The 72089-nt window shown below is 38.5% G+C and overlaps 1 protein-coding gene and 1 pseudogene across 2 annotated transcripts; both read right to left on the bottom strand.

Moving 5' to 3' along the window:
- Positions 1–29816: 29816 nt before the first annotated feature.
- Positions 29817–69593, bottom strand: MBTPS2 (membrane bound transcription factor peptidase, site 2). 2 transcript variants are annotated; one of them, XM_071212925.1, is made up of 11 exons: positions 69165–69593; positions 66472–66620; positions 64887–65097; positions 59362–59465; positions 57558–57685; positions 40201–40319; positions 39119–39299; positions 36733–36827; positions 36168–36363; positions 34461–34536; positions 29817–32786 (listed from the first exon to the last, which is right to left on the bottom strand). In XM_071212925.1, the coding sequence occupies exons 1-11, from the start codon at positions 69237–69239 to the stop codon at positions 32564–32566; spliced, it is 1557 nt and encodes a 518-aa protein (XP_071069026.1). In that variant the 5' UTR covers positions 69240–69593; the 3' UTR covers positions 29817–32563. The 2 variants fall into 2 exon arrangements, with proteins under 2 accessions (XP_071069026.1, XP_058147582.1); XM_058291599.2 differs by lacking the exons at positions 29817–32786; positions 34461–34536; positions 36168–36363; ... (1 more) ...; positions 39119–39299; positions 40201–40319 and adding an exon at positions 49861–52149 and having other exon boundaries at positions 69165–69369.
- Positions 44433–46467, bottom strand: LOC111762279 (Golgi phosphoprotein 3 pseudogene; annotated as a pseudogene).
- Positions 69594–72089: the final 2496 nt, after the last annotated feature.

Raw genomic sequence — 72089 nt, 5'->3', positions numbered from 1 at the left:
TCCTCTCCTTTGTGACCCTTGTGACCTCCAGGTTCTCTTTATAAGGCCTCCAGGACTGTGGATTAAGACTCACCCTGATTCAGTTGGCCACAGATTCACTAAAAATAGCATCTTTAGAAGGTCCTATTTACAGTAAGTTCACACCCACAGGGGCACAGATTCAGATAAAGAACATGTGTTTGTCTGGGTCTATAATTCAACTTGCCACATTAACTTACTGATTTTGATAATTATTCTATGGTTATATAAGAGAATTTCTTGTTTTTAGGAAACACCAACTGAAATATTTAAGGGTTAAAGATATCATACAGCAATTTCCTCTTTAACAGTTCAGAGAAAATGAGAGAGAGAGAGATGGTGGCTAGAGATTGAATGAGAAGAATCAAGCAAATATAGTAAAGTATGAACACTTGGGGACTCTGAATTTCTGAGAATTCATTGTACTATTCTTGCAACTTTGCTGTAGGTCTGAAATTATGTTAAGAAAGATTTAAGAATTATCTCTCACTATTCTGTGGAGTGACCGGGATCAACTGAGCAGTTTGTCTTTTTTTAAGATTTATTTATTTATTTCTCCTCCTTCCCCACCCCCTGTCATTTGTGCTCACTGTCTGCTCTCTGTCTGCTCTCTGTGTCTGCTAGTCTTCTTTTTAGGAGGCACTGGGGACCAAACCCAGAATCTCCCATGTGGGAAGGAGGAACCCTATGCTCCCTGCTTGTTGTGTCTTTCATTGCGTTTCCTCTCGTGTCTCCTTGTGTCATCTTGTCATGTCAGCTTACCACGCCAGTCCATCGCACCAGCTCGCTGTCTTGCTTGTCTTCTTTAGGAGGCACTAGGAACCGAACCCAGGACCCCCCATGTGGTAGGCAGGTATCCAATTGCTTGAGCTGCATCTGCTTCCCTGAGCAGTTCTTGATTAGGGTTTCTCATATGGTATAGTCAGATGGTGGCTGGGGCTGCAGTTATCTGAACGCTCAATTGGGCTGGACTTCCAAAACAGCACACTCACTTTCATGGCAGATGCCTCGATGCTCCTCATATGGCTTTTCTCTCCACCAGGGTAGCCTGGACCTCTTATGATGGCGCAGAGCTCCATGAATCAGGAAGCAGAAATTGCCAGTCCTCCTAAAGGCAGCATCCAGAATGGCACAGCATCACTCGTTTTGTATTTTACTGGTCAAAGTATCGTCCCCACCTCTAGCAGGCATTGGGGTGTGCATGGACAGGGAAGGGAGAAATGGATAAAGGCTTTCTTTGGAGATCGGCTGCCACAAACGGTAAGTAAATATCACCACCTACAAAGAATTCTTCTTTTAAAAAGATTTATCTATTTATTTATTTATCTCCCCTTCGCCCCCCACCCCAGTTGTCTGTTCTCTGTGTCTATTTGCTGCGTCTTCCCTGTCTGCTTCTGTTGTTGTCAGCTGCATGGGAATCTGTGTTTCTTCTTGTTGCGTCATCTTGTTGTGTCAGCTCTCCGTGTGGATGGCACCATTCCTGGGCAGGCTGCACTTTCTTTCGCGCTGGGCAGCTCTCCTTACGGGGTGCACTCCTTGCGCATGGGGCTCCCCTACGCAGGGGACACCCCTGCGTGGCAGGCACTCCTTGCGCGCATCAGCACTGCACATGGGCCAGTTTACCACGGGTCAAGGAGGCCCGGGGTTTGAACCGTGGACCTCCCATGTGGTAGACGGACGCCCTAACCACTGGGCCAAGTCTGCCACCTATAAAGAATTCTTGTCAAAAAAGATTGTGGAACATTTTAAAGACAAGTGGCCTGGACTCAAAAAATCATTGTCATGAAAGATCAAGATTAAAGGATGCTAAAGAGATATAACTAACAAATCATATGCACTGCTTGTCCTTGACTGGATCATGGATTGGAAGAAAAGAGATATAAAGGACATTTAGGGGAGAATTGGGAAATTTCAATATAGTCTGTACACTAGATAATATTGTTGCATTAATGTTAAATTTTGGGGTATGATAATAATACTGTGGCTTTGTAGGAGAATGTGCCTGATCTCAGGAGATATGTTGAAGTACGTATTTCAGGATAAAGTATCATAAATATCTGCAACATATTTTCAAATAGTTCAGCAAAAACAATAAAAATGAATATAAATGCATGTGTGTGCATGTGTGTGTTTATGTATTTGGGAGAGAGATTGGAAGCAAATGTGAGAAAATAATTGTGAATCTTTGTGAACAGTATAGAGCATTCATTTAACTATTCTTTTTTTTTTTTAATATTTATTTATTTATTTCTCTCCCTTTCCCCCCCACCACCCCATCCCGGGTGTCTGTTTTCTGTGTCTTTTTGCTGAGTCTTCTTCTTTGTCCGCTTCTGTTGTTGTCAGCGGCATGGGAATCTGTGTTTCTTTTGGTTGTGTCATCTTGTGTGTCAGCTCTCCGTGTGTGCAGCCCCATTCCTGGGCAGGCTGCACTTTCTTTCGCGCTGGGCGGCTCTCCTTATGGGGCACACTCCTTGCACGTGGGGCTCCCCTACGCGGGGGACACCCCTGCGTGGCAGGGCACTCCTTGTGCATCAGCACTGCGCATGGGCCAGCTCCACATGGGTCAAGGAGGCCCGGGGTTTGAACCGCGGACCTCCCATGCGGTAGACAGATGTCCTAACCACTGGGCCAAGTCCGCTTCCCTTAATTATTCTTAACACTCTGTAATTTTGAAAGTTTTTAAAATAAAGAGTAGGAGATAAAAATAAGATTAAAATTTATAAAATAGGTGTACAAATGTAAAAAAAAAAACGATTTTAGCATTTCTTGAAGACTTTTACCTCTCCCCTAATATTATACTTATTTATATGATCCAGTCATATATCAGAGAATCTGAGAATTTGAGAGTACTTGGAATTCATACAGGCAATGTTCTTCAAACTATGGGTTGCAACCCAATCCTGAGTCATAAATAGTGGATCACTGACCATTGTTTCTTTGAATGAAGTGGAATATGGAAGAGGACAAAAAATATCAGTGCCTTGTTCTTATTTTAGGCTTATCAGCTCACAAGCATAGTCATTAGCATCAGGGGCTCACTGTTGGACCCTCATTCCCTCCCGGTCCCCGCCGCTGCACCTGGGAGACTGTCGCTGCTCCCCTAGGGACCACGACAGAGCACCACTGGCCAGGAACCCAGTACCCCCCCTGCTGTGGTTTTTAATTGTTGCCACTATGAGTATATCCAAACATTACCATGCACCCTGGACATATGTTCTGTACAGCTCCCTGTCAGCCATATATCACCTGTCAATGGTATCCTATACCAGTATCCCTCCATTGCCATTGTTGGAACACTCTGTGATCCAGAAATCCCTGAAATTTGAAGCCCAATATAATGTCAGGGTCCCTTACTAGGGAATGGCATATAGCGATGGGTTTAAAGGTTAGATAAAGAATACGTGTTGACTTGGAAAAAATTCTATATCCTATCTTTTTCTTTTTTTTTTTCCCCCTAATTATTGAGCTTCTCTTCACAGGAGCCCTAGACCACAGAAATGCATATATATAATATACAGCACTCCCATACATCCACCACAAAACCTTTTCCCTTCCACAGCGATACCCTTACACCCTTGTGCCTGGGAATTTCCTCCTGTCAGCCTTCATGTTACTCAAATGTGGCCAGTCTTGAAGCCAAACTCAGCATGTAAATGCAATGCCTTCCCCGCAGCGTGGGACATGACACCTGGGGATGAGCCTCCCTGGCACCGAGGGACCACTATCAACTACCAACTGATGATGCAACTGGAAAATGACCTTATACGGAAGGTTCAACGCGGATCAGCAGAATATCCCTGTCTACATAAAATAACATGACTTTAAAATGCTATTTGACCTAATGTAAGGGGGAAATGGAAAGGAGAAATGAGTTCATATGGCTACGAGTCTCTAAAAAAGAGTCTGGAGGCTGGCAGAAGGATTGCCCTTATGCACAACTGAGCAGAGTCGGAGAGACAGATAAAGCAGATACAACCCCCAGATATTGGTTCCTTTGAGGGCTAAAGAGACCCATGGGAGTTATGGTCATGGCCGATGGGGTTAACTACCAGGGCAGATGGCCCCTCTTTGGAAATGGTGTTTATGTGTGATGAATCTGGACTCAGATGGGATCTCTCTTCATAAGACTTTCATGCTAATGTGCTGGAGGTGCAGTTAGTGTTGGGGTTTAAGATATATTTAGGGGATTTGAATCTCTGGACTGACAATGTGATAGCCAGGTCCTGAGCCTCAACAGACTCCAGCACCTACAATCTGATTTATTGGACTTACCACACTCAGCTAAGATGGAGTTGAAGAAGGACAACCACCACACCATGGAGCCTAGAGTGATTACAACTGAAAGTGGGAGGATTGCATCCAGCATCCATGTGGAATCTGAGCCTCCTCTTGACATAGAGGTGCAATGGACACAACCAATCCAATGTCCACATAGAAGAGGTGGCATTGGATTGGGAAAAGTGGACATGGTGGCTGATGGGTATGGGGAAATACAGGAAGAGATGAGAGGTGGCGGCGTCTTTGGGACATGGAGCTGCCCTGGATGGTGCTTCAGGGGCAATCACTGGACATTGTAAATCCTCACAGGGCCCACTGGATGGAATGGGGGAGAGTATGGGCCATGATGTGGACCATTGACCATGAGGTGCAGAGGTGCCCAAAGATGTACTTACCAAATGCAATGGATGTGTCATGATGATGGGAACGAGTGTTGCTGGGGGGGGAGGGGGGGAGAGGTGGGGAGGGGGGGTGGGGTTGAATGGGACCTCATATATATTTTTTTAATGTAATATTATTACAAAGTCAATTAAAAAAAGAAAAAAACCCTAAAAAAAATATCAGTGGATTCCATCGTTTCAGAGAAGTCTGTTTGGGGAAACTTTTGTTTGAATTAAACATATGTGTATGCATGAATATGTGTGATAGGTCTCAATGAAAAAATCTATTTCTTACTGTGAGTCATGCTAAAAAAAGGTTTAAACAATTCTGTTGGATGTCTGTTGAATTCAAGACTGGTCATTCTGTTCTTTAACAGGGTATTTTTTTTTGTGACATCTTTTATCATTGGCATTTTTTCACAAGTTTGTTTATCATCTGTCTTGTTCTAAATATGGCTACAGGATAATTTATTGAAATATTGATTATATCTCCCCTCCCCTAGTCCAAGAGCTTTTGTACCAAGCGGACCTGACAGCCCAGGAGCGCTGAGCAGAAAGCAGAAATGGTTTCTAAGCAATCTTCCTTTCCGAGTCTCTGTTTTTAAGCCCAAACTCTTTGAGGGAAGGGTTGATTTGAGAGAGGCCAACTTAAGTCTCCATCAATGGCTTGTTTTTTTAAAGAATTTATTTATTTATTTATTTCCCACCACACCTCCCATTGTTTTCCACTCTTTGCTCTCTGTGTCTATTCGCTGTGTACTTTCTGCTTCTTCTCTTGGGACCTCCCATGTGGGAAAGAGGCACTCAATCTCTTGAACCACCTCCACTCCCTTCTTTGTTGTACCCCTCATTGTCTTTCTTCTTTGTGTCTCCTTGGTTGCTTCATCTTACTGTGTCAGCTTGCCTGCCCGCTGTGCTAGCTTGCTGTCTTGCTTGTCTTCTCCAGGAGGCACTGGTAACCAAACCTTGTAGGCGGGAGCTCAATCGCTTGAGCCACATCCGCTTCCCAGTGGTTTTATTTGAATGAATTTTATGTGAGCTCAGTTTAAGTATCTCAAATAAAAATTCCTCACTTTAAAATGAAGGGATCGAACTGACCCAGGGATTTTTTTTCTTCTTTTTTCACTCACTCATTCACTCATTTATTTTTATTTATTTATTTATTTATTTATTTATTATTTTCCCCCAGGTATTCTTAACCTACGGTTCTGCAGATCCATGAATTTGGAAGAGAAAAACATTACCTCTTCATTTTCACACATCTTAAACAAAATCAAGTGTTTCCTTCAATTGTAAATATAAGCATCACACTCCATCAGTGCTAGCAGGACCTGGGGCTTGTATGAATAGAAATCATAGATATTTCCCTATTACCTGGCAGTCATGGAGATCCTGAAATATCATTTACAGTCATCACTATTTCAAAAAGGTTTTTTTTTAGATTTTTATTTAGATTTTTCTTTTATTTCTTCCCCCCTGCCTCCATTCCCCCCGTTGTCAGCTCTCTGTGTCCATTTGCTGTGTGTTCTTCTGTGTCTGCTTGTATTCTCATCAGGCGGCTCTGGGAAATGATCCTGGGACCTTCCAGAGTGGGAAAGAGGTGATTACTCTCTTGCACCACCTCAGCTTCCTGTTTTGCTACTTCTTATTCTCTCTCCTCTATGTCTCTTGTTGTGTCATCTTGCTGCGCCAGCTCTCTGTGTCAGCTTGCACTCCTGTGCAGGATGGCTTTCCTGTGTGAGATGGCATTCCCACACAGGGTAGCACTCCTGTGCAGGGCTGCATTCCTGTGTGGGGGCTTGCCCTCACCAGGAGGCCCTAGGCATCAAACCCTGGACTTCCTATATGGTAGGTAGGAACCTAATTGGTTGAGCCACATCCATTGCCCACTACTTCAAAATTATGATGGCTATTAAAATGCTACTAGATCTTGTTGTTTGATGGATTAATAAAGAAACACATATACACAGATTCATAATTTAAAATATTTTGATAACCATATTTTCAATATAATTTGTCCCTTTTGTAATCCTATAGATGATGTTTTATGCATTCAAAGATGTTATTCTGAGAAGGCAGACAGCTAAAGGGTCCCTAGGACAAAAACGCATAGACCCCTTGGACTGGATGGCCTGTGGTTTTTGATATCCACAATTGGCGTGTGCCTGGGATCTTTATGAGTCCCTCTGGGAGAATGATTCGTAACTTAGATCATAATCTCTGTAACAAGGTCCCAATGACAATTTTTAAGGAGGTACCAGCAACTGAACCCGGGACCTTGTACATGGAAGCAGGTGCTCAACCACTGAACTATACCTGTTCCTCCCCCCATGACATTTTTTTTCTTCTTTTTTTAAAGATTTATTTTGTTTATTCATTTCTCACCACCCCTTGTTGTTTTTTACTTGCTGTGTCTGTTCGTCTTCCTTGTTTCTTTAGGAGGCACCAGGAGCCGAACTGGGAATGTCTGATGTGGGAAGGAGGTGCCTAATCGCTTGAGCCACCTCCACTCCCTGCTTTGTGGTGTCTCTCATTCTATTTTTCCTCCCCATATCTCTTGTTGTGTCATGTTGTTTCGTCAGCTCGCCCTCTGTTTTAGGAGGCACTGGGAACCTCTGCTCCCTGCTTTGTTGTGCTCCCATTATGTTCTTTCTTCTTGTGTCTCTTGTATCAGCTTGCAGTGCCTGCCCATTGCACCAGCTTGCTGTCTTCTTTAGGAGGCCCTGGGATCCGAACCAGCAACCTCCTATGTGGTAAGCTGTAGTCTAGCCATCTGAGCCACATCTACCTACTCCCATTGACATTTTGATCATTCCCTATCTGACTTGAAGTGGAAATGGAACTAGCTGGCAAGTTGAAATGCCCAAACTTTCAAACTCAACTTCCAAATAAACCCATCTATTAAAATTATTCTCTAATACATTGACAGCAAAATGTAGGAAAAACACCACCAGAAACTGAGCCAGAAGACCTATGTCTTATTCCCAGCTCTGCTGTCTGATCCTGGGAGAGTCACTGAACCTCCCTGTGCCTCATCTATATAAACACTTTTAGTTGATCTTGAAAATCTGTAAGTTTCCTTTCTAGTTGTAAATGTTCTATATTTCTGAAATTCTATAGCTTTCTGCTTTTCTGCTGGGGGCACTATTTTAGAATTGGTTCTTACTAGTCTACCTTTAATTCACTTATTCATTTATCAAATATTGAGGCAGGAATAAATAAGCAACATAGCCAGACTGGTTCTTGGAAGATTTTCCAAAAAAGTCAAGTTGGGTTTTGAAGGCTGAGTAGGAGTTCATAAAGTGAGGAGAGAACAAGGACATTCCAGACAGAGAGGACACTGCGTATAGAGGCCCAGAGAGCCTGGGGCCTACAGCACTGAGGGACTTCATAGGGATTTATAGGGGACCAGACTTGTACTGGGTCCAGGCTCCTTAACTAACAGGAAACAGAAGAAGGCATATAAGTGACAAAAACTTTATGTTTTTGAAAAACAGCCCTGAGGGCAGTGTGAAGCATGGGAGAGATCAAAATCAGAAAGACCAGTTAGAAAGGTGGATACTGCAGTGTTTGAGGAGAGAGATGGTAAAGACCTGAATCAGGGCACTGGCAATGGGGACAGAGGGAACAGAATGGAAGTAGCTGATCTTTACAGGAGACTGGATGTGGTAATGAAACGTAATCAGGGTGACCCTGGTTCCTAGAGCTAGGACAATGATTTCAAGGGTGATGTTGAAGGGCGGGGCCATGAACCAGAATGGGGAACACAGGAGGAAGGAAAGGCTTTGGGGGAAAGAAAGCTAAACTTTGAAATGTTGAGTTTGAGAGGATACTTTGATCTGGAGAGAGAGAATCAGGCCAGTCCTTGGAAATACGGGCATGGAGAGAAGCAGGCCCAAGAGATAAAGAACGAGGATCATCACACAGAAGGTAGCTGAAGCCATTTCATCAGCTTTCTCATTGCCATCAATGGTACCACCATCTATCTGCCTGGTCCCGCTGTGATGTTCCACATCATCTGGCCTGTCAAAAATCGATTTCTGACGCCTGAGCTTACTATTAAGGCTAGCCACGACTTCTTCCTCACCTTTGCCATTCCAACCAACCCTTGTTACTCCATAACACGTCTCTGTATGTAAAAGGGTAAAGGCAAGGTTGCGAGAGCAAAGGAACTGCAAAGTACAACACTTAGCTAAGATGGACGTTTATATAATGGTCGAGGGCCTACAGGCCTGCAGGGCAGCTCTGTTCCACGAGGACATACAGGAACCTAGCCTGGTGGGGCAGCTCTGCCATCCTCAGCATCCCTCTTGAGGTCCAAGGGGTTATTCCAAATGTCATTTCCCAGCTAGTGGAAAAAAATTTCAGGGCAAGCAGCTTTGGTTTTATGGAGATAAACACACATTACATCTGCTCAGATCCCATTGGCCTAAACTTGGTCACATGACCACATCTACCTTCCAGGGAGACAGGGAAATGTACTATCTTTTGGGGCAGTCATGTGATGAGCTCACACTCAGAGGGGCTCAGTTACTAAAAGGGAGAAAAGGAAAATGAACACAGAAAACAATTAGCAATCTCTGACATTTCCACCCCTGGTCACCTAAGTATCCATTCACAGCCTTATCTCCACACATAGAATACACTCATGCTTCCCCTTGGGAGACAGCCCAAAGTACAGTCTAGTTACCAAATATAAAATAAAGCCTAGCATCTCTGGGTAACATGCAGTCCTCTACATCTGGTCTAGAGCTAGTGTCTCGTGGTCCAGCAATCTCTCCCCGCCTACCCCAACTACTCAACATTTAATATAGAATGTGGAGCAGGAATAGGATATCTACAGAAACACTTCCATTTGGCTAATGCTCAGCAGTTACTGGTGCACAGCAATAATGAAACCATTTTGGGCAGGATTTGCAAAGATTCCCTGCCCAGGTTGTGAAGGAAGTCCCATGGCTCTGCTCTCTGGGAGAAAGCTTCTTTCACGTTTTCACATGGTCCTCCCTGGACTTGGGCTTTGTCCTACAGGACAGTCTTTCTTGTCCATTATTCTCCCTGGTCATATTGGAAGTGGGCTGTAAAGAGCAGGCCTGTGCACACTGATCTTTTTGTCTGTTTATTCTACCTGCTACAAAGAAAGTTGTGTTAAAATTTCCCACTATGATTCAAGGATTGTCTGTTTCTCCCTGCTATATTAGCAATTTTTGTTTTATATATCTTGAGGCCATATTAGGTACATACAAATTTAAAATTGTCCTATCTTCCTGGTGAATTGAACGTTTTATTATGAAGTGACCTGCTTTATCTCTGACCATATTATTTTTGCTTTGAAGTCCATTTTATGTGACAGTAACATATCAGCTTTCTTTTAGTTAGCAGTTGTGGGGTAATTGTCATTCCTCTTTACCTTTCTTTATGTCTTAAATGTGTCTCTTTAAACAACAGTTGAGTTTTGTTTATTTTTAATCTCACAATCTTCCCCCACCCCCACTGGAAAATTTAGTCTCCTTACTCTCAATATAATTACTGATATATTTGTGTTTAAATCTACTATTTTATTAGGCACTTTCTCTTTTCCTGCCTGTTCTGTTTCCCTTTTTCTTTCCTTTCATGTCTTCTTTTGGATTTTTATCAGTAAATTTAAAAAATCTCTCATATGCTCTTCTTCTATATACTCATATTCTTTTGGTAGTTATCCTACCATTACACATGTACCCTTAACTTATAAATATCTAATGTTAATTGCTATCTTTCCTCTTCTCCTGGATAAAGCAAAGAACTTAGAACATTTATTGTCATACATTTTAAATATTGATCTACATATTTACCTGTATTTCTAATCTATGCATCTAATCAATTATCATCTACCTAGTCCCACAGGACATGATAGTAAGTGTTTCACATAGTCAGTGTTCCTTTAGATTTACCCCACATCTGGAGTTCTTTTGAGTATGTTTTTACTGTTTGCTTGTCTTGGTGGTCCTTCCTCATGGTTTTTTGTCTCCTATTAGGCTTGGCTATCTGTGCTTGTGTTTTGAGCACTGTCTATAAAATAGTGAGGTTTCTCCAGAGAAACAGAACCAATTAGGAGATTTATTATAGGAATTGGCTCATGTAACTGCAGGGATTGGCAAGTGAGAATTTGTAGCGCAGGCCACAAGTTGAGAAATCCTATGAGGTTTTCGATTAATTCCCCAAGAGAAGCGGGCTGGCTGAAGGAGAGAGAAATTCCTTTAACTGCGGAAATCATCAGTTCCCCTTTAAGGCTTTCGACTGTTTGGAATACACTTCTCTTCCTGCTGAATGCAATCTCCTTTGTTGATTGTAGCCAATATCAATCACAGATGCAACTGCCTAATGATTTAATGCAGGAAATACCCTCACAGTAAGAATCAGGCAAGTGTTTGCTTGACCAAACTGGACACCATAATCTAGCCAAGCTGACACATGAACTTAACCATCACAGGCATTATATATGAAAAATTATTTGCAGAAATAATTTAATGTTATCTTCCTCCAGAGAGGATTTACATTTGCTTTTCCAGAATCACTGTACTCTAAACTCAAGACTGTAGATTTTCTAAAACTAAGGCACTTCCGGTTGACCCTTATTCTTAGGGGGAGTGTGTGCATGAGGTGGGGGAATGGTTTACTAGGGTTTTCACCCTTGGCATGTCCTGATCTCTGACTTTTATCCCTCTATCCCCAGGAGGTTGCCAAGAAGACAGCTTACCCTTTCAGTTGTCTCTTCAGGATTGGCTAATGACCTCAAGACAAAAATGGTCCAGAGTGCCAGGCTCACTCCTCCAGATTTCCATTCTTTGCTGGATTTCATTCCTGTAATTAATCAGTATTTAACTCTTTTATGATTTTAAGAAGGTGTGCAATATATTATGTTTAGCAGGAAGGTTAACCTGACCTAGCTACTGTGCCAGTATTGCTATTGGAAATATTACTTTTTTATATCTCCTAGAACAATGTTTCTTAAGATGGGGTCCATGGACCATCTGCATCAAAATCATATTTAGGCTTGCTAAAAATTGAGATTCAGGTCTGCCATTTGACTTCACTCAGAAGCTGTGGCACTAAAATTCAGTGTTGGGGATTGAGTCAGGGCCTCCATAAAGACGTATTCAAATATTAATCCATGTTCCTATGGGTGTGAACCCATTTATAAATAGGACCTTTGAAGAATTTATTGTTAAAGATGTGGACTCATTTGTGAATAAGATCTTCAAAGATCCTATTTAGATGAAGCCAAATTGAAATGGGGGAGATGTTTAATCTTTATGGTTGAAGTCCTTATTAGGAGAGGAAATCTCACCAGAGACACAGACGATTGAGCAGAAGTAGAAGCCAGAAGGAGAAGCCATATGATGGCGGCAGACACACAAGCCAAGGAACTGTAAGGAATGTGGCAAGCCAGCACCAGAACGCAACACTCTGGGAGAAAGTGTGGTCTGTCAAGACCTTGATGGTGAACTTCCAGCCTCCCAAACTGTGAGACAATAAATTCCTTTTCTTTAAGCCAACCCATTGTGTGGTATTTGTCATAGCAACCCTGGCAAACTGAGATACTCAGGAGCCTGCCTTTTTAAATAGGTTCTCAGACAATACTTATTAAGACTTAAATTGGAGAAATTTTGCCCCATGGTTTAGCCTAGGACTCTTAGTAAATTGGCATTCAGGGACTATTATTTGATTTGATTCTTATTTAAAGGTTGGTTAGGGCAGAGGAAAGCAAAATACACATCCCAGTTGTAATTTGGTCAATGTTTAAATCTCCTATTTACTCATCATTTGAAAAAGAAAATCCTCCTTAAAACAAGCATGACCCTAAAAAAACTCTCAAGAACCAAACCCCTATCTGGAGCCAAAGTCTAGTCCTAGCACCTTCATCCATCTCAGGGCTAGTGTTCATTTTCATAAGCCATGGCAGGTACTTCAATGTGCCTGATGATCATAAATGAAAGGTTTGAGAAAGAAGTTAGCTAAAGGTACCTTGACACCAAATCCACTGATGAATCCAATTATGCCTCTTTAAAAAAATCTGGGAAGCCATTTATTTTATGAAATGATGACAATTATAGCCAGTTTTCCCGCCAATATTATTATTTGGCAAAATAAGTTAACACCATGTTGGTTTTCAACATTATGTCGAGATTTTACTGGTTCAAGAAATCTGTAGCTACAGGAATTATTGACTTACAGTTCCTCAAGCCACTCTAGAGAGATTCTAGTGTTTATGGAAGCTGCCAGCCTGCCTGCAAAAGTCTCCACAAATAGCAGGCGAATCTGCATTCCACACTGTCAGGAACATGATTAATCATCTATTTGGATTAGCCAACAAAATCTATGTTCCCATGTTTCTGCGATACGGTTACTTACATTTTTTAGCTTTAGTGATGCTTTTGAGCTACAGTGCTTTCCTCAAATGGTTGCCTTTGCTTTCTTGCAGGAATGAAAAAACATAGCCAAGCAGTTAGTGAGCAACATCTTAGATTTCTCCTTTACTGCACCAACATGCAGTGTTTTGGATTTTAACTTTTAAAGAAAAAGCTTGGTATGAGTTCTTGTTTTCCACAGTTGAATAACCTTCATTCGGAAATGTGCTCATGTTACATACCTTAGGCTTCGTTAGAAAGCGTCAGAAAACTTGAGCTTTTTAATCAGATGATCTTGCTTTCTACTCAGAAAATGAAATCCATGGGGAGCCTGCTACTCAGAGCAGCCTTTGTTCTATTATGATATTCATTTTCTTTCTTCTCTAACCAAGAGGACACTTCTCAAAAATCATCTGAATAGGGAGGATGGTATTACAAATAAGCTGTTATGACATTAATAAAAGAAATCTGATTTGTTTTGGAAACTCCAGCAGTCGGAGAGTGGCTTATATGTGAACTGGGCTAAATTCCTTAAAGTTAAGCCTTCTCTGAATATCGGTGAAATAGTGTCACTTCAGTAACCTGATATGCTCGCATACATTTCATGGGCCATAGTAGGCTAATAACCTATGAGGAATGAAAACTGATCATCACATGTCCTTATGGTTTCATTTAACCAAATTAATCTGCTTTGGTAATGGGATTGTTTAGCCTAGTTAAATCTATCTAGATTACGATTCTAAGGAAAAAGTACTTTGTGAGTAATGAAACATCTGAAAATCTATAGGTTTGGAGCAACATCACAATTTCAGCTTTTTACCCATTCACTTGTGTTGCTAAGACGGAAATCTGGACTTGGTTTAAATCCCGGTGGTTTATTTCTGTAGGCTCTCTATAAATCCACTCATGGCTCTTTATTCCATCAGCTCTTACCAGCTTGTATTTGTGTCTGTTATGGTGGGTGGGATCGATGTGACGTTTAACTGTTGTTAAGAAAAATTACTCAAAACTTGGAAACAAGGCAAAAAAGGATGACTGCTTGTCCTTTCACTGTTGCATTGAAGCTCTATTTAAAGGGCTTTATTGAAAGGAGGCCACCCAAAGGTTATTCAATTCTCTAGGGGAGTGCACGCTTGCTTGATTTACTCTTTTACTCTTGATTAATGCCCAAGCATGTTAAATTACCGGGTTTTGTCCAGTAGAGATGCAAATGATTCTGAATAGAGTTTATAACCCCCCAAATTATGGCTTATTTTGAGGGGTTTCAAACTGTATTTTGTTACTATAACATTCTCCTTTTTAACTGATCAACCACAAGCATGCAAAAAGTTCTCCTCTGAATGGAACTGCTTCCACAGCCCCCTGGATATCAACAGGTAAATCATAACGGGCCTTCGATTTGTAGTTCTCTCCTCTTTTCCAGCAGTTCTAAGTAGTGTGTGTATCTGTGACTCACACCAGATTGGTAGGAAAGATCATCTTTAATAAATTGTCTTCTTCGTTATAGAGAATTTCTAAAAAGAAAACTGACAAAAATGCTAAACCATGCCTTTGATGAATGCCGGAAGGACCACCCATCCACCTCCTCCTATTTTAAGAATGAATCCCCCGGGGTGTCCCAAGCGCTGCAGGGCATCTGATAACAAGAACCCCCAAGGCTGCGCTACAAAAGCCTTTCACCACTCTCCTTTGCTGATTCTTCGGACCACCCACTGGGCAGCGATTACGCTGTCTGACCCACAGGGACCTGCAGCAATTGTGGAAGTAAGGATTCTCCTCAACCCAGACCACAGCCCAATCCTCGTTTGTTTCCCCCTTGACATCTAGGACAGGCGTCCAGCACCTGGACCCTGCCACGTATGGCAAGCCACGACCCAGCTCCACATGGCCACCGCGGTCCACTACTTCAGGGAGAAAGTTTCGCGCCCCCGGAGCGCGAGGACTGCGCGCCTGGCTCGCCGCCGCCTTTCACCTCGGTCGCGACGGCGCCGCGGAGCCGCGACCCAAAGGTTGGGCCGGGAGAGGCCGCTATGGCGGCTCCGTGGGGCCAAAACTATCGCTTTCTCGCCCTGTTTTTGTTCTTGGCACATTTCTTTCAGCTGGCTTTTCTTTTTTGAATATATAAACCCCTGTCTCTTTTATCTTTCTTTCCTTTTTTTTTATTAGCCAAGTTGTAGGTTTACAGAAAAATCATGCCTCAAGTAGAGTTCCCATATACCACCCTATTATTAAAATTTGCATTAGTGTATAATACCTTGCCTTAGGGTGGTACATTTGTTACAAGTCATGAAAGAACGTTTTTATACTTGTAATATTAACTACAGCCCATCGATTATAATACGGTTCACTGTGTTGTACAGTCCTTTTTTAAAAAAATTTTATTCTACTAAGATGTATACAACCTAAAACTTCCCCTTGAACCACGTTCACATACGTAATTGGGCGCTCTTCATTGCGTTCACAACGTTGTGCTGCCGTCACCACCATTCATTACCAAACTTTATGATCAATCCAAATGGAAACTCTTTACAATTTAAGCATTCTCTGCCCTCATTCCCCTGTCCCCTGGTAACCTATATTCTAGATTCTGACTGACGAGTTTGCTTCTTCTAATATTTCATTCATATCAGAGAGGTCATACAATAGTTGTCCTTTTGTGTCTGGCAAACCACTGTCTCTTAAATTCTCCTTTGTACGAGCCTTGCCATTCTGCTTTTTCCATCATTAATGCATACAACCTGTGACACACGTTTAGTCTATATCTTCATTAGGGCCATGGTTTTTTTCTTAAAAGTATGCTTCGTTTCAATAAAGAAAAGAGATCTTGTCCAAGACACCCAAGGAAATGAATCTCATTACTTGTACTTCATCCATTCTCACCTCTCTGTGGAACACAGCAAATATTGAACCAATGCGTTTTGATTTCCCCCTTTAAACTCGATTTACCGGTAGCCTGACAAAGTCATCAAGCTTATTGTCCCAGGAAAGGACAGGAGCTGCCCAGGACAGAGAGACCATTGATTGGCTTTGAAATTCAAAACTGATCTTCTCGACCTCTTTTTAGTAAGACGACGCGCTTAAAACCCAGGTTTGCTGGAGAAAGGGATTTCTAAATAACACAGCTTCCCTTTTCCCGCGCAGCCCTTGTGTGCAGGATAGAAGGGAGGTCCCCATGGGCATAGGGAGAGGAGAGGGGAAAGCCCACCCCCGTTGAATTCGGAGTAGTCGGGAAAAGAAAAGGAGCGTGGAGTGCCATCCGACGCCTCGGCCCACCCCCTCCTTCCCCAGCTGAAGGCCTAGGGTGGCGAATGTGCTGGGAAAGCAGCGACTGGAGGCGGGAGGATTAACATCTGCCTTTGGCCACCACGAGGTCACGGCAGCCACACCCCTCTCTCCCACACCCACATGCCCTCTGCGAGAGAAGCGGAGGGAGGGGTGGAACTTACCTGAGTCATCCAGAGGCTGTTTACCTACAAAGACGTTTTAGATGGTTGGATGGAATCGAGATGAATAAATTGGACTCAATCTTAGTCTCCCGGACCCATACCTAGAGGGTGGGGGCTTGTAGGGTAAATCAGAACCGATTCAGAGAAATAAGAAAGCTACCTTTTCTTTGCCCAGCTGGTTCTGTTGTGAGTACATTTGAAGCTTTGCCACTTGTGTCTATCTTGCATGCTCTTCCAATCTTTTTTTTTTTTTTTTTTTTTTTTTGCTACGCACACTCAACAAATGCATCCGTACTTTTTGATTTCACAAAAAGCATGTTCTATTTTGCTTTTGGTTTCTGGTCTCCATCTGACACATCTTTGTGCCTTCTAAATGTTCGTATCCAACAAGATAAAGTCTGCCACAGACTGGAAAGTATCAGGAGTACGACGAGCATTGTGATTATAGATTTGTTTTTCTCCCTTATAGCTGTTTACTGCGTTCTTAAAAAACGTAGACATTTTAATTTTTTTACTATTATTTTCGTCAGAGAATAACAGTAAGACATCGTACATATTTAAGTTCAAACTACAAATTTCAAAGCCATCCGATACCTGGTGGAATTCTGGGATTACAGGCTCCACTCACAGACTGTAGTTTGTTAAGTGCTGAGCTCTCTTTGGCACAGTGTACACAGCTACATGTGTTTACTGCATTGTGAGGCGGTGTTATTAGGTGCCGTTATTAGGTGAAAGAAGTAAAGACAATTAGGAAAATACATGAAAGCAAAAAGAAAGTGAAAATCAGATCCATAGTCCTGTTCTGCAAACATTACTAACCTTTTAAATTTATTTGTATATGGTTAATTCATGCTTACTATTGAAATATGAGAAAATACGTATTAGCAAAATTTTAAAATAAAAAAACTACCCTGTAGTCCCAGCTACCTTTGGAGTGACTAGCCTTGTGGATTTATATTTATGTATACACACACTGTTGCCTCTTCCTCTTCTTTTAAGAGATTTAAAAAATATATACTATTGTAAACCTGCATTTTCACTTAATACATCATGAAAATATTATCACATCAATAACTATTTCTATTTCATTTTATTGGCTGTTCATTTTTCTATTGTAAGATTGTACCATGATTTCTTTTACTAATCCCTTAATTTTGGGCATTTGAGCTGTTTAAATTTTTTACTAAAAAACAAACGTTAAGGTTGTTTGTACTTGTTTTTGCATGGTCTTTAATGTCCTTTTTAACCAATCATTTCTCTAGCATCAACTCTTAGAAGTGGAATTTCGGGTAAAAGGCATTGTTTTTCTTGATTTCTTATGCTGTTATAATTATGCAGTGATTAAAATGTCATAACCTGTTTTATTTTCAATGAAAATATTTCCCCAAGTTATACTGTTCTGTAAAAATAACTTTTAATATCTTTATGTGGCCATAAAGCTATGTCAAGTTAGTCAAGTTAATCTATCCATTCCACTATTTTGGTTGTTGGAGACAGGTAGTTTCCAGTTATTCACTGTCGTAAATCAATCACGCTTTTATGAACATTTCTTTGTAGAAAGCCTAGTGTATATTTAGGATTATTACCTTAGTATAAATTCCCAGAAAGGGAATTGCCTCAAAGGGCTTGGATATTTTTGTGGTTGTTGATAAATATTGCTAAATGACTTTCCAAAATAGTTCTATCAACCTACAATGTGATGGGCCATTTCTTATCATGACTTGAATTACAGACTAGATATTAGAACGACCAGATGAATTGCAGAACCATCTTCCCTAGTGATCTTTAAAAGAAAAAAAACATCTTCTTCTCTGTATTCCAGGTCAGACTTTTAAAGACATAAGGAAGGTTTGCCAACTCTCAATGATAAAAAAAAAACCTTTGAATATAACCCAGGAAGGTTAATATGAATTTGGTGTTCTTTACCTTTTCTCTTATATCTTAGATCTTAGATCTTAGATTTGGATAATGACTCTCTTTTTAAGGGAAATATTTTCACATTGTCTTTATAAGTAAGGTAGGTGTTAGGACAGGGAAATACTGTAGTACAAAGAAAGTTTTAAAAGTGACTTTCCTATAGCCATAAGACTGATATGGAACTCACATCCATGCCCTGGTGGGGACTCTTTGAAATTTTAGTAAAGTCCATGTGCATCTCAAGACAGCTGGACTGGATTAAAAAATAATAATAATAATGAAGGGGCAGCAGAAAGAAAGGCTGCATATCTTTGTTCTATCTTTGTGTGAAAGAAAACATAGCATCAAAAGAAGAAATTTCTCATACAAAGCAATAATACAAACTAGACTCCAATCTAGCTTCTTGCAGTTCACAAGAATTAAGTATTATCCTGAGAAAATGTCTAGATCTCTTAAAAATTATAATCTAGTCTTTCCTCTGGAGGGCAATAATTTCTAATAGAACAAAGACCCAGCTTGTGTCGTATTTTAAACATCAAGGCGCTTGGTGTAGAACAGGGTTTTTCAGCCCCAGAGCTATTGACTTTTTGAGTGAGCGAATTCTTTGTTGTGTGTCTGTGGCAGACAGGGGGTGGAGGTGGGGGGGGGGGTGTCCTGTGCACTGTGAAATGTTTAGCAGCGTCCGGGTCTCTACTCACTAGATGCCAGCAGCATCCCGCCCCAGTTGTAACGACCAAAAATGTCTCCAGACATTGCCAAACATCTCCTGGGGATAGAATCGCCCCTCGTCGAGACCACCGGGGTAGTACATATGGTCCGTTTAATTCTATTGACTAAGCCCTGATTATGTGCAGATGAATGACAGATGCAGAGGATGGCACTCTAGGACACTAACTGCCTTTAACATTTATTTTCACAGTAATTTCATTAAAAAAAAAAAAGCTTGACCTGATGCGTTTTAAAACAAGTGGATGTCTTATTTGAGCAAAAAATTGGAAAAATAAAACAGACATGTATTACTTAATTCGAAGTGTTCCAGATCTGTAAACGCGAATGTGTGGGTTCCACACAGCTGACAATATTCTAAAAATTTAATGAACAGAGTTTTCTAGAAAAATGCTGCATAGAAACAATGGATTCGTACATGTGTAATTACTTGTGAATAACAATAACAATATTTCATCAGCGAGTGGCATGTTCGTTTTTTATTAAATAAAACACAGGGTCAGGGAGCTGGGCTTTCGAAAGCATATCAGAAACAATTCAAAGCTGCTTTGTTCACGAGTTTTACTTTGACTCTGAAACATTTGTATGTTATTACAAATAGGGCGATTTAAAATGCCTGTGAATAAATGACACATTTGAGTAAGAATCCTTCAGAACATCTTTTACTCAATAAGATTGACAGGCTTGTCTTTGCTCTTATAACTTAAGTTAATTACTTTTGGACTGCATTCTAATAATTGTGCCAATAATTTGACTAAAAAGAATTCCTTACATATATTTTTTTATGATTGTAATTGATCTTAGAACAGGTGTATTTCCTCGTATATTATAGGCAACTCCTTCCTTCCTACACTATAATACCTGAGATATCTCCTGCAGCAGAGCAGCCCTTGGGAGTTTATACTGGGACACTCCCTTTACCTCGATGCTATGAGGATTTTCTAATATGCTTCTGTTTAGTAACATGCTCTCCCAACATCTGAGGTAAAATTAGTAAAATATTTTCCTTCTGGACAGTATTTAAAATCTCACTGGATCAGCTAAGATGCTTGCAACTGTGAATAACAATATCCGGCTACCAGCGGAGTAACCAATAGGAAGTTTTATTGTTTCACCTAACAGAGGAGTTCAGTGGGAGATGGTCTCCGACTAACCAGGGGCATCAGCGATCCAGGCTCTTTCCATCCTTAAGTGTTGCCCTCCTCAGCGCTTTTGCTTCCATCTGCTGCTTAATGGCTTCCATATGGCCTCCACAGCTCCCATAGCCTATGAAATGACAGGAAGGAAGAGGAAGTAAAGAAAGTTTCCCTTGAATATCTCTTGTTTTCATCAGGATAGAAAATCTTACCAGAAGCCTTTTAGGAAAGTGCCCCTGAAAGGCTAATTGACCAGACCTGGGTCACCTGGGCAGCCCTGGCTGCAGACAGAGGCTGGGAGAGAGAGTATCTGGCATTGTTAGCCTCTTTCCTAGGAGACGGGCCCTGTCAGAGAGGGAAAGGAAGGAGGGAATGGCTTTGGGTCAGGCAACCAAAAGTGTGTGCCAACTCATATTTTGGGAGACTGTTCCTCAATCTAAAAATCTCTGATATTAAAAAAATTCTCCAAGCATTCTGAAGAGCTAGCTACCTCTTCTCTCTACTTCTGTTTTGGTTTGAAAAGAAAAAAAAGGGGGGGGGGTGGCGCCTTAAGAAACACAATCCAGTGTGAGAAATATTTTTGACTACATAAAGCCTGACTGCACATGGGTTCAGGTTATAAGTTGATAAAATAAAAGCCAGCTTGATTTTCCCCCTAGGAAGGGAGATGCTTTGAGATCCTACGCTTTACCTCCTCTCCACAGAGCTGGTATGTTCAAAAGGCGCTGTTGATCAAGCATGTAAAAAGTTTACTATTACCATAATGTGACAGGTCCCTTTTAGTTTTCTCAGGAGAGAGAAGAAAACATGACCATACTCTCACTCACCTCATATTATTAAAAGACAAGGTATTTTCCTCCCCATAAAGAATGCTGTTTGTATGATTTTGTAGTCTGCAGGGAGCTAACACAGTCTGCCTGCCGTAGTTCCAATCTGGGGAATCTTAATTTCTTTCTGGCTCCCGTTGCAACAGCAGGGAGAAAAACTATGCTCATCCAGTTCCTTGTTTCCGCTAGTGGAGAGTAGGGGTGAAATTGGAGTGTACAAGTGTAAGAGGGGGATGATTTTCTACTTTAGAGTGGCCTGTATCCATCCAATCAAGAGATCATATTGTGTACTGTCATGAACGAGGCAATGTGAAGGTGGTGATACTGATAGAAAGCATGAAGAGTTTATAAAGCAGGAAAGGAAATAGAATGCATGATGTCAAACATGAGTGTCACAAGTATAAACCATTGTAAAACTTGGGTAATATCAAAGTGTGGTGTAGCATAAAAAACAAAAGACTTGGGGCCTCAGAGGCTGGCATCTCATCCTGGCATTTCTAATGACCGGCTGTGTGATCTTAGTCAATGAAAATTTAACTTTTTTTGCCTTCACCTGTAAGCTGGAGCAAATGATATCCTAACTTGTAAGATGGTTGGGAGAATTAAAAGAGGTAATGCATGTGAAAGCAATTTAGCTAAATGTGTGGCGTGATGTGAAATAAGTTATTATGGTAGGGGTGAGGAGGGAAGGTTTCATTAGGGCAATGTGATCTGAACTGGTCCCAGAAGGGTAAGGAATAACGTTTATTGGGTGCCTACTGTGTGTCATCTCAGTTTATATAGCAACACTTGGAAGATATTACCCTCATTTTACAGATGAAGAAAGGAAGACCCAGAGCTATAATTTACCCAAACTCAAAAAGCATCTCTGTCTCTCAAATTCCTCATCCGTTCCACATAGAGGAAGTTGTAAAACAAAAAGATGTGGCGATTGGAGGTAGAATAAAATGGAAAACACAAAAGGAGAGATGATCAATAAATACAGGTGCTGGTTCCTTTTTGTTTCAATCATTTTATTTTGAAATAATTTCAAACAAAAACAATAATATTAGGAAGAACGCCCTTATATCCTGAACATTTTGCCACATTTCCTTTATTATTCTGTCTCTCAGCCATTTGAGAGTAAGTTTCAGACAACATGCCCTTTACTCCTATACTTCAGCCTGTGATTCCTAAGAACTTACATAAACACAGACCATTTCCGGCATCAGGAACTTGACAGTGCTAATATCCCAGAGCAGAGCACCCTGTGCCTGTTCTTAAGTACCTTTATGCTGGCAGGTCTTAAGTAGAGGTACGTTGGCTAAACTCCTTTTTGCAGCAAGGTGAGGAGCCCATCTTACCCAATAAAGATTTCTATAGCACCTGTTCAGTGCCAAGCACTGTTCTAGGCACCGAGTCAGGTTCTCCATCAAACCCACAGACAACTATACCCGCATCCATCTTTCCTCTTTTCCTCCTCTCGGATGTCTTATCAGAGGCTACAGTTCTAATTGTGCTTGGGATCTCATCTCCTCCTCAATTATCTTATCTTTTTTTCTTCTCAGGTCCTTCTCATCAGCACCGAAACCATGCCCATAGCCCTACCGTGGCTAAAACACTACCAACTAAAGCTCTCCCTCTATCCTTCACGAGGTCCCACACTGTTTCTCCCTCTCCTACAGAGTCAAACTTCTTGGGAGCATTGTCTGTATCAGCAGTCTCTTCCTGCACATACTTTACCCTCTCTCAAGCCCCTTCAACCTGGCTTCAGCTTCCACTGCTGCGCTGGGGCTGCTCTCTCCAGGATCATCTGTGGACCCTTTTGCTTAATCTGGTGGCTCTTTTTCAGTCCTCACCCCACTTCACCGTTCTCTCTGCAACATCTCATATTATTGACATCCCCGTCTTCTTTTTTTTTTTAAACAAAACAATTTTATACATATTAATAAAGCATAGAGCCATCCAAAGTGTACAATCAATGGTATTCGGTGTAATCACATATTTGTGCATTTGTCACTTCAGTCATTCTTAGAACACTTTCATTATTCCAATAATAACAATAAACAAAAAACAAACAAAACCCATCACCTGCCAATCTCTCTATGCCTCGCCTGTGTACATAGCTGCTATTCTTTTTCCTTCTCTCTAGTATATTTGTATTTATATTTTGTAGAAACAGTCTTATATATGCACTATCACCTATATCTGTGCTTTACATGAGGTTTTACTATCTAATACAGTTTACTATCTTATACATGGGGTTTTACTATCTTATACAGTTTTTAGCTTTCCTTCTAGTAATATACATGACCTTAGACTTTCCACTTTCAACCTCTGTCATACCATTACCTTCTTCTTGACCCATTCTCTTCCCTTTGTTTCTCTCCTACCAAATTCTCACTCAGGGTTTGCTTCCTAATTTTCTGAAGCTCCTTCTCGGTTTCCTCCTCCTGTACCATTTTCCCTAAATGCTGGTGCTCCTGAGAGCTCTATCCTGGGACACCTTTTCTTTCCTTTTCACTGGTCTACACTCTCCCCGGACTAGCTTTATCCACTCCCATGGGATCAATTACATGGGTGGGAGGCATCCGCTCATACGTGGTATCTCCAACTTATTTCTCCTGAGTTCCTGACATGTTCATTTAACTCCTACTTGCCATCTCCACTTGGAAGTCACTCAGGCATTCAAACTCAAGAGTTCCAAATGGAACTGCTCCTTCTCTGGTACTTCTTTGGTACGGAATTGTCCAAACCAGAAACCTGGCATTTTCTTGACTCCTTCCTGAATCTAACCTTGTAGATCATCAAATACAGTTAAATCTACTTTTAAGTTTGTCCTCTTCTCTCTTTCGATCTCTCCTGCCACCATCCCATTCTCCATCACCATCATCTCTTAACGGAGATTACTGAAATAGTCTCCTAACCAATTTCTTTGCCTCCAGTCTTGCTTCCCTCCAATCCATGCTTTACCCTCAGCCAGGGTGATCCATCCAAAATGTAAATCTGATTATGGCACTCTCTTGATTGAAACTTTCAATGACTTTCCATTTGTGATTAGGCTAAAGTCCAAACTCTCCTTAATCTCTTGCCACACCATGCTTGGGACACTTAGTAGTCGTCAACGTATATTTATTTTTAAAAAATTAAGTGGTGGGAAGTGGATATAGTGCAAGTGGTTGAGCGCTTGCTTCCCACGTGTGATGTCCCGGGTTCCATCCCTGGTACCTCCTGAAAACAAGAACAAACAAATGAAAAAATCACCTCTCATTAGGGAGTGGATGTAGCTCAGTGGCTGAACACCTGCTTCCAATGTATAAGGTCCTGGGTTCAATCCCCAGTACCTCCTTAAAAAAAACAAAATTAAATGGCAATTTTTAGCCTTACAAAATACAAAAGAGAAAACCTGTCTTTATACTGCTGTATTCTTGAGAGTCTAGAATAGTGTGTGGTACATGGGAGGTGTGCAGCAAATATTTGTTAAATAAATGAAAGAATATATACATGAGTTCTAATGAGTGAAGAATGGGGGATGAGCAAGCAAAATGGGGGCTTTTTTTATACAATAAGCATCTCTTAGGGTAGCATATTTATAATAGTCATACCCTAAAATTTGGCAAGTTTAAAAGCTAGCTACAATGATCTCAGAAGAAAAGCACTTTAAATGGAAAAAAACCCCACACTTATCCAACTTCTTTTAAATGGATCATTTATTATGAATAGAAAAACAGTTAAAATTTTACAGAAAATGAAATATAAATTCACAATATCCTTATTACCCCTTATTTCAATGATTTTAAACTGACAAAGTAATGCACATATTGAACAAGTAGTCAAGAAATGCAGCTTCCATGGTTAATCATTAAATAGCTAAAACAGATGAAGATGTAATAGTCACTTTAGAATCAGGACAATTGTTCCAAAGACAGGTTTTTTAACCTCTAAGGACTAATAAACAACCCACAGATAGAGAAATTAAGTTTGAAGATCTAAGAAGTAAAAAATATTTCAATTAAGAAGCAGATGAAAACATTACCTTTAGATAATGTTAATTTAGTAAGGATAATCTCCAGGTTGCTAGTCTATATTGCTCAGGAATGAGAAACACTATTTCAATAAAAATACCTTAAGGAAAAAAATGGCTTAAACACTATCAATTAAAATACATGAGATATATAGTCACTTCATTTGTATTACTGAATTGAAAATGTCTAGTAATAAAGAGCTGTCTTCTGTATAAATATGAACTATATCAAATGAGAGTTAATTTCACTTAATATATTTTTCTCTTCAAAGTATGTAAATTTATGCCTTTCCTTGACTGATATGAAATATCTCTTGAGACTAACCAGCTCCTCTGGGATGACTGGTTAATCATTTGCAGAAAACAAAACACAAATATATATCCTTACTTTACACCAACATCAAAATACATTACATGTAGATTTAAATGTCTTAAAAATGAAATCATGAAATTATTATAAAAATGTCGGTAAATATTTATAAAATCTTGGAGTGTAGAAGACTTTCAAAGCACATCACCCAAAAGTGGAAAACATGAGGCAAAGATTCATAGACCATGATAAATACAAAAGTAAAAATATAAGCATTATGCCTAAAAGGAAGTTTTTATACCTTCAAATGTAACAAATCAAATGGTAAGCTGAGCTAATGATATAAAGCAGGAAGAAGACAATAATCACTCCTGTTAAAAATGAGCAAAAAATGTGAATAAAAAAAAACCCACAATGATCAATAAACAAATTTTTAAATGTTCAACCTTTTTCTAATCAAAGAAGTGCAAATTAAAATGAGATGCCATTTTCACCTACCTAGTGAACAGGAAAAAAGTGGAAATGCAACAAGGCAATAAAATATGTATATGGAAGATTTTGTTCACAATTTAAGATGGCAATTTTTCTTCTAGGATTTTTCTAAGAATTCCTAGAATTATTTAAAAAATCATGGTGCTCAAAGAGATTTAGTTATAAGGCTATTCCCCACAGCTTTGTTTATAGTATTGCAAAGTTGGAAATAATAGGGGTTGATTAAATCATGGCATATTTAGCAATGCAATATTCATTAAAAGAACACCAGAAGAATATTAATAATATGAAAAAATGTTTGCAATACATTGTCGAGTTTAAAAAGCAGCTTACAGTTGACATATAATTCCATTTTTTCAACAAACCACAAACTAATTTCATTTAACTCATTTTCTGTAACGCACATGCATTTCTAGTAAGAAATATTTTTCTATAAAGGCCCCCCAAATTACATTATCTTCATATGCTCCAATTCTATACTCTCCAAGGAAACTTCTGATTACCAATCTCTTTTCCTAAAGTACCTTCCATAAGAGAAAAAGGGGTGCCCTGAACTGGAGAAGTGAACATTCTGTAAATTGCAAAGTGCTACCTCCCTCCCTCTGGTAATACACAAAGCCTAGAAAGAAAATTAGAAGCCATTAAAGGAGGGAAAGAAAGTGGTTGAAAGGCAAGCAAGATAATCACCCCAGGGAAATAGGGGCAAACGAAGTGGATAAATAATTTACAAAAGAACACACATTAGAAAAAAAAATAGTCTCTTTTCTAACCGAAGAAATTCACACTAAAATGAACGCATAAAAAAAGTGTTCAGTGTGATATACAATATCCCAGATGGTGCAGAGTTGATAGTGTGCTGTTGTCTGAGTTGTTGGCCTCCAAGTCCATCCTACCCAATTTCTGCCCTGTAATAGCTCATCATAGCGCCTCCTTCTGAGTTAAGATACTGTTTTCAGAAGACTAGATTTAAAGGCCAGTCACCATTGATGAACCTGCCCATGAACACAGGTTATTTGGGATAGTTTCAGTAAGCAAAAGCCTTAGCCAATAGCTTAAATATTATAATTTTAGGTACATTTTGATTGGGGGAAGAAAGACAAAAGAGGGTCAAGGCCTGGGAGATGTACTAGACAACCAGAAGCAGTCTACTGGCACTGCAAGCCCAGAAGGCATGCTAAAAGAAGGCGAGCTCTAACACCAGTGGGGACAAGGATTCAGGCAAATGATGTCATAATTTTGTATTCTGAAAAATAAGTAATTTAAGTACCTAGTACTAATAATAACATATGCCAGGCACCATATTAAGAGCTTTACATAAATGGTTTTGCATTTAACATCTTATAAAGGAAAATACTATTGTCTATTTTAAGGCTAGTTCACTTTATATAGAAAAATAAACCTGGATTCCCTAACTCTCATCATATATTCTAGAAATTAAAGCTCTCATTGAGAAAATACAACTCTAAAGCGAACAGAAGAAAATGCAAGAGATTGTAATTGCAACCTTGGGTTGTGAAAGGACTTTTTAAACAAGACCCACAATATACAAAAAGCAAGGAATCAATGAATATGATTACATCAAACTAAAGATCCTTGTTCAACAAAGAACCTTATAACTAAAATTTACAGATGGGTGATAGACTGGGGGAAATATTTAAAATGGACAAGAGATATCTAGAAGAGGGGTTGGCAAACTTTTTTTCTAAAGGGTTAGACAGTAAATATTTTAGGCTTGTTGAGCTAGTCAGTCTCTATTGCAACTACTCAACCCTGCCATTGTAACATGAAAATAACCATAGACAATCTGTAAATAAATGAATGTAGCTGTGGTTAAATAAAATTTTATTTACAAAAGTAGGCAGGATTTGGCCTGTGGACCATAGTTTGTTGACTCTAATCTAGAATATGCAAGAAATTTCTATGGATCAATTAGAAAAATTTAGGACACCCAATAAAAAACTGGGCAAGGGATATCAATAAGCAATTGGCAGAATGTACAATCCAAATGGCTAATCAAGTATATAGATGTGCAACTTTATTAATAATCTGAGAAATGAAAATGAAAATGAAAATGAAAACGAAATGCCATTTTATACCTAACAGCTTTGTTAGAACATAGGAGTCAGATAATTAGGTGGTGGTAAGGGTGTGGGAAAGCTTGGAACCCTCATGCCTCGTGAATGAGAATATCAGTTACAAAAAGATATTTTAGAGCACAATTTGGCAGTGCTAAGTGAAGTTAGTTCGATGTTTACATACTCCAAATAAAGGAGAATCTTTGATTAAGGGCAGCAGGCAACCTTATAACATCACCCATACATCATCTTTATTTTGAAATAAAGATAACATGCCTCATCTTTATTTTTCTCACTTCACTCTGGATGGACAACTTAGTCATTGACTGGCAGTAGTCCACAGATCAACTGTTATAAATTACTTTCTACCAATGTGTTCTAGACTGAAGAAAATAGTCCTAATATTCTTTGACTCTGTTTGCTTTACGGTTTAGAGTCTCATATCTTTAAAAGGAGATCTGAGTTTATGTCTGACTAGTGGACTGAAAAAGTCACATGAATTTAACATAAGGTGAGGCTGGAATTTTATACTGTGAAGAGCCAATTACAAGGTTCTACCCTTAGATTCTTTTGGGGTTTCCCTTCTCTCCAGTGTCTGGTGTGCTTCAGTGGAGAAGTATGAGAAACATTCAGCTAATAAGAAGGGACAATTATTGAATATCCATCATTCTTCGGATAAATAAAAATAAGAAATATGGGTATTTTTTTCTCTCTAATGGGAAATTAAATCACACGGTAAAGCACAATCTGCTTGGTAATTTGAATTGCAGCTTCCTTTAAACATTTTCCTATACCTCCACCCTGGGTAAAATCTATTGCAGCATTAGTAAATTTTGAAATAGAGGTTTTCCTTTCATTGACTTCATTTACTCTGGTCTGATAAAATATACAATGTATAGTCAAATCAGTACAGCTTAAACAGTGAGAGTAGCTTCAAAAATAAAACACTAAGTGCTTATTTTCTTAAAGAAAGTATATTCTTTACCTTCAAAATAGGTTCGTTATTCAACTCCATTCCAGTGTTGGAAACCACTCTGTATTTAAACTTGTCATGAAACAAGCAGAAAACACATTTTTTCCCCTCTCCAGTCTGTTATCACATGTTCATTTACTTAGAAGGTTGAATTGTACTAAAGCACATGTATACTAATGTTTGATTAGACTTTAAAAGAAAGGTTGTTTACATTCACTTGTACATTTGAAATGGGTAAACTTTATGGCATGTAAATTATGTCTCAATAAAACTGTTTGAGAAAAGAATAAAAATGGTGTAATCAGTCATCTAGTAAAGAATAAAAGTGGTTAGGTATCGGTCATTGCATATCTTTACGGTAATGGAATCAGAGGAAAGGAGTGGAATGACAGGTTAGCCAATCAGGAATCGGGCTAAATTCCCAACCTATTTTATCTGTGTGTGTGTGTGTGTGTGTCTGGAGGGGCAGGGGAAGAGGCACTAGAGACAAGGGAGGAAGTGCCAGGGCAGAAGGTCAAAAAGAACCAAATGTCAGAGTTAAAACACTTTTTTTCCTAGAACATGGACTAACAGAAGACATGCCAGACACTAATGAAAGGAAGTATGCTAGTCCACGTCCTTCATCCATCAACAGGCCATTTCCTAAACAGTAGTGAGAGCCCAGGAACCTCATTTTAAAAAAAGGGTTCTTTCCTTGGACTGCAACTCTTTTGTGTACAGAGTACTTGAATGAAAACTGAAGGCTGCTTTTAGACTCGATAATTTTAAAACTACTAAGATCTTACTCTATGCAAAGGCAACAATCGTGATAAAAAAACAGTACAAATTTTGAAAAAAAGAGGACACGTAGATGATGATAAAACATAAAATGCCAGCACAATTTATTCTTTTATTGCTAAACATCAAATGTCAGCAATTAATCTTCAAGTTAAAGTATAAGAATGAATTACAGCACAGTCAAAAGATTTAAAGCAAAAAAATACTTGGGCCCATAAGTATGTGAACATTCAATAAATACCACAGGACAAAATGATGACTGAGAGCCACATATCCATGAAGCACATGTTTACAATTTACTGTTAGACAATGACCTAGAAGAGTGATTATCAAAAGGTCAAGTTGAACTGTATGTCTTTTCAAACTCAGATGTTGGAAAGAATATATACATTCTTTACAGACTGTAGGTGATTTTTAAAAAACCCTCAAAAATGTAAACAATACAGAATAGGAGCACTGAGAAGAAATTTATTCTTGAATAAAGTGACAACACAAAAGAACACTTTCACTTTCTTTGAATCCTCAAAATAATTCATTTTTCAAATCACTCTACAGAAACCAAAATGGATTCTTTTCATAAAGAAGATAATACACCAGGGCCACAAAGACCTTCCAAGTTATTTTTTTACGTTAACATATATTTACAGTAAATATTCAATAATACTTTTTACAGCTTACTTAAATAGAAACATGCTTTTCTATTCCATAAATAACACTAATCATCATCCATTCAACCACATTTATTAAGCACTTATGTCTCATGCACTGTGCCAGGGATGCAAAGATGGATATGGCATCGTCCTTGTTCTAGAAGTGCCCACAATCAAGCTGAAGAGACAAACATGTAACATTTCCTTTCTTATATGAGGCCATTTCTTTACAAAACAGTACTGATCTACTCAGTTTCCTAGGAGAATGGTTCCCAAACCCTGGCCATATGGGTCAACAGACCAAGGTACTAAACAGCTAAAATACATTGAGGTTTGTTTTTTTAAAACCCAGAACAAGAAGTTAATGGATAGGATTTCTTCTATTAAATTTTTTTTCTCAGTTTTTTAAAAAATGACCTGACCTGCACTTATATAGCATTTTCATTAATTGCTTAGTTCATGTAATCCAATTAGTTATATATTTCATGACATTCTCCAAGCTCTATTATCTGGATAATTTTGAGCACTACTATGCTACTAAACTTTGATCCCAAATGAATCAAACAAATGCCATATTTTTCCTGGGATAAACTAATAATTTGTCCGGTTTTACTACTGGTATTAACTGATGACCCCGAGTCACTGATAAAATGTTAAAATTATATTTGATATATAATTTCTGTTTAAGAAAAAGGCAAATTCATAATAAAATTTAAAAGTTTCTTAAAAATGATTAAAAACTTTCAGTGCTTAAAGAGCAACCTAATATCTGAAAAAGGTAACCCCACGGAATGAATACCTGACATAGTGAAGAAGTTGATACTTGGCTGTTAATGAGCTATGACCTATTGTCATTTCTTAAGTGTAGGGAAGTGTGTTTTTCATGAAGGAAACAGATACTCATACACTTCTAAGACCAATATGTTCACACTGGTCTGTTGACTACCCAAATTTCCCAGGGTTGTATCTCCAGTCCAAAAGACCCTGAACCAGGCATGGCTCTTTTGGGCTCAAGAGTAAGTTCTCAGGCTCTGGTAAAGCCACGTTTGTACTCTGTATAGCCATTCTCACTATACTACAAAGTCTTTGGTGGGCCCACAGAGGTAGCTTAGGGGGAAGATGGAAAGCAAGGACTGGGTGTTCAATCACCTGACACAGTGAAACATGGGAGAGGCTGGTGAGGACAGAGCATGGCTCAGGGCTCAAGGTGGTTGGTTCTTGAAGGCAGGAAACCAGGAACTAGGCCCCATATGGACTCAGCAGCACAAGAGAAAAAATCTACCTTGGAAGGGCTCCAAGTTTGAGACTTCTATAGGGAATGGTAACCAGGACTGCTGAAGAGTCACATTTGGGATCTGTCAGAAGACCTGGCTCAGTTCTGAGGCACAACCCTAACTACCTCATCTCAACACTGCAGGTGTCAGTTCCTTGCCTGCAGTTCATGCTGAATGTCAAGGCTAGTGCTGCTTTGTGAGGGTGAAGACACATTACAAACGAGGTAACTCCTATGGGGCAAAACATGGCTCATGATATCATAGGTCCAACTTCCTGCTTTGTTTATTCATTTTATTTGGCATCGTTTGACAAAGATTTTTCCCTTTTATGTCAGCAGGTTCTTTTACAGAATTTTATTACTTTAATTGCAATCATACTTCAGTTTTCAGAGTACAAAATAATACACCATTAAATTTTAAAATATTTTTCAAACAAGATAAAGGACAAGAGACATAGGCCAAGAAAACGCTTACCCTTCCACTTGGCCAAAGTCTGGTCTCCTTCAAATCTTGATTAATATTGCTTTTTCAAGAAGTTTTCCCTGATTAAATTTACCCAATTCTATTCTCCTTTACACTATTTCAATATAATATGGAGTCATGCAAAACGGTATTACATGAATTTGTACTTGTTTAGAAATTGTTCTGCAAGCATCTGAAGTGTGTAGGTTGTCTTTAAAACTAGAACGTCCTCAGGGACTATGCCTTCCAGTACTTTTGTTTAACCCCCACCCTGGAGTTTGGGTACTCTGGATGTAGGAGCTCAATGTTGTTGGCTAAGATGTAATTTTAAGGAAACACTTTATAATTCTTACCAAGTAAGGTTCTGAATGGCATTGGCTATTACCATACAGCTGTATATTGTAACTCAGATATTCTGTCAGATGAGTGCAAATATTACCGTGCTGTAACCATCCAGAGTCCCAGAGTCACATTGGCAGCCAAAAGCACACTGCCACCAAGCAAGATGAAAAATCCTATCAGATCTTTGACATCATTGTCTCCAATCACTGAGGTAAGGGTGGCATCCAAAAAAGAGTTTAAAATCCACTGTCCATCCAAAGCAAAGCAGGGCACTGCATTAACAATAGCCAGAGCTCCTGAGAGTGAAATCAGGTACCTGATTAAAATTAGTTAAGGAGCAGACTGTGAGGTCTGAGTGGAAAACACATGTCAGTGAGTCAGAAGAAGGTACTTGAATTCTATTGAACTTGAGATTACAGTTGGTCTCTACTTTCTTTAAATCTCTGCCCACCACTATAGGTCATTCCTTCTTAGATCTGTACAATGTAAAACAAATACATTTATATTATTTTGAAGTTCAAAAACTTTGGCTAGATAATAAAGGCTAACCAATTACACACTAAGCCAATCTATAATGCTTTCCCAGGAAGACTAAATGTATCTAATCTTTTTTTTGTGTGTGTGATACTGGAGATTGAACCCAGGACCTATACGTGGGAAGCAGGTGATCAACCACTGAGCTATAACCGCTCCCCTATCTAATCTTTTAATGATACAATAAGGGAAAGGAATATGGAAGGTATAAATAAGGGAAAATTAGTTTTGGTCCTTATAAAGTATTATCTTGTATTAAGAAACAAAGATTTTGACTGTTGGACACCATTTTATTTTGCTATACACTATAAAGTAATGGTATAAATCTCTCTGAGACAAAGCTGCAGAGTCTACAAGGTACAATCTTCATTGTACACATATTTTTTTGTAACTGCGCATTTGTTTTCCATTTCGTTTACTTTGCAAATCACTGAGGAAAGAAATTAATAAAGATTTAAAACAATGAAAAGAAAGACTCCTGGAAACAACCCAAGTGTCCATCGACAGATGAATGGATAAACAAAAATGTGGTCTATCCCTACAATGAACTATTATTTGGCTGTAAGAAGGAATGGGGTCCTGACAAATGCTACTACATGGGTGAACTATGAAAACACTATGCTCAGTAAAGTAAGCCAGGCACGAAAGGACAAATAGTGTATGATTCCACTTACATGAAATATCTAGAATAAGCAAGTTCATAGAAACAGAAAGTAGATTAGAGGTTATCAGGGGCTGAGGGAGGAGGAAGCGGGAGTTATTGCTTCATGGATAGGGAGTTTCTGTTTGGGGTGATGAAAAAGTATTGGCAATTGATGGTGGGGAAGGTTGCACAACAGTGTGAATATAATTGATGCCATGGAACTGTAACTTAAAAATGGTTAAAATGGCAAATTTTATGAGATTATCTATCTAAAACCATAATAAAAAAAAGAATCCTTCTAAACCTTTCAGTTTATTCAAATTCTACATAATAATCAATTTAAAAATATTTACTCTTTTATATATATATATAATTCTGCTAAAGACCACATGAGATTCCTTTGAACTGTTAATTTAGTAGTGGAAACCAGTTTGATCTCCTAGCTCTTCCTCCCTGGTCCCAGTTAGATAGATTTATAAAGATTTTTAAGAGTCCTCCATTTGGTCAGAGTTAACGTGCCCAGGTTTTCATCCTGTGTAAGCTTCTTAAAAATTCACTGCAAATTCACCTTTCAGTTTGCATTCTGGGTTCCTTCCCTTACACATATTCACCTTTCTTCCTCCCTGATCAATATTTCTCCTCTGACTTCTTCCTTCCTAGGTCCAATCTGACCTCTGTCAACTTCAAAGACTCTTTTTCTCGTTGTTAGCAATTGACTGACACTTGTACGGTCTGAGTATGTTCTATTCAAGGTTAAGACAGCTCAAGCTCTAAGTAATGCATTTTTATGCATTTTCACACCAGAAAGGATACTTGACAAATGTCTCCACAATCACAGGCAGATCTATGCTTAGAAAGTTGAAACGTGGTACAAAACTGGTGATGCTCACTAAAAAAGAAAAACAAATAATAATGAATATATATTCCCACCAGACTGGCAAGAGCATTATGGATTTTACCAATGTGGAGCCAAACTTTGCAACATATGGCAAAATATTGGGCTAGCCTATTAAATTGCTTGAGTGAAGGCCTTCCCAAACATTGGTAGGCAGGCTATAGTCCTCACATATAAAAACAAATATTTATTCTAGAACATCTAATACAAAACAGTGCAATGCAGAAATTCAAGTCCCAGTATATACTCCTACTTTGAGGTGAGAGTACAGTAAAGCTGGCAATATTCCAGGTATGACTACTAAAGAGAGAATGACTTAAAAATTATTTTAGAATTCACAGTAAAAAGAGCCCTTGCACTGCCAAAGCCATATAACCTTAAAATCACATTTACTCCATCATGTCACTTAACATCTTTCTGGTGTCTAGTTTTTTCTTCATTGTTAAACAAGGATTGAGACCAGCAGATTTTTCAGGTCTCTTCTACTCTGTACATTCTATAATCCTGCTTTTGTTCACAACATTTAAGAACTCTCCTGTGATTATGTAGCACCTGTGGCACATACTTCTGAATAACCCTAATTGGTGATATTTCTTCACTTGTTGAGGATGAATTTAATATCTGCAATTCCACTTTGTATCTCGGGATATGATTATAAAGCAATGAGGGAACCTTTTAAAGAGTAACATAAAATCCAGATGTCCATCAACTCATGAATGGATAAATAAAATGTGGCTTATCCATACAATGGAATATTATTCAGCAATAAAAAGAAATGAAGTTCTGATACATGCTACAACATGGATGAACCTTGAAAACATGATGTTAAGTGAAAGAAACCAGTCACAGAAGACCACATATTGTAAGATTCCATTTACATGAAATGTCCAGAATAGGCAAATCCATATACAGAAAAAGTGGATTAGTGGTTGCTGAGGGTGGGAGGTTGGTGGGAAATGAGGAGTGACTACTAATGGTTGCAGGGTTTCTTTATGGGGTAAAAAAAAAACTTGACTGTAGTGATTATTGTACAACTCAGTGACTATACTACAAATAATTGTATGGCGTGTGAATTATATCTCAATAAAGCTGCTATAAAAACTGAGTAACAAAAAAATCATGGACAAAAAATGAGTTAGATTATATGACCTGCAGCCATATGGAAAAGCTATATACTTAAGTCCAATCATGTTGTCACTGTTAAAACAATTTTACAGGCCCAGTTCTGAAATTATACTCATATATAATTCAGATACCATACATAAATTGCTTTATAGTCACATCCCCGTGCATCCTGGCATTCTCGGTGGGAGTGGTATGCTGCCCTTGCATGGTTTTAGGGAACTTAGATAAATTAATTAAACTCTCAGAGAGCATCCATTTGACTTGGGGATAAATGGTAGTGAATGAAAAATGTATCACTCTCCATCAGCAGGTATGTATCACTCTCAGCTGCAGTTTGCTTTACAAACTCAGATTTTTTCCTACCTTCTCAATTTCATTTAATGTCTAAGAACAAGTTAAGAAGATTTTAAGGGATCAAATTTGTAATAAATGAAATCCATTCCCTCACTGAGAATATATGTTATATCAATGATTTTCTGAGGGCCCACCACAATACCTACCTGTGTAGTGAAGGTGCAATGGATGGCCTACATACAACATATCAATTTGAGGTGGATGCTTCACTTTTATTAAGCGAGTGTGAGCTTCCAAAGAAGGTACTATACAGAAACTTGAACTTGAGCCTTTTTTGCAGTCTTTATTGGTTCTACAAACTTGAGTGGCTTCAATGGCTTTCCGGGCAGGTAGACATGTGTGCTATAAACAAAATGCTAATTAGTCATTATAAAAAAGTGAATTATTAACAAGAAAAATCCAAGTTATATTCCTTTAATATCTTTCATGTCCTCTAGTATATTAAGGATGAAATTCATATAAAAGAAATGTCATTTATGTTTGCCTACAAATTGGATTCAAGTACTCTACTTTGGCCAAATAAGATATTACAACAATAAATTTTTAAAGATTCTCAGACGAATGGTGACACCTGAAATGTAGAGATTTTAACAGAATGATATGAAGTAAATAGGCAAAAGGGAGACATTTTAATAGACTCCATTTTAGTTTTATCCACTTATTTTGTAACAATTTTATCAGACAAGCAAGATTACTTCAGGGGCAACTTACCAAACGCTTGTTAAAATTATTTCTGTAGGAAAAGCACACGTCTGTGAGGCTGTGGTTGTTACAACATTCAGTCGAACCATCTAGCCGTTTGTATGCTAAAGAGAAATAAAGTCAGTCAATTTGAATCTGTTACATAGATATACAATTTTAAGAAAAATTTTTGTTTTCAAGACAAAAAGAGTAAGTAAAATGGTATATGAATTTGGAAACAACTGTATAATTCAGAGTTCAGCTTGATGGCTACTAGCTTCAGAGTTTGACCTTCCATAAAAAAAATAGGGATAGGGATGCATCCAATTAGAAAGCAAGAAGCAACACTTACCTTAAATTAGTTGTACCCACACATATAGTGGAGTTCCAGGGTTTCAGTAAGTTTCACGATAATAACTCCAGTTGGTCAAGCACAAATATTCAATGAGCTACTATTATGTGCCCTTATGTCAGCTGATCCAAAAATATTCAACTCCAGCACAGTGGTGTTAGCGGATAGAGTGAGCCAGACGATGCCTAAGAGACCCTTATCACTAAGGAGATCCCTATTGTCTCCAAATTCTTATTCCACCACCAGGCTTATGTTGGGGCTTTCCCCTAGAACCAGGGCAACCCATTTTGACCCCAGAGATGTGTCCATTTGCCTGCATTCCAGTAATCTGGTTACCATTTTTGGAAGATGGTACTAACAGGGCTACTGTTTGTTTTCATTATTTTTTTAAAAGTTCTTCGATGGTTTGGTTATAGGCAAATCTGTGGTTATAATTAATCAATCATCAGTCTTAAAGGTAAAGTTCAAGGTAAAATTTGTTCAGGATTTAAAATGTTTTTTAATTTTAAAAAATCAATCCAGGCTAAAACCCTCAGAGTTCTCTTTAATCAGCCGCCAAGTCCCACCAGCGTTTACTTCCTCTTTACTCTTCTCCTGATCTAGTCCCTCTTTCCCACTTGAGTGCAGACTCAAATTCCTTCTCATCTGACCCATTTGTATAAACTCCTAACGGTTTGTTTGCTCACCACCCAGCTATTTTATGCCAACCTGTTCTACATCCTGACTGCGTGGGAAGACAGATCTTCCAATGTATAATTGTAAGTAAATAATTTCTGTAATCTGAAATTTCCAAACACTCTGCACTGCTCCCAAATAGTCTAAACTCCATAGCCTAAAATATAAAGACCCCCACTTTGTAAAACTATTTATTTTATTTTTTACCATCTTCTCTCAGACTACTCTCTTGCTAAACTGAATTACCAGCAGTTCCCCAGCTACCTTCTCTTCTATGGTGCTGATGCTCATTTCTATCTTGTCCTCTTTAAATGAAACTCACTACTGAGGCCCATATACGACGAAACCTGCCTTCATCTTTTCAGTCAAGAATGATTATCACTCCCTCCTATAACTTCCGATATTGCCTCTCATTACTTAAATTTAACCTTGTACTGTAATCATTTGAGTATGGTCTGTTTCTTCAACTACACTGTGAGCTCCTTGAGGGAAAGCTTTCTTAATTATCTCTGTTATCCCTCAGTGCTTTTTATAAGGTGGGCAACTCAATATACATTGAAGACGTAAATGAGGTTCTATGCCCCTTGCCTTGGTATCAGTAATTACTTTTAGAAATTAACAACTGGTGCATAATTGCTGACTTTTCCTGGAAGATTGTGTACAATACAGAACTGGAAGTCAATAGTTTGATATCACTAGATGCAGGGTGTCTGGAACATAAATGCTTAAAGGGACAAAGCAAGTACCTTCAGTCAGAAGAAATATGGGAGACTTTTCTAAATCTCACATGGGGTTTCTGTTTGCCAAGTTCCTTTTATTTCTTTTAATCTTTCCTTATTGCATGCCTGTATTGTACTGACAGTATATAAATATGGAATATTTATGCTTTGAGTTTTATCTATTTGGTTGTTAGCTCTTAGTTGTTTACCTGTCTGAGATAAGCTTATGTGACGGAGAATTACTTCTTTCATATATAACATTTTTTTCTATTGTAGAAATACAGATTAAGATTTTATACATACACACACACGATAAAATTATTTTAGGGGATATTTAGTTAATTGGAATTTAGTTAATTGGTTATGGTTGAGCTTGAATGCAGACTTAACATTTTTTTCAGAAGCAGAAAGAATTAGATACTAGAGTCCAGAAAGTCAAACAGGATATTGTGAAATTAGTTAGAAGTTCAACAACAATGCATAGTAAAGGGCATATAAATATTAGTATCCAACTTACCATGAAGAACATCTACTAGTTGAAGCCCAATATTACTTGATGATATGCTTAAAAAGATTAGAACACAAAACAAATACACAGACATGTTCTAAAGGTTGGTGAATGGCAAGTATCGGTGCTTGAAGCATTATCTTAGTGAGGAAATATACACACCTCTAACTGGGAAGCTTAACTGCTGTAAAGTTGATGCACTTATACAGTAACCAATTTGGGGCTCATATGCGATGGTATCTAGACATTCATTCCAGTCTTGTACACTAGTTACGGGACAATCCTGCAGATGGGTGACAAGGTCTCCCACAAAAAGGCCTCTGGGTCCAATGGCAGGTGAATCCTTGGGAAGAGGACATAACCAAGGAGATAATATGTGAAGACAAGCTATGATTAATCTGAGGAAATAATAGCTAAAGAAACTGAGTTAATTAAGTAGAATATTTTGAATAATGCAGAAAATAATCCAGCTACAATGGCTTTGAATCCAAGTTGTATGGTCCTAGGAAAAAAAATACCCAACAATTTATATTTCCTTTCCCCAATTTTCTAAGATTTTGAATTTTTGGCAGTGAATAAAAAATCCACGTACTGACTTCAACATAAAAATGATACGAATTTTCTCCTAAATTGCTAATTAAATTTTTTTGTGTGAAAGGAGTCATCAGAATGCCTTCACTTTTCTATTTCCTCAATGGTTAGAACTATATAAGAAAAGCCCTTATATAAACACAATTTCAAATTTTCAGACAATACTGTCAGCACAATGAATCCTGTAAACCAACTGCTCACAAAGATAATTTTCCGCTTCCCAATGTCTGAATAATAGCCTTGATGCCATCAGAGTAGTTGTTGTCTAAGGGAGTGAAATAGAGTTGAAAACATAACAAACTCCTACTAAATATTCTGGCTGGCTAGCCCAAGCTTCACCTTTCTTACTTCATAGGAGTAAATACATTTGACTCAGAAGCAGAGATATAAACATAAACAAGGAGGGTATACCATGGATTGTATCAACAAACTACAGGTAGAAAATCTTGATACTACCTTTGTACTCAGAACAAAAACAATTTTCATAGCAGTTTTTTTAAAGGCCAATGTGGTTCATGCCGTTATTTGTTAGATTTGAAACAAGTACAGTAATTTCTTTAGAAGAAACTGAGCATTTTACATCAGGAGAACCTGAATTAAAGTTCCTGACATAATGTGCTAAGTATATTAGGCCCATGTAATCCATTATTTACCTCAGCAACTTCAGTGATTAGCACCCCGACTCCAGTGTAGTAAAATGGCAAGAGAATTACTGGGAGAAGAACAAGAGCTAAAATACCCAGAAGGGCAAGGACGAAATTATGCCAGATACCTGAAAAGAGAGTAAAAAGAAATAAGCTCAACTAGATACAGGAATGACATACGTATTTGGACTTCATAACACCTGGACAATCTAACAAATCAATAAAGTACCAGAAGAAGCTGTGAGCAGATGGGTCTCTTTATTAGTACAGCAGACAGATAAGCAGTTAGAGGCCTCCTTCATTTCAGATACTGAAATCTAAAAATGAACATGCTATACCACATTAGAAAGGCCACGTGCTAATGCAGTTTAACACTAATAGAATACATAATCTTTTACTTATTACACGCTCTTTTCAGAAAATGTATACATTATTAATTTAAACATATGTGTGATTTATGAGAGGAATTTTAAAGATAGTCAAGTAAAAGTTAAGATGAAATAGTGAAGTAGTCTCACTGAATTGGGGGTGGAAACCCAAATGGACTCTGAAAAGGAGATTGCTTAATTTTAAGAATTTAACTATTATGGAGAACAGTATTGGAACAGAGTATATATCTTATGCCATGTCACAGACCATAAAGCAACAGACCTTAAAGAAACCGTGCCTTTCTTTAAATGACTTTACTCCTTATATTTAGTGATATTATAAATATAAGGCACAAACACATGGAATTAATAGCTAGACTATATTACCAGAGAATAGAATGTGGCTAGAGAATGGAAAGCTGATGTTTAATCTGTGCAGAATTGGTAAAAAGTTGTTTGTAAATGTTTGTAAATGAATAGAAATGGCAAAAGCACATCATAGTATTTGTAATTAGTAGCACTAACATATGGGTATGATAGTGATTTGTTTTTTGTTGTCTTTTTATTTTTTTGTAGTAATGAAAATGCTAAATTGATTGAAGTGATGAATGCACAACTCTGATTATACCATATGCCATTGATTGTACACTTCAGATAAATTGCATGGTTTATGAACAACAACAAAAAATAGGGTGGGTTGGGAAAACACACCAAATGCAAGATATGAACTATAGTTAGTAGTAATACTTTGATGATGCTCTTTCATAAATTGTTATAAATGTTTCACAACAATACAAGATATTGGTGGTGGGGTGATGTACGGGAGCCCTGTATGATGCTATGTGTGTTTGTTTTGTAAGTTCACAACTTTTACTATACACTTATTGTTTATGTATGTTCATGTATGAATGATATACGTCAATAAATTTTTAAACAAAAGTAAAAAAAAAATAAAAGGGGAATGCATTCAGGTAGAAAATATGAAAAAAATAGTAAAGAGAAAAATGGGAAGAAAATTAAAACCACCACTTCTAATGTCACCAGTTCATAGAAAACCACAGTCAATATTTAGATATATATTCCAATTTTTGTTTCATCATATAGCTATACATTTTTTTCTTCAGGAGGTATCAGAGATTGAACCCAGGACCTCATACCTGGGAAATAAGTACTTAAACACTGAGCTTCACCTGCACCCCTGGCTGTAACTTTTCAAACAAAACTTAGGTAATATGATAGTTTCATAATCTTAAAACAGTGTCTGCAAACAACCATCCATTATCAATAAATATTCTTCTGCATAATTTATGAATATTGTAATTCATAGAACAATCCTCCAGAGTTGGAGAGTTATGTTGTTTCTAAGTTTTGTATTCTTTTTATAGATTAACATTTTTTTCAAGATACATAGGTCTTACAAAATATTACATTAAAAAATATAAGAGGATCCCATGTATCCCCACTTCCCACTCCCCCGTCTCTAAATTTTGATGCATATATGTCATTAAACATTTGTCTGATTTCTTTATGATAAATTCTACCAAGTGGAAATGATGCAATAAAAGAAGGCAAAAAAGTTTTTGACACATGCCATCAAATTGCCCCCCAAAGTAGTAATAAGTTATGAGCTCGCTAGTGGGTTGTAGAGGTACCCATTTTCCCCAAACCCTGCTGACATTGGGTATTATTGTTAAAACCAAAGTAAAAACAGATCTGCCAATTTGATAGGTCAGTAAAGCCATTTCATTGATTCTCAAAGTCAGTGATCATTTCTACATGGATAGATCTGCTGTGTGTAGTTTTGTCTTGTTTTTTAACTGCCTTTGGCTCTAATTTTTTGGAAATACTTACCTTTAATGATTTAAAAAGTCTTTATCATCTATTAATCCTTTGTTATAGATTCTGTATTTTCCAGTTAATTGACTTGACAATTTTATATATATTTAGATGTATACAAATTTTGAAAAAAATTATGTGGTCAAATCTGCCAAACTTTCCCATTATATATTCAACATTTGGAGTTGTGCATAAGGAGATTTCCCACTCCTAATATTATATATGTAATTAGTTTCCATTGGGGGTTGTGTTTTTTTTTTCAGGCACTTTCAAGATCATAGTTTAATTATTTTGGATAAAAAAACAGTATACATATTAAGGAATACCATAAAATTTAACTCCAGAGCTATACACTGTCTAGCTTTTGTACTGAATGTTAACCAAAAACAATCTTTAAACACCTGAAAACCTCACTATTAACATGAATTATATTGAATTTGTTCAATGTATAGTATTAATATTATTAAACCAATGGTCATATGATAAACAGTGATGAAGAAATAATAAAAGTAAACTTCAAAAGCATAAGTTTATATTCTTAAAATGTGCTAATTATCACAATTGTATATAAAAATTAAAACAGCAGATATTATGTGTGTATGACAGTGGTTGAAAAGAAAAATCTAAAATCTAGAAGGAAAGCTAAAAACTGTAACATGGGACTATATAAGACAGTAAAATCCCATGTAAAACATGAATATGGGTGATATTGCATAAATAAGACTGTTTTTACGAAATATAAATACAAATATACTAGAGAGAAGGAAAAAGAATAGCAGCTATGTATGCCAGGCAAGGCATAGAGAGATTGAGAGGTGATGAGTTTTGTTTGTTTTTTATTATTATTATTGGGATAATGAAAGTCCTCTGGGAGTGATTGGGGTGATGAGTGCACAAACATGTGATTACACTGAATACCATTGCTTGTACTCTTTGGATGGATTTATGCTCTATTAATATGTATCAATAAAACTGATCAAAAAATGAAATAAAAAAAAAACATAGCAGAGCTTCCTGTTACAAAAATCTTCTGAGTTGTAGTCATTACTTGCTAACAATTTACATGCAATATCTGCTAGGACTCTCGAGGACTCTCATTTGATTTTCTCCCCCTAAGAAAGCATGAGTAGATAAATGACATTTAAGAGCAGGCATTAATATACCATGGACGGAAAAAGAAAAAATCTGTACTCAAGATTAGTACTGGTTATAAGCCTCTTCCCCATAGAAATGATAGAAATAGCATGAAACCCTCCCTGTCCCCCCAAAATTCCAAAAAGATGCATAAAGGGCATAACTCAAAAAATCCCGGGAACAGTCAGACACACATCTTTTCTCTCTTTCAATGATGAGAGGTCTATTTTGCTATTAAAGGACAATGACTGAAGCAACCGAGGGGCACCAGGTGTATAACTATTTAAATCTTGCAAAATACTAAGATGGAGGCAGGGGGCAGTTCATATATAATTCAAACTATATATAGCCTAACTGGGATGCAGGCCACTGCAAACTGCCTTTGCAAAACAACTGGACCTTTATGATTTAATAGTTAAAATGATGACAAGTGTAATAAGATAGTAGATATACAAGGGAAGCACAATCCAAGGGGGAGTTTATATTAAGTATTTACTGTGCTGTTTCAACTTAAAAATAATTTTGCTAAGTATACATCTCAACTGAGGCCTCGGTATAAAATGTCCTAATAGATACACCTTTGGTGAGTTCAAGGCCTTTTAGTGATTTTGGTCTGAATGCTAGCTGTACATGCACATGTGGGAAAACTCAAGCTGAGGTAATCCAGAAGACATGCACATGAGCAGACCAGAGGTACTCTGGAAGTCAACACATACCAGAAACCCAGAACAGGTAACAGTGAGACCAGGAAGCCACTTGAATATGGCAGGAAAACTTTCAGAAAAAGAGAAACAGGAAGGCCTCTGGTACCAGCAGAATCCTGCATACAAACACAAAAAACCAACCAGCCAGCCACCCGTTCTCAGAAAAGAAAATCCAATTATAGTGTGGGTAAGCCCAGATGGCAGAAAACCAGACGTCAATATAAAACAAACAACTGGTTTCCAAGAGGGAAAGGAGATGGCTTCATTCTGAGCCGAGTCACCTGGTGAACGCTGCCACCACTGCCCACAGAACCTCCTGGTGTTGGCCTTCAGACATGCCACCTCAGGATCTAAACCCAGAAGCTGCCGCGCTCTCTTGGTGGCTACATCATCCGGCTCAGAACAGCTTCTTGCACCTTGACGAGGTGCTGCTTCATGGTGATGGTGGGGAGGGCGTGTGTCGCCCTGTCCAAAAGGAGGAAGTTCTTTCTCTGTTGCCGATACACGCTTTTCCACCAGGTTTTTATTTCATCCTTACCGCACGTTTCTTAACTGACAATGCAATTCCAAGGGATCCCACACCTCACTGCTAAGTATTGCAATCCAGTATCCTTAATATGCTTTGGAGCTTCTAGAACATGCCCCGCTGGAGCATCCGCCTTACAGAGCACCTCTCTTGGGAACAGACAAGGCGCTCGTGGAAATCTTCCTCTCCACGCGAATTCAATTACGATACAGCCACGCCCTCCAGATGATATCCAGTCGTTCCAAAATGATGTGTAACCCGCTCGGTCCTTGAGGCCCGGCAGGGGCACCTCGTCCAGCAGGGTCAGCCGAGTTCTCTGGGAGTCGTCCTTGTCGTGCCGCTCCCCGCGACGGCTCGGCTCTGCGCTACTTCCTCGCCACCGTCGCCTTGCTGGAGGCCTGGGCCGCTGCAGCGGGGGACGGGTGTCCCAATCGGGCTCCCTCCTCCTGCCCCTCCTGCGACCAGGGTGCCTTGTTTGTGATTTATTTTTACACTGAAGTTTTTTTCTCTATTTGGAATGTATCTTTGGGTATGGTGTGACGCACAAATACAACTATTTTATTTAAATGTTTACCCAGTATTACTGAGCAATGCATCCTTCCCCTACCAAATTAAATACCACTTTGAATGTGAACTAAATTTTCATCTATTCTTTGTCCTGTTTCTGGATTTTCCGTTCTTTTCCACAGATAAATCTATTCCTGTGACAATAAAGCAGTAGCTGCACTTAGTAAAGTCTTTCAATTTATTTATTTTGGTTATTACCCTTTATTCTTACTGATAAATTTGAGAATCAATTTCACAACTACCAAATATTTTTTCCAATCGGGATTTTTAAGGTCCCTGTAATGAATGCCATAACTAGGGATGAATCCACATTTTTACACCATGTTGACTATAGGATTATGTCATCTCTCCTTACTCGAATCTTTTATTTACATCTCTCTCTAAAGATTTGTAGTTTTCTCTAAATAGGTCCTTCATATTTTTTTGAAAAAGGTTAATTTCTTTTCTTTTTATATGTCATTGCTTTCTGAATGGGATCTTTTTTCTTATTACTCTGTTTTAGATACATAGGGACACTGAGACTCATTTGTTGTATATTTACTTTGCAATCAGCAACTAAACTGAACTCTTTTTTTTTTTTTAAGGTTTATTTTACTTATTTCTCTCCCCTTTCCCCCCGTTGTCTGCGCTCTGTGTCCATTCACTGCATGTTCCTCTGTGTCTGCTTACATTCCTGTCATGCGGCACCGGGAAACTATGTCACTTTTCTTGCTGCATCAGCTCTCTGTGTGTGTGGCTCCACTCCTGGGCGGGCTGTGCTTTTTTGAATGGGTGACTCTCCCTGAGGGGTGCACTCCCCGCACATGGGGCACCCCCATGCGGGGGACACCCCTGTGTGCCACAGCACTCCTTGCACATATTAAGCACTGCGCGTGGGTAGCTCACCACACAGGTTAGGAGGCCCTGGGTACCAAACCCTGGACATCCCATGTGGTAGGCAGACACTCTATCAGCTGAGTCACAACCGCTTCCCTGAACTCTCTATTTAGGATTGCTTTGTTCTTTAAAATTCTTCTTTTGGGTTTTCTATCATCTGCTAATACTGATCATTTCTCTTCTCCAGCATCCCTACCTCATTATTCATTTTTGTCTCATAGAAAGTAACCAGAACTTCCAGAACAATGTTAAATAGTGATGGCATGCTTTTTCTCCCTATTTTTTATTTTTATTGCGGTAACATAGATACAACACAAAATTTCTCATTTTAAGCATTTTTAACTGACAATTCAGCAGTTTTAATTACATTCACAACACGGTGCTAACATCACCACCATCCATTACCGAAACTTTTACCTCACCCCAAACTGAAACACTTTCTTAAGCAATTACTCCCCATTCCTCCTCTTCTCAACCCCTGGTAACATCTAATCTACTTTCTGTCTCTATGAATTTGTTTATTCTAGATATTTCACATAAATGGAATCAAAACATATTTGTCCTTTTGTGTCTGGCTTATTTCTCTCAACACAATGATTTTAGGAAGTGGATGTGGCTCAGCCAATAGAGCATCCGCCTACCATATGGGAGGTCCAGGGTTCAAACCCAGGGCCTCCTTGCCTGTATGGTGAGCTGACCCATGTGCAGCAGTGCCACGCTCAAGGAGCGCTGTGCCACGCAGGGGTGCCCCCCATGTAGGGGAGTCCCACGTGCAAGGAGTATGCCCCGCATTGAGCCGCCTTGCGTGAAAAAGGTACAGCCTGTCCAGGAGTGGTGCCACACACACAGAGAGCTGACGCGGCAAGATGATGCAACAAAAAGAGACACAGATTCCTGGTGCTGCAGAGAATACAAGCGAACACAGAAGAACACACAGTGAATGGACACAGAGAGCAGACAATGGTGGGGGAGTGGGGTGGGGGGAAGGGCAGAGAAATAAATAATAAAATAAATCTTAAAAAAAAAACCCAAAAAACAAAACAAAAAACCCACAATGATTTCAAGGTTCATCCATGTTGTATTATGTATCAGAATTTCATCTCTTTTCAGAGCTGAATAATATTCCATTGTATGGATATGCCAAATCTCAATTTATCTGTTCACCTGTCAATGAATATGAGGATTATTTCCACCTTTTGGCTATTGTGAATAATGTTATGAATGCTGGTAAACAAGTAGCTGTTTGAATCTCTATTTTCAATTCTTTTGGGTACATAGCTGGGAGTGGAATTGCTGGGTCAGAAAGTAATTCCATGTTTAACTTTTGAGGAACCACTAACCTGTTCTCCACAGCAGCTACACCAGTTTAACGGTAGACATTCTAGTATCTCATTGTGGTTTTAATTTGCATTTCCCTAATGGCCAATGATGCTGAGCATCTTATCATGTGCTTATTGTCCATTTGCATATCTTCTTTGATGAAATGTCTATTCAAGTTGGTGTGTCTTCTCATTTTTCATGATTTTAATAAAAGAATAGCCAAGCAACAAGAAGAGCTGAGATGAAATCGAGGGCCAAATTTATTCTGGCTTATATCCTAAGCAGAGACACAGAGGTGAGAGTAGAAAAATCTGACTATAGGTGATCCAGGGTTTAAGATGATATCATGGGTCAAGGAGAAAGAAAATCTATGGCTGTGATGAAGGGAGCAAGGTAACCACAGACTTGAAGCCAGGAATTATCATTAGAGGGGGCTCAGGTTTACCTCAATCAAGCCCCAGTTTTGCTCAGTAAAGTTTGGAAATTAAAAAATCCAACTATCTCAGTTCACTTCTCTAAACATAAAGAAGTGATTTTCAGGTCACTAAATGACTTAATACATAATATAACAAATGACATAATTATTCCTTTGAATCATTCACAGAAGTTACCTCTGACAATATAAACCATTACTTTGGCATGTCTATAGTTTACTATAATCACAATTATCATGTCTATAGTCACTTGTGTTTTTATTCATCCCCAAATAGTCTTATAAATGGTTGGTATAAATAAGAAAAAATTTTCAATGTTTAAAAAGGATTTTAAAAATTTAAGTATGGTAAAGTGGATGTGGCTCAGGTGACTGGGCGCCCGCCTACCACATGGGAGGTCTCTGGTTTCGATTCTGGTGCCTCCTAAGGAAGGCAGTGAGCTGGCATGATGGTCAGGCGCAGTGAGCTGACACAAGAGACATAAGAAGAAAAACTATAACGAGAGACGCAATAAAGCAGGGAGCAGAGGTTCTTGGTGCCTCTTAAAGAAGACAGCAAGCTGATGTGACAGGCAGGTGTGGCAAGCTGACACCTCATGATGACACAACAAAGCAGAGAGTGAAGGTGGCTTAAGCAATTAGGCACCTCCCTCCTACATCACAGGTCTTGGGTTCAGCTCCCGGTGTCTCCTAAAGAAACAAGGGGGAAGGGGACTTGGCCCAGTGGTTAGGGCGTCCGTCTACCACATGGGAGGTCCGCGGTTCAAACCCCGGGCCTCCTTGACCCGTGTGGGGCTGGCCCATGCACAGTGCTGATGCGCGCAAGGAGTGCCGTGCCACGCAGGGGTGTCTGTTTTGGGTGAAGAAAAATTTTGGTACTAGATGGTGGTGATGGTAGCCCAACACTGTGAATCCCTCCAGAAATGAATTGTACACTTAAAAATGGTTAAAATGGCAAATTTTAGGTAATATATGTTATCACAATTTTTAAAAAGGCTATTTGTATTTTATTGGCTGAGAACTGCCTATTCCTATCCATTGCCTGTTTACATCTTTGCTTATTTTTTGATTGGGTTGTCTTTTTTCTTATTAATTTGTAAGTACTCTCTATATATCAAGGAATTTGGTCCTTCGTAACAGGTATTTTAATTTTCTCCTCCAATTTGGTATATGGTTATGGCTATGCAGACATTTTAAGTTTTGAGTGGTCAAATGGTTCCTTTGTGTTAAACCTTTTCCCATTTCAAGATTAGAAAAGATACTCACCTGTGGTTTTTTTCCTACTGCTTTTTTAGCTTCGTTTTAAAAAAAAAAAAACAAAAAAATCTACTTTTATTCACTAGAATTTACTCTGGTGAAACTAATTTAGGATTATAGCTATATTTCCCCCCAAGCTGCTAGACCCAACACAATTTTGCACTGACCATGGCTCTTTCCATCCAAACAATAGTCATAGAAACAAGGCCTGAATAAGCGTGGGGGCATTAACAGCAGCATTGATTCCTTGACTCTCTGGGGAGTCTCCTATATGGTGCCAGGCATACAGCTGGTACCAAATCACCCATCTAGATTAAGGATCTGTCCATGATGGCTCAGTGGCAATAAGGGTCGTGGAGTACACACATTTCCCTCACCGAAGCAACCTCTTGTCCATTTACGATCTGTTCATAAGTACACCTATGGAATCCTTGCTACAGCTTTTACTTTCTCTAGAGAAGAGTTTATTTTTTTTAACAGTGGTACCAGGTGGCAATTGGGCCAGATAATTCTTGGTTGTGAGGGGCTGCCCTGTGCATTTCAGGATGTTTAGCAGCATCCCTGGTCTGTACCACTAGATGCCCATAGCACCGCGCCCCACCCCCCACATTTTCTAATTACAATATTTGTATAGAAAAACTATTGGCCTTTTTTTCTTCTACAGAACCAGAACTTTATTGTTGCTTTTTATATTACATGGGAGGTACATACCAGGTTTCCAAAAGTTAACATCTGCAACAATATATTCTACAACTGAGCACCACTCTCTAACTGAACAGGTAAAAAAATGACTGAATAACACCATCTGACAGTATTTTTTCAGAAAATAAAAATAGTAAAATTGCTTTAAATTGACTAACACTGTTAAATTTCATCAATATTCAATACTGTATAATTCAATACATCTAAACATTATGCAAAATGTTAAAATCAAGGTATACAACTAAAATTAAGACAGCAAACAAAACGTAAAGAACTTTTTTTAAACAGGAAAATATTTTACTACTTCATGTATGCAGGCAACTGTCTATTCTTTTAAAGAAAACCCACGGCAAGGAAAGTTATCAACCTCCAGAAAAGCTGTAAGTAGAATTATGAGGCATATCCCCCCAAAGTATAAACAAGAACACTTGGAAAATAACAGTTTTTTAAAAACTGTAAGCAATAAGTAAGTTTCATATTTAAAAGAACGTGAAAATAAGTCCCACTTTTAGTAGAGTTGTATAAAGAACTGTCTTTTGATATGAAAGTTCCTGACTTATCTTCCTGCTGGGACCAAACTTGACAAAACTCAGAAACACCGTGTTTTAGAAATGGTGTTACAGAACAAGACAGCAAAGATAACTTGTCAAAGCTCTTTTTTTAAAAAATTTTAAATTTTATAATTAAAAACTTGACAAAACTCAAAAACACCATGTTTTAGAAATGGTGTTACAGAACAAGATAGCAAAGTTAACTTGTCAAGGCTTTTTTTTTTAAATTTTAAATTTTATAATTACTGCTTTATCTGCTTTACCAAAACATGACCCTTAGCTGTGGGATTAATTTTTAAAATTATTTTCCAGAAACAACATACAAACTAGAAGCATATTTATTCTCAATCATCCTCCTGGAATTCTCAAGTTTGAGAAGGGTCTTCTCTCTTCACTGGCTTGTTTTTGTTCTTAGCATGCGTTAAGATATGAGATTTCAGGTTAGTTGACTGAGCGAACTTCTTATTACAACCATCCATGGGGCACACGTAGGGCCTGTCTCCGGTATGGATTCGCACATGTGTGCGCAAGTTAAAGTCCAGGGAAAAGCGTTTCCCGCAGCCTTCAAACGTGCACTGAAATGGCTTCTCTCCGGTATGGACTAGTTGGTGTCGTTTCAGCTTTGAGCTCTCAACAAAAGCTTTGCCACATTCTGCACATACGTGAACTCGGGGACCGTGGGTGTGCAGATGCTTTCTCATAGCAGGGTTATCCCTGAACATCTTTATGCAGTCTTTATGAGGGCAAGGTATTGTTTTCGGAGCATCTTCTTTAGTATTTTTGTCCTTCGATTTAGTAAATTCTGCCAGTTGTTTGGGATCGGACAGGTCAACGACAGGTAGTCCTTCAGCAGAAAGTTTTTTTCCTGTCGCGTGCTTTGAACCACCAGGAGCGGAGTTCCCACGCCGTTCTTCAACCCCTGTCTTAGGTTCTCTCTTCTCGCTCGCGGACCACATTGTGACGGAGAACTCACCCTCCAGGGTCTTGATCTGCACCTGCTTCTGCTCCCACTTCTTGGTGCCCTGGCCAGCGCCGCTGCCTCCCGCCTTGGCCTCGCTGCGGGGGCAATTCTTGCCGCTGTGCCTTCGGCTGCGGTGGCGTTTCCTACCTCGGCTGCAGTCGGAGGATGAGGTCGCTGAAGTCGACACGGAGGCCAGCGTCTGCGGGAAGTATTCGTCTTTGTCCCCGACTGGGACGAGGATCTGGCCCTCGAAGTCGTTGTTGGACTGCAGGTTGTGGGAGTTGTCGTAGTAGCCCACCACCTCTCCCTGCGTCTGGACCACGATCAGCTCCTGGTTGTGGGCCCCCTGATTAGGATCGCTGGTCATAAGCGGCTGCAGCGCAATCAGAGACGGGTGGTGGTGACCGCCGTGGATCCAGCTGCCGCTGAGATCATCATACCCCCCGATGGTCTCCACTGGGATGGCCTGGACCGGGATGGCCTGGACTGGAATGGCCTCGACTGGGATGGCCTCGATCGGGATGGTCTCGATCGGGATGGTCTCGATGGGGACCGTCTCCACCGTGATCGTCTCCATATCGATCTGCTGTAACTCCACAAAACCTGTCGATGAGTCGTCGCTGCGGATGTAGAGAGCGTTGTTTGAGGCCATGGCTGGGAGCTCTCCAGAAGCTTCGATGACTCGGCTGAGGGCGGGTGACTCGACCGTACCGAGCAGGCAGGCTGAGGGAAGAAGGCGTGAGCCTGAAGAAACCGTGGTCGGTTGAGGCGGAAGGCACGGTGCTTCCGGCAAGTCTGCGCATGTGCCCCCGGGCAAACTGTACTCGCGCCTCCTGGCGCCCCGCGCTTCAGCACGCCCTACCGCAGCACGCCCAACCGCACACTGCAGCTCGCGGTACGTCTCCCAGCTCCCCACCCAGCCTGACCGCCAAGCGATTGTTCTTCTTCTTCTGTTTTTAATATTAATAACGAGGATCTTTATGGAATTTTCTTATATCTCGTTTCAGTTGGCTTCTAGACCCCCCCCTCCGGTGCACATAACAGTATCTGCAAAGAAAAAAGTGCCTTTTTCCAGGTTTATGCTCCTTTTTTTCTTCTTTAATTGCATCGACCCATACGTAGAGACCCAATATTTAATGATATTTCGTTATGGTTTGTCTTGACCTTTACTTTAATAGGAATGCTTCAAAGTGTTTTACCATTGGCAAGTATCCAGCTATTCCGACTTTTACTAAGAATTTTTTAAAAAATTATTAATGGGTGGTGAATTTTGTTAGTGTCTCGACATCCCTAAGATAATGAATTTTTCCCCTAACGGTCCATAATATTTAACCACATTCAAGTAGATTCCCTAATACTGAACTATCTTTGCATTCTTGAGATATACCAAGTCTCTGTAGGTTTCTTTTTGCGCTTTACCAAATGTTGTATTAGCATTAGATCGGCTTAAAAAAACAATATTAATTTTCATCTCTAAGTGACCTGGAAAGTTTATAGTAAATTAGAATTACATATTTAATGCATGATTTGAAAGAATTCTACCTCTGTGAAACTCTCACGGGCATTCTCTATCGACTTTGATTCCTCCCACTGTAATTTAGCTTATTTAGTATTTCGTTTTTCTATCTCCTTGGGGATTAATTTTGGCTATTTATATTTTCTATTACTTATCCAGGTTTTCAAATATTTTTCAGAGATGAACAAAGTCCTCTTAAAATTGTTTTAATTTTCTCTATATCAGTTGTCATCCCTCAGTCTCACTGCTAATTCTGTTTATGGATACTTTCTCTCAATTTTAAACTAATCTTTTTTTTTTCTTTCAAAGAACTAATTTGTGGCTTTAACATTCCTATTTTTATTTTTTCTAATTTATTATTTTCTGCTTATATCTCAATTTCCTCATTCCTCAAATATTTTATAATTCTTTCCTCGCTTCTAAGTAGAATGCTTGATTGATTTTCATTTATTTCACAACTGCCTTAAGCATTAAATTTTCCTTTTAGCATAACTTTAGACATTATGCCAGTGAAATGCTTTCATTATCATTACTTTTAGATATCCTGTAATTATGGCTTTGAATTTAAATGATCCAAACTCTGATTAAGATAAATTTCTAACTTTTCAGGTAGTTTTTATTTGAGTTACTACTCTTCCTGTTGAGAATTTATTGAGGCTTTCTTTGTGGACTAGTACAAGGTCAATTTTTGTTACTCTCCATGGACACTTGTAAAAAAATTATCTTCCGTGTTCAGGGTGTAGAGCTGTATATATCTATTCATTCTTACTTTCTAATTAGAATTTCTATCACCTGCCTTTTTTATACTTCTCTGCCATGGTTTGGGAGATGTCTCCTTTCTGTTTTTCTTTGTACATTTCGTTTTTTGTTTCTCTGTAAATGGTTGCTACTTGATATAGTAAGATTCACAATTAGTACATTTTCATTGTAAGTTATACTCATTAATTAATTGGTCCCATATGTCTAATTTAATTCTTTCAGTCTTATTTTCTGTTCAAATGTGTGTGGCATGTTCTGCTCATCACTCAGCTTTCAATTTTTTTGAGTAATTTTTTAGATAGGTTTCTTTTACACCTCACAAATTTGGGGTATAATTTTTATTGAACCTTTTATTTTGAAATAATTTCAAACTCTCCCCTTACCCAGATCCTTAGATCCCCCAACTTTTAACATTTTGTCACATATGCTGTATCCATCTATCCATCCATTCATCCATCCATTCATCTGCCCATTTATCTATTGATCTGTTTTCTAAACATTTTAGAATAGGTTGTATACATCATGCTCCCCAAACACTTAATACTTCCATGTACATTTCCTCAGAACAAGGATATTCACTTATGTAACCATCTTAAGTACAGTTATCAAGTTCAAGAAATTTAACATTGATAAAAAGCTTAGTCTATATTCCATTTTTTTCATATGTCCCAATAATGTACTTTGAGACATTTTTTCCTCCATTATTAGATATAGTCCAGGATCATGTATTGCATTTAATTGTCACGGTCTCTTTACTCTCTTTTTTTTGTAATTGTAGAAACATAGGCAATGTAAAATTTCCCATCTCCACTACTCCCAATTTTACAATTTGGTGGGATAAATTACATTCAGGAATGTTGTGCTACTGTCACCACTCTCCATTATCAGAATTTTCTCATTACCCCAAACTGACACCCCACACCCTTTATGCATTAACTCACCATTCCTCCTCCCCCCATTCCTGGTAATCTGTACTTTACTGCCTATCTCTGGAAATTTGCATGTTCTAGTTATTTCATATAAGTGAAATCATACAGTATCTGTTCCTTTGTGTCTGACTTTTTTCACTCAACATGGTGTTTTCAAGGTTCATCCATGTTGTAGCAGGTATCAGAACATCATTCCTTTTTATGGCTAAATAATAGTCCACTGTATGGATATACTACAATTTTATTTATCCATTCATCTTTTGTGGGCATTTAGGTTGCTTTCACCTTTTGGCTACTGTATAATGCTATGAACGTTGATGCATGAGTATCTGTTTGCGTCCCTGCTTTCAACCCTTTTGGGTATATACCTAGAAGTGGGATTTCCAGGTCAATATGGTAGTTCTATGTTTAACTTTTTGAGGAACACCCAAACTGTATTTCACAGCAGCTGTACCATTTTACATTCCCACCAGAAATTTACTAAGGTTCCTATTTCTCTGCATCCTCACCAATACTTATTCTTTTCTTTTTAAAAAAAATAACAGCCATGCTAGTGGATATGACGTGATATCTGCTTGTGGTTTTGAGCCGCTTTTCCCTATTGGCTAATGATGTTCAGAACCTTTTCATGTGCTTATTAGCCATTTGGGTATCTTCTTTGGAGAAATGTCTAAGTCCTTGCCCATTTTCTAATTGGGTGTTTGTCTTTTTGTTGGTGAGTTGTATGAGTTTTAAAAATATATATTCTGGATATTAAACCCTTATCAGATATATGGTTTCTAAATATTTTCCCCCACTCTGCTTGTTGTCTTTTTACTTTGTTGATAATGTCCTTTGATGTACAAAAGTTTTTAATTTTGAAGTCCAATTTATCAATTTTTAAATTTTTTGCTCTGCTTTTTTTTTTTTCATTATTGGACCATCCTTTTTTATTGGTCTTTGCCATTGCACTTGGGGGATTGCTGCTGTTCCATTGGTAAATGTGATAGAGCTCTCCTGGCTAGGAACTTAGTACTCCCTCAGTTGTCACTTTTAACTGTAACTACTATGAAAATACCCAAACATTTTTATGTACCCTGTATACATGCCCTGGAGAACTCCCTCCCAACCATGTGCCCCCTATCAATAACACCCCACACCAGTGTTCCTCCCCGGCCATAGCTGAACCTCTCTGTGGTTAAAACGTCTTAAAAAATGAAGCCTAATATATTGCCAAGATCCATTAATAATAAAATGGAATATAGTAATGGGTTTAAAGGTTAGATATAGAATACATACTAATTTAGAAAAATTAAAGTAAAAACAAATTGGGGTATCAAAAAAATGAAAAATGGAAAAGCTTTGTTTTTGATATTTTGCCTTTCATCACTGCTATAGGTGTTGCCCAGTATGTACAGTGGCAAGGCAATTTCTTCCATTTCTTCCTCAGTGTCTACATCCTTTCTTTTTTTTTCCTAATTATTAAGTTTGTCTTCACAAAAGTTTTAGATCACAGTAATTCACATATACAATATACAGTACTCCCACATATCCAACATCAAACTCTTTGTCCCTTCCCCAGCAATGATCTTTTTACATGTTCATATTATATTTGCTGCAGCTGATGTACAGATATTGAAATGATAGCTTCAAACATGGTTCCATTTATGTTTACATTATGGTTTATATTTTAGACTATACAATTTTATAAATTTTTAGTTATCTTATGTTTTACATTATGGTTTACATTTTAGCCAATAGACTTTTATACGTTTTTGGTGTAATTTAACATGTCCGATATCCATCATTGCATGATCCTGTGGAACACTTCCATTTCCCCACAGTTACCCTGATTCCATGTATTCACCTCATTCCCCCTCCCCTCAGGGCCCACAGTGACAAACAATCTTTATTACTTGAAGGACCATATTCAGAGATACTTGCATCAATGTTGAGGGCTTGACATACTTGACTGTCCTAACCCATTGGGAGCTACCAATTCTCTCGAGAGACACAGTTCCCTCTATCTGAGAACATCAGTCCTCCCCAGGATGTGGGTATACCTTCACTCTCATTGTATGGGTCTCCACCCAATGACATAATCCACTATGACATAATGTTTTTGCTCTGCTTTTGCTGTAAGGTGTAAGAATCTATTACATAATAGAAGGTCCTGAAGATAACTTTCTCTGTATTTTTTCTAAGAGTTTTTAGTTTCAGCTCTTATATTTAGGTTTTTGATCCATCTGCCCCCCACTTTTTTTGTTACTTCTAATATATTCACAATTGTTCAAGAATTGTAACTACATACTTGCTTAGCCTCAGTTGTTCCATTTAAATAGACACAGGTTGTGGTGGATTTGTCTTGTGTCAGTTTAGCTCAGATGGAACTGTGTCTCCCAGAATTTTTTTCCTATGTTGTTATATCTCCTAGTGGTTCTGCTTCTCTGATCGAAATCTCACTATGCTAAAGATCACCACCAATCTTTGTTTCATTTTAATATTCCCAAGTCTTGAATTCTCTCTATTTTTTTAAAGGAGGTACCAGAGATTGAATCCAGGACCTCATATAGGAGAAGCAGGCACTCAACCACTGAACTACATCTGTTCCCCAATAAGAATTGGTTTTTTCGTTCGTTTGTTTTTAGAAGGTACTGGGGATCAAACCTGAGACCTCATAGTTTGTGGTTTCAGGTTGTGGCAATTTCATAACTTCAGTAAAAAAAAAATGAAGTGTTTCTGTTTTTAAAAAAATTTATGTTGTTTCTAGGTTTTAAAGAAGAAAACAGAATGTAAATTATTTTACTCGACCACCTTTGATTTGGAATCTAGTAAACTGAATTTATCAGCCAAAAGATAAGGTGTTTTCATTTGTGATGTGAGTACTTTTCATAAAACCATTAACAACATACAGATAAATATATTTTTTAAATGTTTAAATCTTTTACCTGCGCAGAATATCCTTAGCTGCTGGACTGGTGATATAAGTTGTAAATGAGTGGTGAACAGATCAACAAATGCTCCAGGATAAATAATGAAGAGAAAAATCCCAAAGCCATTAAATCGAACTTGTTCCCTAAGAAATCACATAAGAAAAAGGCATTTACTAATGCTATTGTATTTGTCAAATTAATAATGTAAATATTCTTAAGACTTCTCACCATAACAGCCCAAAATTTATATCTATATATATAACCATAATATAATAGTGTCTAGATTTGGTCATCGGTGTAATCAAATTCCGGAAATAGGGCATTCTGAAATAGACCTATAATATGAAATATTTTTAGAAACCAATATTCTGAGCAAATAAATTTGATATTACTTACATATATAAAGAGATGGCAAATATTTCTATGAGAAACTAAAATGAAACACATTTTGATGATATACTCTGAATTATTTTCAGAGGACATAGTAAAATACGTAATTCAAGTAAATTATCTAAACACTTTTTCTTAGCTATTATAAATAATGGTGGAGGTTTATCTAAGTATATTCCTGTGGCACTAGTATTAAAATAAGTACATTTAAAAATGCAGTATGATTGGATTGCCCTTACGAGAACTATTAAAAATATTTTCCTTCATTAATAGTTTTCTATCAATTTGTTCTCTAAAAATGGATGTTACATTTAATAGTCTCATAAGACCAAACAGCAATTCTAAAGAACATATCACCAAAACATACTGTACTGTCACTTAGTAGTGAATATGTAAGACAACTGTAAAATTAACATTTTCTTGGCAGTTGGGATTTTATAAAAAGTCACCCAAATTATTTCATGAACATATCATGATTGATTAAACTGTTAATGAAGTATGTAAAATCACTATGGCTGCAAAGATAAAAATTAAAAGTAGATGTCCATTTAATCCACAACTGTGCACACTTGTGTAACAGTACATGCTTCATCAAGATGAGGGTTTAATACCAGTCAATAGACTCTTGTTTATAAACAACTGGAAAATAATAAGAAGTGATTAAATCTGTCCCTCTGAAGCAGTGGTTCTTAACCTTTTTTCTGGCTTCACAAGCCCAAAGGATAAAACGCATTTCCATCAGAATACTTGTTCATTAGGGCAGTGATTACCAGTGGGGGTAGAAGGGAGTTGTGACTCGCTCTCTCCCTTATCACTATTTTATAAGTTTAGTAGGCTTTTAAATGCTCAGGTATAATACAGTGAGAAATTTGGGGTAGTCAAGACAAAGAACAGGGCATACTAAGAGCAAGTCCAATGTTTCATCCTCCTCTTATCTTCTCCTTGGGTTTCTAGACAGGCTATGAAATTGTTAACAAACCCAGCACTTTTAGGTTTCATGCTGTATCCAACAGAGGACATGAATGGAAGCAGCAAAGTACCTAAGTTGATAAGCTAAGAAAAGTACTAAGAAGGCAGGTGTATGGACTTTGAGTGGAGTGGTTATCATTCTGACCTAATTGTGAATAGAAAGATCAGGTTTCAGGACTGGATGTAAATATGCTGGCAAAGGGCAAAGGATAGAAAGTCCCAGATTGCAGATATGCATATGGTTAATTGAGCATATTCATCAATATTATTAGTCTTCTCTATAAAAAAATTAAGCTACCACAACATAACAAAAATGATGGATATGCACTGGAGAATATACACAGGGAAAAAATACTCAAGGATCAAATGTAATATCAAATGCAGCAGACTTCAGTACTAATCCCTCATAAATTAAATGTTTTGTTGCATGGAATAGTAAGGAAAAGGTAAATATCATTACCTAATAGCTGCTATCCCATGTCCAATTTCATGTACAACACCACTAATGAGGACTGCAGCGAAGAAATAGGTCAGCTGGTTGACAGGTAAATTGATACCAGGAACCTGTTCATAGACACAACAATAAATACACACTTGGGCACCAAGAGACCAAGATGTTTGCTCTGTATTGAAGCTTAAATCACCCAGTGGGATGTTCTGTAAACTAAAGATAAGAGGTTCAGTTCTCCATTTCTAACCATAATAAAAAGCACCACCACCAGTTTTTTGAATTAGGCAGTTTCTCTGTAGCAAGTACATAGCCAATCTAAAAGAAAATAGGAAACACCAGGTTAAAAAGGTGCAACTTTAGCTTCCTGAAGTCTTCACCACTGGAAAGAATTAGGGAGCCTGGCAAAGTACCAGGGAATGCAGTGAAGGAGCCAGCAACTGATCCACTTTCAAGGGCTGGGTACCAGATTTGGAAATTCTTGTTAACATTCCTAGTCCTTCCTCTGAATTGTTATTGCAAGGTTCCAAGTACTGTTGCTGAGCAATACAGGACGCCCCCTCCCCCTGCAAAAAAAAAATTGGTTACATTTAAATATTCTCAAGTTATAGGAATTGGTAAGTAAAGCTAATGTAATAAATTGCCTTACTGACGTGGATGCACCATGCTCTCCATTTCTTTGATTTCATCAGTTTGTTCATTACAATGGTCAGAAAAATAGTATCAGAGAGATGCATAAATTTTATATTACAATTAGGATTTAAGGCAGAAAGTAAGGCATTTGGGACATACAGACATATTAAGGACCTATGAAGAAATGGGGGTTGCCTTTTAATCATGTGCTCTTAAAATGTGCATGCATATACCACTGCAATTTTAGATAGCCAAGAATATTTCTGTAAGATAATCACTCCCAAATTAGGTCATCTGTTAAGAGAGAGTCTATAAATTAGGCTAAGTAGGGTACGCCAGACATCATTAATATAGTTTACATTCTGAGCACTATTTTTCACAGTCCAGCTTTGGGACCCAAAAGGTACCCTGGAGGAGATTCCTTCCTTTATTAATTATAATAATTATTATAAATTAATGATAAAATGTTTAATGCAGGAAAACTGGGAAATTCAAAGAAAAATCAAAGCCTGTAATCTTGCTCCCAAAGTACAGAACAAAACCCATTCTCAATGTTTTAACCTATGTCCTAGACTGTTCATGTAGACATATTTTTAAAAATTATTATAAATATGGTATTGAAACCTGTCCCTTTCACTTAACAGTGTCATGAACATTTTCCCATGAATATTTTCTGGTCCAATATGATTTGTAATAGCTACATTGTTTTCTGTGGAATGGACTGTTGGGCATTTGTTTACAAAGCTTCAGCTCTTATAAACAATGTGATATAACATATTTGTATACATATACCCAAATAATTTGGGGTGATAAATTCTTAGGCAAGGATTGTTGTTAAAGGTCCAGTCTCTGGAGACATATTACTTGGGGTGGTTCATGACTATATCACTAATTAGTTAAGTGACCTTAGGGAAGTATGGATTAAACCCCCAACACTTCAATTTCCTCAGCATTAAAATGGGAATACCAGTACTGGCATAAAAGAGTAATTTCAAGGATTGAGATAATCTGAGTCCAGTGCTTAACATTGTGCCTCCAAGAGGAGCTAATAAATGCTAGTGTTATGCAAAAGTGAAAGGATATTGATATATATTCTCAAATTCCTCTCCTAAAAAGCAAAAAGCAGACCCTTTCATAACCTGGGACAACCTCATTTTATTTAGATCTGCAATCTGACAGGCAATATATAGCACTCCATTGTTTTATTTACATTTCTTTGGTCATTAGTAAAGCTGAATTTCCCCTACCCTCCTTTGACCACCTTTGGGCCTCTATGAATTGCCTATTCATAACTTGCCTATTTTATGTCTCCTAGTATGTTCATCTTTTTGTTATCGATCTGTAAGACCTCTTCAAGCATGCCACCAAGGTTTTCCCCAGTTTGTCCTTTAATTTTTGATACATAAAATTCATCAATATTCATGGTTTTTGTCACTACTTTTATGTTGATGTCTTTCTTCCTCATTCTGAGTTCATATAAATAATAACCTACTCCTTTTTTCTTTTAAGTACTTTTATGATTTCATGTTTTGATTTTAATTCAATTTGAATTTGTTTTTGGGCATAACAAGTGTCCTTTCCCTAGTTATAAATAGGTTTTCATAAGCATTTTTTTTTTGAGGTACTGGGGCTGGGGATTGAACCTGGGATTTCATATGTGAGGAGCCAGCACTTAACCGCTTGAGCCACATCCATTCCCAATCATTGCTTTTAATGATATATAATATTCCATTAAGGGACAATCCCAAAATTTATTTAACCATTCCTAAATTATTAAGTATTGTGGTTGCTGCCAACCCTTTAAATAATAAATCAAGTTAGGATAAAGAGCTTGTTGAATACTATTTTTTGTATATTTGGAAATATTTTCTCAAGCTAGAGTCCCAGACATGGAAGTACAGGGTCAAAAGGATATGGACATTTTATGGTGCTCATTATCTTAAATCCCGTTGATGCAGATCCTACTAAACTCCTTTTCTCAAGAACATCAATGTCCCTTTTTCTACATTCTCACTACATTGCCATGTTGTCAGGGGTCTGTTTGTTTATGTACTTAAGATTAATCCTCACACATTCCCTTTCTATCCCAAAGTCCCCTGGATAATTTACCCTGGTTTCAAATCAATCAGTAAGCTTGATCCAATAGCACTGGTTTCCTTTCTTATTTCATGAATGTAGTAATGAGATAAGGTAAGGACTTGAATACATGACTATACCAACAGATGGTAGGTCTTATTTGCCAGCAACAGTACTTGATCATCCACCTGGCTCTGCCATTATCACCAGGGTATTAGATGTACCAGAACACTGATTCCTCAACAACACAGGGTGCCCAGTTTTTGGGAATAAATACTGAACAAGGCTGTAGGGAATCACAGAGTAACAGAAGAAGGTTCTCTAAGCTACAAGAGCTCATAATCAAAGTCAGGAGATATAACACTCCTAAACTTAAATGGAAAAATGCGTGGTGAAGTACAGTGGACTGAATGGTTACCAAAGCCTGGCTCTCCTAATAGAGCCAATATCTTTGTGAGCTCTATCAATAATAAACTGAGAAACAAACTGCAAAAAACAATTTCTTCTCTCAACAAGGAATATTTTGCCATCCTAATCGTAATTGGCATAGACAGGCCAGTGATCATATTTCCTCCAAACCTACTTCTTTTTCTTGTATTCTTTCTGGGTGAACAGTAATCAACCGTGTAACCTGAGAGTCATTTTAAACTCTTCTCCCTCCAGCCTCACATTCAATTAATCACTAGGGTCTGAGAACTAACTCCACTCCAAAAGATCATTTGAATCCATCCCCATCATTCTCTTCACCACTAATTTAGTTTAGATCTTTATCATTGCTAACAAGAATTACTCCAACTGAGCTCTTAAGTACAATCCCATCTTAAGTCTAACCCTACTTTGGTTCATTTTGTGTAGACCTGTTGCCACCAGGTAAAACTAAAACTTCTTAGAATGGACCTTCCTAATCTGGACCTATATCCCATCTTATTTCCCCTACTGACCTGTACTCTTGCCGTCACCCCTACCCTTCCTTATACAAACCCTTAGACACAGGTCAAAATTACTTGTTGTTCCTTGAAGAATTATTGGTGGAGCATAATATTGCATAGACTTGGAGGTTAGTGGTGGGTGACTGAAGGACCTACCACTTACTAGCTGAGACCAGTGACAAGTTACCCAACATCTCTGGTCCTTGATTTTCAGATCTGTAAATCAGGGCTAACAATACCCACCTCAGGACTGTTACAAGAATAAAATAAAATGGGCACAAAGAAACCACACAGGAAGCACTGTGCATTTACCAGGTTTTATTATTACTATTATTCCCTCTGCCTTTCCATGTTTTATGGTGCCCTCTATTACTGGGCTGCTCAATCTCCATCTTGCTTTCCCAAGACATGTGGACTCTCCTCATCCTTCTTTTGAAGCTCCCTTTTACCTTCTTCCCAGTGCCAAGCACACCTCGGCACTCCTCTTTGTTCCCCCAGCACCTTGTATGATGTCCAATTGTAGCACAATCATAGCAGCGCTCGCTCTAGACTAAAGAATCTGTTAAGTGCTAAGATTTGATTTTATTCCTTGGATAAGCAGGACCCACTACATGGCAGACAGGTAGAACACACTCAATGAATGTTTCCTGAATAAAGAAATCTCTTCTGAGGCCTTGTCTGATGAATCTTTTTAACTTTTAAGAAAGAGCTATTATCATAAAAGAGATTCGTTACTGTCCTCTACAACTGACTTCTAAATCTCCCCATGGTGATCTAGCCTAGCTCAGGCCACAGAAATGACCAAAAAAACAAAAAACAAAAAAAAACCCAAGCCCCCCCCCCCAAAACCCTGTTACAAATTCTTAAATAGTCTATTTCACTAATAAGAACATGATTAAAAACATAATATCCATGACTCATGGAAGTAGGAATTACAAATGTAAAAATCTGAACTAAAAGTCTGCCAATGGTAAAGTCCCCTTCCAAACTCTGGAGACATGAAACAAGAAGGCAGGGGTATACATATGTGCTTTAAAATGAGAATTGTTATAGAGAGCTTACAATCTAAGGAGGACAACTTAGCACATTATTGTTCACATCAAGAAATCATAGTGACCATTCAGAAGAGTCTTATACCTTTAATTAAAAGGGTATTATTGGTTAGACTCTGAAAGCCATGAAGAGGAAAGGGGAACACTCTGCATAGGATAGAAATGTGATTTATTTATACATTATAGAGATTTTAAATCAACATGCTTATTATTCCTTGAGAATAACAATCTTTTAACAAACACCTCAAGACAACATGAATTAGGGAGAGGTAAAAACAGGTGTAATATGGGGCCATTTTTGGGACGTGGGAATTGTCCTGAATAACATTGCAACAACAGAGACAGGCAATTATATGTCTTGTGATAACCTACAGAATTGGGAGGGAGAGAGTATAAACTACAATGTAAACTTTAATCCATGCTTAGTGGCATTGCTCTAACATGTGTTCATCAATTGCAATGAACATACCACACTAATGAAGGATGTTGTTAATGTGGGAAAATGTGGGAGGTGTGGGGAGCAGGGCATATGGGAATCCCTTACATTTTTAATGTAAAATTTGTGTAATCTAAGTATCTTTAAAAAAAAAGAAAAAAAAAAGACAATATGAATTAAAATCAAATATCCCTGTAATTGCTGACATTCTTGATAGAGACCCATTTGTTCTACTACCAAACATTGCAACAATTCCTTCCTATAGTCTTACAAGTGTTAAAGTACATAATTTGAATAATTGTGAGACTTATAATTTATTTTCATATTTATATTATGGATAGACCTTACACTACACAGGGAGATATACCTATTTTTCAACAAAGTCATTTATACAAAAAAGAAGGCACTTACCACAACTTGCAGCACCTGTTCGTTGTGAATTGAGGAGGAAGAGGAAGAGGAAGAAGAGGAGGAGGAAGAGGAAGAGGAGGAGGAAGAGGAGGAAGAATAGGAAGAGGGAGAATCAGCCATCATTTGTGCCAAAGTCTGCATTAGTGTTTTTCCAAGAAGGAAAAAAGAGCTAAACATGGCAATCACTCCAAACACCATTCCAAAATTGAACCTATCGAAAGGAAAAAAATCACATAAATGAAAAATTCCTCACAATTCCTAAACTAACAAATTCATCAACCAGACACATTTTATCACTTAAAAATAATGGCTAAAAAATCCAGAGAGACAGAAAGTAGACTGCAGGTTGCTGGGAGGCGGGGATAGGGAGTTACTGCTTAATGGGTACAGAGTTCCTTTTTGGGGTGATGAAAATGTTTCTATAATAGATGGAGGTGATGGTAACACAACATTGTGTTTATAATTAACATCACTGCATTATATACATGAAAGTGGTTAAAATGGGAAATTTTCCGTTATATATATGTTACCACAATTTTAAAAAGGCTAAAATTTCAATATCTCTGTCTTATCTACCTATCTGAACTTCAGATACTTGACTGACACATGGGCACTAGCCCATTGAAGAAATTCTAACAATTTACAATGCTATGATAATTGAAGAGGTTAAACATTTTTCCAATAAAAAGGTTTCAATTGCCTTTCATGTCTTTTGCTCATTTACAGATCTTCAATTTTGTTCTTGTATAGTAAAGAAAGCTCTCTCGACATCTACCATTCTACCTTAATTCTTTGATACATGAGTTTTAAATATTAACATAATAAAATATGATAGAATCTTTCTACTGTTTTAATAATTGTAATAATCCTTCTATAGTTGGGAATAATACCTGCTTACATTTTGTGTTAATTTGTTGATAAGTTGTGTTTTTCAAGGAATTTGTCCATTTCATTTAAATTATCACATTTATTTTTTAATGTCTATAGAATCTGTAGTAATAGCCCCTTTTCAATTCTGAGTTTTGGTTACTTGTGTTTTCTTTTTTTCTTCATCAGTCATGCTAGGGATTTATTAATTTCATTAATCTTTGCAAAGAACCAACTTTTGGCTTTCTGGATTTTCTCTAGGGTATGTTTATTTTCTATTTCATTGGTTTCTGTGTTTATCCTTATTACTCCCTTTCTTTGCCTTTATTTGTTTTGCTTTTGCATTTTCTGCTAATTTTTTGATGATCTGTTTTACATTTGATTCTATTCAACTTGGAGCTCATTTATAACAAGGAATTTAGACAAGGTCCCTTGCCCCCATATAAGGTAGTCTCTCAATTACAAAGCCTGTCAGTCTCCATAGTATCCCAGAGATCACTATAAACCCCCTAACCAGAGACACCATAAACTCCTTGATTTTTAATGTATAAAAAAGCACAATGCAGAGCCATAAGTTAATATAAAACCTGAAAGTTTTTATATTGTCAACACATTTTAAAACTCAGTTGATTGAAAAACAATGAAATAGCTAATTTAACAAGGTATTTTTCATGATCACAATGACTAATTTTAACCAAAAAGAGAAGATGAAGAATACCACTGGTAAAGCATCCTTGCTTTCCGCCGTCCCCAACTGTAAAAGGCACGATTGAAAACAGCAGTTTGCCATCTTATGTGAAAAGGGGATATGCTCAGTCCATTGTTTTCCAGCCAGTCTTCATAAGAGTGCTTAAAATAGACAGAGGACTAAGAAAGAAAGAACAGTTCCACATCACTCAACTTTCAAAGAACATTTTGTAATGTTTAAAAACAGAAAAACGCAGTATTTTCTACCTGAAATCAAGATACTGACTGCCCAAATGTTTATCATTTTAAACTTGGATGTTCATTCTTGAGGGATGATATCACAAGTAAGGGTCTTGGACTAACTGGTCTGCTGAGATTAGGGCCTAGCAAACTATGGCTCATAGGCCAAATGTGGCCTGCAGCCTATTTTTCTACAGCCTGTCAGCTAAAAATAGTTTTTACAATTTTAAAGGATTGGACCATAAAACAAAACAAGAATATGCAGAAGTAACCCTATTGTGGCCCATGATGCCAAAAATATTTACTATCTAGCTCTTTACATAAAAAGTATGTCAGTTCCTGGTTAGAACAGTGTTATCCAATAGAAACAAAATGGGGGCCACAAATGCAAGCTACATATGTAATTTTAAATTTTCTGGTAGCCATATTTAAAAATATAAACAGAAACAGGTGAGATTAATTTTAATAATATATCTTCTTTAACCCAAAATATAGCCAAAATATTATCACTTCAACAAGTAATCAAAATAAAAAACTACTATTTTTTTTTTGTTACAAGTTTTTGAAATCTGGGGTGAATCTTAATTTAGACTAGACACATTTCAAGTGCTCAAGAGCCACATGTAACTTGTGGCTACTGTATTAGATAGTGCAGATCTAAAAGCCTTGTTACCATAGGAAGGAAAGTGGTCTTTTGTTAAAACTTTAAAAAGACCTCCAATCAATGCAAAAGAAAGGGCTGGTTAGTTGGAATCAGTGCTTTCTATCTTCTTCTGAGCAACTACCCCAAGAAGTCTGGCTGACTGAGCATATATGTATAAAAATACAAAGTTCATCTTACACCATCTTGGTCTCTGTAACTTCTCTCTTAAATTCTCTGGGGTGCGGGGGGGGCGGTAGCTGCTGATATACTGCCCTCACAAGAGTTTTATCTTCAGGTAACTTTGAAAGACTGTGATATACACCTGACATGGATCCCTATTACCAGTTACAGTAAGTATAGTAATTCTGTCTTATTGATGCCGATCCTTTTAAGAAACTTATCTGTCCCTAGAACGAAATTTCAGCCCTATTACAGTCATAAAAAAAATAACCCGGGTCTGATAATATTTGCCTCTGGATCTGTAATGTTCTCTGCTCTCAGTCTTGAGGTGAGGTTTTTTAAACCTACTAGTTCCCAGGACTTGGAATTGGAGAATGACACACCCCTCCATTAGATGTCTATGAGGAAATTCTAGAAGAAATTCCAGATCCATTTGGAAGCAAGAGAAGTTAAAGGTGCAGGCTCCTAAAAATGGAAATCTTCTCATTTCTCAAGCAGGTACTCTGAATATTAGGCTTTTCCCTCAGGGTATATTGCTCTCTTAGGGTATATGTTATCAATGAAATTAAAAGTTACATACTGATCACCTCACACATTTGACCAGAAACTGCAGAGGTTTGCAAAGTCTTTTTATTTTGGATTTTTTTTCACATGTGACATGAAAAACTATGGGTCTTACCTTTTCTCTTAAAACCACAAAATCATTGTTTAAAGAAGCAGTGGCTTGCACTGCTTATGACCTGCTAAGCACTGTGCCAAGTACTTTACATTAGCATTTCTCAAACAAAAATGTGCATAGGAACCACCAAGGGATCTTTGCTTAGATGCAGATTCTGCTCCTATAGGTCAGAGGTGAGGCCTTATTAGATTCTGCATCTAATAAGCTCCCAGATGATGCAAGTGCTGCTAGTCTTTAAACCTCAGGTTGAGTAGAAATGCTTCATGTAGATAAACTGATGTAACCCTCTCTACAATCTCAAGAAGTCCTTAATATTATCACCCCTATTTAAAGAGGAGGAAACCGAGGAACAGGGAGTAATCTGCCCAAGGTAACAACGGCTAGGAAGTGGCAGAGTCCGGTCTGATTAGCACCACCAGTGGCACCTGGGAGCTTGTTAAAAATGCATTTTCTAGGCCCAGCCCCGGACCTGCAGAATCAGAACAGGCATTTTAACCGGAACTCCAGATGGTCGTATTCACACTGCTCTACATCACGACCTGATCCAGATTTATTCCAATACCAGAGTCCCTAGCGGGTCGTGACCTTAAAGACAGTGAGGGAAAACAATGCCTTTCTTAAGCGGACGCTTTCTTTTCCTCCCTAGTGTACTGCCACGGGGCCTGATGCCCCAGCCTTCCTGAGCTCTCCGCCGGCGCCTCCCGGGTAGAACCCGAGACTGCAGGACCTGCATCGCTGCCACTGCGGCAGCGGTAGCTGCAGCAGCGCAAGCCACCACATCCCAACCGCGGCCAGCAGTGCTTTATTTATTCCAAACTGCCAGTACACTGAAAGGAAGGCCGCACGTGGGCACGAGCCGGGCGAATGCCAGTCCGGGAGGCGCGAGGCAGCAGAAACGAAAAGAAGGGCTCGGGCGACGCAGGGCCTTGCGACCCCGGCCCCCGGGCCCCGCGGGCTTGGGCCTCAGGCCCAAGGCCCTCACCTTCAGCACCAAGTCGGTCAGGTAGACGGCGGTCCAGCCGCCCACTACCACCACCACCAGCGACACCGGAATCATGGCGGCGGTGGCAGCGGCAGCGGAGGGAAGGCGAGCCCCGTTGTCCTCCTCCCTGTGAGCCGCAACCAGCCGGCCGCGCGACGCCTACAGCCCCAGCATCCGTGCAGGAACCAAGCTCCCACCGGTTCCTTTCTCCTGGTGGCGCCGTTTCCCTCCGGACCCTTCCGGCGGGGACACGCGCACGAGGCGCGAGCCCCGGAGAAAGGCACGGGGGACTTATTTTTGTGGGACAGTAGGGCGCCGGCGCCGTGGCGTCATCTCTGTCTGGGCTTGCTGCTTTCCAGTGGTTAGCGGTCTAGCGATTCCTGAGGCTTTGGCCCTCCCTGCTGTCCGCTTTCCAGGCTCACCGGTTGTGGTGTGGAGTTTGCTGTTGGTGTTAACCTACTGAGAAGGTGTGGGGGTCGTCCGAAGTAATAATTGTCTCCGCCTCCCCAATTCCGTCCGAGTTAAACGGATTTATTTGTTAAGTAAAGCTTATTCGTCTCTTTATTGACGCGTAATTCACATATAGGGAAATCATACATACAGATTTCGACTGTCCGTTTCGATGAGTTTTGATAAAAGTATGTATCCGTGTAACTCATATCCCAATCAAAATAGAGAACATTTCCATCTCCCCAGGAAGTTCTTCGTGCGCCTTCCCAGTCGATCCCACTCTCGCCTTTCTGATTGTTATTAACTTGATGTAAACAGAATCGTATAATAAGTACGTTTTTGGGTCTGACATTTCACTCAACGTAATATTTTTGAGATTTATCTATGTTGATTAAATTAGGTCCTTTTCTCAACATCTTGCATTATATAATTTGGGATTGGTGCTGTGGCTTAGAAAAAAAATATCTGCACACATTTTTACATTGATGTATACCTGATTTTATATTGGACAAGAGCCATGTTCTCAGCCTTCGCTACCCAGTAGGATCCCCAGGAGGCTTTTAAACTTCCCAATACCCATTCTGTAGCTTACCCCAATTAATTCAGAATCTTTGGGTGGGACCCAAGCATCAGTATTTTAAAATTCTTTGGATCATTCATTTCACTGTATAGCCAAGGTCAAAAAGGAAAAATTAATACTTTCCAGTGCTTTCCTGAATTCCCTCAATGTTCAGTCTTTAAAAGTTAGTTAAGGCAGTGGACTTGGCCCAGTGGTTAGGGTGTGGGTCTACCACATGGGAGGTCCACGGTTCAAACCCCGGGCCTTCTTGACCCGTATGCAGCTGGCCCATGCGCAGTGCTGATGCACGTGAGTGCCCTGCCACGCAGGGGTGTCGCGGCATAGGGGAGCCTCACGCGCAAGAAGTGCACCCCGTAAGGAGAGCCACCCAGAGTGAAAGAAAGTGCAGCCTGCTCAAGAATGGCACCACACACATGGAAAGCTGCCACAACAAGATGACACACAACAAGATGACGCAACAAAAAGAAACAGATTCCCGTTCCTCTGACAACAACAGAAGCAGACAAAGAAGATGCAGCAAATAGACACAGAGAACAGACAACTGGGGTGGGGGCGGGGAAGGGGAGAGAAATAAATAAATCTTTAAAAAAATAAAAGTTATTTAAGTTCTCTAGAAAAGCATCATTAGCAACAATACTAATACCAAAATATGGCAAACACAATGGTATCTTCAGAACAAATATCTCAAATTAAAAAGCACCATCACCCCCCCCCAGGTGAAAATATAGTATAATATCAGAAACCTACATTATAGATATTACTACTAATTTGCCTGGTTCTCCCATACTTTCCCTAAAGTTTTTTTTTTTTAAGATTTATTTATTTGTCTCCCCTCCCTTTCGTCTGCTCTCTGTGTCCATTCGCTGTGTGTTCTTCTGTGACCGCTTCTATCCTTATCAGCGGCACCGGGAATCTGTGTCTTTTTTTGTTGCATCATCTTGAGTGTCAGCTCTCCGTGTGTGCGGCACCATTCTCGGGCAGGCTGCACTTTCTTTTGAGCTGGACGGCTCTCCTTACGGGGTGTACTCCTTGCGTGTGGAGCTCCCCTACACGGGGACACCCCTGCATGGCAGGGCACTCCTTGTGCACATCAGCACTGTGCATGGGTCAGCTCCACATGGGTCAAGGAGGCCCGGCGTTTGAACCGTGGACCTCCCATGTGGTAGGCGGATGTCCTATCCGTTGGGCCAAGTCCACTTCCCTAAAGTTTTTAATCATTTAGCAACATATTTCTTCAGTTTCAAGACACCTTATGACCCAGTTTTACATCCCCTAACATATATGTGCTATTATAAATCGTTTCAATTTTTTTTGGACACAGCTTGGTATAAAGTACTAACGTTTAAATTCAAACACCCTGTGACTCCATAATTTTTCATGTCCCAAAAGACTTGGTGCAGTATCTAGGCTTTGATATCCTCAGAAGTATAAATGCTACAAACTTGCAAAAACCATCACTTGTAAGTTTATTTAAATTCCTTTAACACTTAAGTTTTGTCAACTCTGAGGATATTTAAATTTTTAAGTCCCTCTAATTGAAGGTAGCACACATAGGCTGAAACAAAAAATTAAAATACATCTACTGTTCAAAAATCCACAAAACTATGCTTGAAAGAAATGTAAATAATTTTATTTTCAAGTGATGCCTTGTGTAAGTATGTATGATTTATACTTCTGAAGTTATTAAGATTGAAAACGACACTAAGACTATTGGTACACTGCTGTATTTGAATTGACCTCTCCCTGGAAGGAGAATATTAACCTAAGTATGGAAATGTCTTCTATTTGTTAGCCTGAAGCATCATCCCGACCGCTTGATAATACAAGTACTAGCTATCTGCTACCTATCAAGTGACTGGCTATCTGATAATCCAAAATAAAGGCAGGGAATTGAG

This window comes from Dasypus novemcinctus, chromosome X (assembly GCF_030445035.2).
Source record: "Dasypus novemcinctus isolate mDasNov1 chromosome X, mDasNov1.1.hap2, whole genome shotgun sequence".
NCBI classification, from domain to species: domain Eukaryota; kingdom Metazoa; phylum Chordata; class Mammalia; order Cingulata; family Dasypodidae; genus Dasypus; species Dasypus novemcinctus.
This window is presented reverse-complemented; position numbering and strand designations above follow the sequence as displayed.

What these genes read in the sequence shown, in the direction of transcription:
- MBTPS2 (XM_058291599.2), bottom strand. Translation starts at nt 69,239, where the DNA reads ATGATTCCGGTGTCGCTGGTGGTGGTGGTAGTGGGCGGCTGGACCGCC. An exon ending in GCAAGGATGCTTTACCAGTG is followed by an intron (nt 65,098 to 66,471) that starts GTATTCTTCATC and finishes TCCTTTCGATAG; the next exon opens with GTTCAATTTTGGAATGGTGT. An exon ending in GCTAAGGATATTCTGCGCAG is followed by an intron (nt 52,150 to 57,557) that starts GTAAAAGATTTA and finishes TTCTTCCCTCAG; the next exon opens with CCTGCCTGCTCGGTACGGTC.